Below are 72,089 nucleotides of genomic sequence, written 5' to 3'. Positions count from 1 at the left end.
ATACAGAATCCAGTGAGTGAACGGCGAGTGTCAATGCAGGAAGCCCAGTCAGCATCACTGAATGCTTGTAACTTGAAAGAATTCTGGACAGGAAAATAAAGACCCTTACTGAGTGTCCCCTTTAAGTATTTAACAACATGTAGAGCTACTTCCTAATGGATTTTGTAGGGTATATTAACGAATTGACTTAATTGTTGAACTGCATAAATCAAATCCGGTCAAGTAAGATTCAAATACAATAATCTTCCCACCAATCCACGATATTTGTCAGGATCAAGTAAAGGATCTCCTGCTTGAGAAGAGAATTTATGGCTTTTAGGTAGAGGACTCGCAGTAGGCTTGGCACCCAATAATCCAACATCTGTAACGATATCTAAGACATACTTTCTCTGATTAATATAAGTACCAGTATCACTGCATGCAATCTCAATTCCCAAGAAGTATCTTGCAAGACCAAGATCTTTGATGGTGAATTTAGTATCCAAAAACTTCTTCACAACTAAGATCTGCTCTTCACAAGTTCCTGTAATTAAAACATCACCCACGTACACAAGTAGAGCTAGAAAATAGGTGGAAGATTTCAAAGTAAAAAGGCAATGATCATGTTGTGATTGCAGAAAACCATAAGTTTGCAATTTCTTGCAAAATTCTGAATTCCATTCTCTACAAGCCTATTTAAGGCCATAAAGAGATCTCCTTAACTTGCAAACTTCTCCTTCTTTAGCCTTTGTATACCCTTCTGGAGGCCACATATAAACTTCTTATGTGAGAAATCCATGCAAGAAAGTGTTATTTATATCCAACTGGTGAATTGGCCAAGAAAATGCAGTTGTCATAGCTAAATAAATTCTGACAGTAACCAACTTGGCTACTGGAGAAAAGCTTTCGAAATAGTCTACCCCAACAACTTGATTGTACCCTTTGGCCACCAATCTTGCCATGCATATGCCAATTGTCCCATTTGGTTTCAGTTTCACCTTATATACCCATTTAGAGCCAATAGGTTTCTTCCCTGCAGGTAATGGCATCAAATCCCAGGTTTGGTTTGATTCCAAAGCCTCTAAGTCCTTGTTCATTGCCTGCACCCATTCTGCTTTAACACTAACTTCTTTAAAAGATTTTGGTTCCTGAATAGTTGTAACATTTGCTAGATAGGACAAGTAATCACATGTAAATAGTGGTGAGTGAATGAAAGGAAAAGTCTGAGGGGTGTGTTTGGAACTGGTGGGTGTGGTTTTGAGTAAGTAAGTATTGGCAGCAGTTGGATCAGTAAAAGATAGATTAGTAACAAAGTCTTTCATCCAAGTTGGCTTATTCCTAATCCTTGTACTATGTCTGGTTTGTTGGAGGTCTAGATCAGGTTGAAGTGGTAGCATTTCAACTGTAGGTTCAACATCTGATATTTGGCCTGGTGTTGAATGGTCAGTAAGTTCTAAATCCAAATCAGGAGTAAGATTAGGTGCAGATGATGAAGGTTCAGGCTGTGAAATTGTTTCTAGAATAACAGATTCTTCAAATACATACTCACTGTCAGCAGTTGACATGGGCAAAGGCAAGATGGAACCTGTTTCTTGTTTAAAAGGGAAAACATTTTCAAAGAAGGTGACATCCCTAGAGGTAAAAATTTGTTTGGAAGTTAAATCATACACTTTCTAAGCCTTTTGTCTAGGCTGATAGCCTATGAAAACACATTTAAAGGCTCTAGTTGAAAATCTATCTTTTGCTGGTTTAGTATTTGTTGCATAGCAAAGGCAACCAAAAACCTTTAACATATGATACTCTGGTGCTTTGTTATATAAATCTCAAAATGTGTCTTCCAATTAAGAATCTTAGTTGGCAATCTATTAATTATGAAAGTTGCCATAAGCAAAGAATATCCCCAAAAATTTCTTGGTAAGTTTGATTGAAACATAAGTGCCCTTGCAACTTGCAATAGGTGCTTATGCTTCCTTTCAACTACACCATTTTGTTGAGGGGTATATACACATGACTTTTGATGTAAAATTCCTTTCTCAAGTAAAGGACTTTGAAATTCTTTGCTTAAAAACTCAGTTCCATTGTCTAATCGAAAACATTTTATCTTTGTTTCAATTTGAGTTTCAACCATAATGATAAATTGCACTAAAGTTTGAAAAGTTTGACTCTTGTGTTTTAACAAGAAAGTCCAAGTTGCCCTGTTGTAGTCATCCACTACTGTTAACATATAATGAGAACCAGTCAATGATGCATGTTTGTAAGGTCCCCATAAGTCTAAGTGAACTAATTCAAAAGGCTTATTGGTATGAATATGACTAGTAGGAAATGACAATCTAAGCTGTTTAGAAAAGGAACATACATCACAGGGCGATAAAGATTGTTTAGTGCAAGAATTTAGAATTTTCAAATGCTGCAAAACATTAACTGAAACATGGCCAAACCTCTTATGCCAAAGTGACACAGAGTTGGTTTTGTCCTTTAACTTTATTTCTAAATTTGTAACTGCATTACAATGCAAAGGTAAAGATGGTAATGAAACAGAGGTATATGAAGGAAATGTGTATTTCTATATAGTACTTGGAAGAAAAGACTTTGTATCTAGGAAATAAAGATTTCCTACTGATTTTCCCACCGCCAATACCTCTTCACTCTGTTGGTCCTACACCAAACAGTGTGTAGGTAAAAAAGAAATTTCAGGTTTGCATTCTTTGCAACTCTACTGACTGATAGCAGATTAAATTTAAAGTTAGGTACATGCAAAACATTTGTGAGAGATTCTTGGGGTCAATTGGACAGTTCCAGTGTGTTTCACTAAGTTTATGGTTCCATCTGGAAGATACACAGGTGTCATGTGGCTTACAACTGTTGGTTTATGTATAAGTGAAATGTCTGTGCAAATGTGATTAAATGCCCCAGTGTCTACTATCCAGGTTCCCAATCTAAACAAATCCACAGTATTTAAAGCAAAATTAAGTTCAGGATTTAGAACAGTACCTACAAAGTCTTCAAGATGTGCAAAATTTACCATATTCATAGTTGCAGGCATCTTCCCTTTCATCAGTTTAATAAGCTCTTGCTGAATTAAATTTGCAAGCCCTGCATTCTGGTCAAGTCCTTTTTCTGCAATAGTTTTAGTGTTCACTTCCAATAGTGTATCCACCAAGTTTGCTGCATATTTTCCTCCTATTTCATTTCTTGTCCCTGACTCCTTTCTCTTCTGGTCTCTGAGTTGCTTGTACTAGTCTGGATATCTAATAAGCTTGAAGCATGATTCCTTGAGATGACCATTAGTGTTGCAGTGAGTACAATATTGCTGCTTCTTCTCTTCTTTGGTCACTTCATTTCTCTTTGTATTTCCCTTGTTTCCTCCATCCTTCCTAGGCATCTGTGTTCTAGCTAGCATAGCTACATTTTCATTAGGTTCCACATAAGAAACTTGAAGCTCCTTCTGCTTCTCAACCCTTGTTATCATTGAGTATTCTTTATTGACTGAGGGCAAGGGATCCATTAGTAAAATTTGGCTTCTATTATGATCATAAATATCATTCAACCCCATTAGAAATTACATCAGACGATTAAAAGATGTGAGATCTGCTACTGCCTTTGCAGCCCACATGTGCATTTAGGTATTAGCATTAAAACAGTCAACTCATCCCAAAGTTTCTTAAGTCTAGTATAATACTATGTAACAGTCATCGTTCCTTGAGTAATGGAACTAATTTCCCTCTGTATTTGGTAGAGAAGAGGTCCATTACTCTCTCCATACCTTTCCTCTAATTCACACCAAATCTCTCTTGCAGTAAAAGTGTATAAGAAGGCTTCTACTAGGTCCTTTGATATTGAGTTTAAAATCCAGGAGGTTACCATACAGTTAACCCTATTCCATTGATCATAAATTGGTGAATCCTTTTCTGGTACCTTATAACTCCCATCTACGAGTCCCAACTTCATTTTAGCTCCTAGAGCAATTTTAACAGATCTACTCCAGGCTAAAAAGTTCTTACCAATTAAAGGTGTAGTGACCAAAGCCATACCTGGATGGTCTGAGTTATGCAGGAAAAGTGGATCTCCATTATTCACTGCGTTTTGATCTTTCTTCAAGCTTGTTTCCACCTCTGTTTCATCTCCTTCGACTACAACTTCTTGTTCGTTAGCCATTACTATAGCTGCAATAAGGTTGTTGTATTGCTTAATCAAGCAGAAAACCAAGACGAATCCTTTGCCTTCAAATCTTCAATACCTCTCCCTAGATCGTTGCTCTGATACCATGAGCAAAGATAGAATGAAGTGAAGGAAAAGCTCTGTAAAATATTATTCCAGAAGCTAATAATAATCATGAAGGTCCTTCTCTCTACATATATATACAAGATGACAAAAAAGAATGATCTAGAAAAGAACAAACTTCTAACAAATTTGCCACCTCACCCTATAAAATAAAAGAATAATATAAAGTTAATAACTAGCTAAATGATGAGCTGTAATGAGTTGTGAACAGCACTGGATATGCAGGAAGAATATACAGGTATTGTACATTAGGCAGTGTGAGAATGGAATAAATTCTAGAGAATGTGAATAAGATGTTGGAGAGAATAATGACTTCAGAGACAAAACTAGTTCATAAAGATGTAAAATGCGAATCCCAAGGACTAAATGACAGGGTGATACTAAGGTTAGAAAGCTTAGAAGATTACTTAAGTCTGAGCAGAAGGGCTGGAAGCCAAATTGGGATCATGGCTGAATCAATAACTGAATGAAATGAATCCCTTTTCACATCATGAACCCTATTATTTATAGATGAAGGGAGGGCTCACTTTATGCAAGGGCAATAATTATAGAATATTCCCCAGGTGGAAAATGACTTAAGAATTCCAAAATATTCTTCAGGTTGTTAAGGGCTCAAGTCCTTATGTTGCCACTATGGAGACATGTGTCGTACTGCAATGTAGGGAAATGGCCTAATTCCCACACTCACAAGCTCTTACTCGGGGGAGACCATATCTACCATACGAATAGCTTTTTAATTGTTTTGTCCCCTGAACTACAGTTTGCTTTGTTCTTTTTGTCATATATCTCACGAAAGGCATCAGTTGTTTAGGGCTGTATCTTACTAATAGCTTTTTAATTGTCATGAATCTTAAGGATGAAGAGCATCTGGGACTAACTTCTGTTGAGGTAATCCACGGTCTTTTTTACGGTAAGTGCTTTTAGCTTGATAATTGCGGAGCCTGTAGTTCTAATGTTGTAGTTAGTCCATAGCAATACTTTGAAGGGAAAGCATCATGTAGCTGCCAATCACATTTTGTGGAATGTGAATCTTTGGTCATATGATTACAAAAGGCCAAGGTATAATCCACCCATAATTAACTAATTCTAAATTCAATAATCTTTGATTAGGTGGCCATTACTCCCAAAGTTTTTGTCCAATTTATAGTCTTGGAATATGGAAAAAATCGGGAGAAATTTCAACTCTATTATTTTGTAGATTAATGGCATAATTTGTTCTCATTTAAGGTAATTTCAAACTTTTCAAAAGGGGATTTAGAAAGTTAAATGCAAAAGGCCTTGGGAGAAATTTTTGATTGAAAAAATTGTAGGCCTCCTTGGAGTATAAGACGACTTTTTCTAATTTGAAATACATTCTAGTCTTAACAAAAAATGCAAAAGAAAAGGGGGAACATAAAGCAAAAATATCATAAAAAGATAAATAAGAATCGAGGGTCTCATATAGTATCAATTGAAATGTTGCATGCCCTATAAACATTGAAATTTGACCCTTAATAAATAGGTCCCATTTTGTAAAATGGAAAAAATAGAAGAAAATAGCAAAAAAGAAAAAAGAAAGAAATCCAAGCCCAATTTGGCGAAGGCCACATAGACAAAGCTTAGGCTAGATTTCAGGCCCAAATCCTAGACCTAGTTCCAAGCCCAATTGGGCAAAGGTGACACGGGCCAAGTTTAGGCCAAATCTTGGCCTAGTTCCAAGTTCAATTCCACCAAGGCCACATAGGCCAAGCTTAGGCCAAATTTCAAGCCCAAATCCTAGCTTAGTTCCAAGCCTAATTCGGCTAAGGCTACATAGGCCAAAATCAAGCCATTTCATGCCCAAATCTTGGCCTAGTTCCAAGCCTAATTCGGAAAATGCTACATACACCAAGCTTAGGTCCAGTTTTAAGCCCAATTCCAAGCTTAGTTTGACAAGGTTGTTGATGCTGCACAATCTGGCTGCTCCTAACTAGCGGTGGCTTAGCTTCCTGTAGACGACGGACGTGAAGAATCTACACAAAAAATCAAAGAACCCGAGGGTGTTTACCCAGCGAGGTCGCTCCGATGCTTAAGTCAGTTTACGCGAGCTGAATGTAATCAAAGAGCAAGAGATCTAGTAAGCAGTAAAATGCGCGTACCTTTGGGCCCTGGGAGGGAGTCCTTTATATAATGGAGCCTCGCAGGCTTTACGAAGTAGTTCCGTGATCTTTGCCATGATAGAGTCTGTTTCCATGTTATCTGGAGATAACGTTATCAGTTGATAAGGCTAATCACTTCCGCCCGAATCGAACGGGGAGATAATGCTTAGTTGTTGCGAAACGTGATCCCGTGGAATTCGGGAACCATTAGAGTGATGATCGTGATTATGTTGAGGTCAGATTGGCATACCCGAGCTGGTTTCTACCTCGAACTGATATTCTTGAGCTAAGGGTCATACACCCCAAACTGAATTATGAATTGAGGTTGCAACCTAGTACCGAGGTGCCCTTAGCTCGGGATGAGTACCGAGGTGTTCGGTACCGAGGTGCTCTTAGCTCGGGATGATTTCAGCTTGAAGGATCTCTAGCTCGGGGTAGTGGAGTATTACTTTGTAGCGAGCTGGCTATGCCAAGTTGTCACCCATGTCGAGTCACGTCCACGTGTCCCCTTATTACAAGGTCAGGCCAAATCACCCTCCATCAATTGCCCTCCACTCCCCGAGCCAGGGGTCCTGACCTGGTGTGGGGAGTTCACGACATGATGGGTGGATTTGCCTCGAAGTCTAGGCCATCCAGTCAGATAGTTCATCGGTCAGACCAGTTCGCTGCTCGGCTCAATCAAGGATAACCCGGGTTGCATACGGTTTATGCATGGATGTCACGCGATTATAAATTCCACGGACGTCAAAAAATGCGCTAAATTGATTTCAACCTTGGGGGTCATGCAGTCGGTTTTCTTGAGAGCCGTTGGATCGCCTTGATATTGATCGTAGATTCTCGGATATAGCGGCTATAAATAGGGGGACCCGAGACATTTTCCCTCGCCATAAGTTCACTAGCTTTCACTCAGAGGTCGTGCTTAGACTCTTTAGCTCGGGTTTCCCAGTTTGCCATTTTCTCAGCTCGGTCATTTTTCTGAGTGAGTCTCCCCTAGCTTATCTTTTTCAATTTAGTTTAGTTCATAGTTATGTCGCAGTTTAGTTTAGATAGTCTTTTAGATGAGCCCAAGGAAAGTACCTCGGCTCAGGTCAGTCCTCCCGAGATGGAGTCATCCTGGGAGGCATGAGAGGCCATGAATAATCTGACGTCTACTTCTCATCGAGGTTAGGCGTCGGATAGGTTCGGTCCCTCGATGCTGACTGTTGATAGACTTAGGGCTTTAATAGGTCAATACGACCTTCCAGATGAGTACACCTATAGTCTCCCCATAAATAATTTCCCTTGGGAACATGATCATAATGAGATCGTAATTTTTGAAGAGCAACTTGTGGCTGGTCTTCGCTTACCCTTGCACCCCTTGATCATAGAGGTCCTGAAGTTCTTCAACATCACCATAGACCAATTACACCCGAACTCAATTCGAAATGTAGTAGGGACGATCTCTCTTTTTTAATGAGTATTGTCTACTTCTCGACCTTGAGCTTTTCTCATCTATCTTGTCCATCAAGAAGAACTCTTCTTGTGTCGAACCTATTATTTGTCTCCTCGCCCGGGCTATAAGCTTTTACATGAACTACCCAATAGGATCCCGGCCTGGAAGTGGAGTTATTTCGTAGTTCGTAATCCCGCAGGGTGGCCTTTTCCTATCCATCGGAGGGCTGCCATTTAGGACTCCGGTGTTAGGCTGGACCTGAAGACAAGGGAGACGCTCCATTCTTGGGCGGAGCTTGGCTTCCACTGTAAGGACTACCTTGCCGAAGATAAGATCGTGCAGGCTGTCTTGAGTCTTGGTAGGCCATCTTGGTTTAAAGTTAATCTTATTTTTGATAGTTGGTATTTTATTCTTGTCGATGTTGCTAACGCCAGGTTCTGTTGTAGCTCCCATGAATCTCAGCGCGGACAAGCTTCTTGGACGGATGAAATGGAAGAAGAAGAAGAAGCGAGCTACTAAAAGAGCTCGTACTGAGTCTCTAGAGCCCGCCATCCCTAAGCGCAAACAGCCTTCCAGTGTGCCTCCAGTGATTGACTTGGAGTCGGAGAAGGTCCCTCCTTGTATGCCCGAGACATCTTTGGGGCCTACCCCTGCGATGACTATTGCTTCTTCGGGAAGCGAAGATGCAGTTTGGAGTATCCTAACTCCACAATGCAGCCTCCAAAAGGGCAAAGGGGCTGTGTATTCTATGGAAGATGCGAGCTAGGCTGAACTAACGCCTACTTAGCTCAGGGCTCGGGCAGCTACCCCTGCATGGTGGTAAGTCTTGTTCTACTTTGATTTTTGTATTTGTCATTTTGCTGGTACTAATTTATACTCTTGGTAGGTGAACTCCGCCGTGCACGCCTTGACTTTCGAGTCCAAACAACACTTGAAGTGGGCTCTAGTTGCTGTGAATTCGTCTTGTGAGGCTCATATCAAGCTGAATCTAGCTCGCAACAAGATCAGTAAATTGGAGGACCGTGCGCGAGCTCTGGAAGAGCTAATCGCTTCGCTGATGTTAGAGAAGGTGGATCTGAAGCACCAGGTGGAGAACCTTGAGGCCGACATCAAGGAGCAAACTGAGATCCTTCTCAAGTCCATGGAGGAAACCAAAATTAAGGTCATCGAGGATTATAAGAGCTTAGAGGAGTTTGAGGGAGAGCTGATCGAAGCCGAATCGAAGGGCTACCATAAAGGCTTCAAGCTCAGTAGGTGGCTGACCAACCGTGAGATCCCACAGCTTGATATCAGTGCCATCACTATTTCGTGGAACACAAATGAGATGGCCCTTGAAGTCGCTGGAGACCCAGACTCCAAAGCGGAGAGCGATGATGAGCTACTCGACACTGAAGAGGTCGGTGATACCGACAAGGTTGGTTCCTCCGCTGAGACTTTGGGTAAGGGTGATGAGTGCCCTGAATAATTCTTTGTACTCCGAACCTATGAGCTCAGCATCTGTTCCTTTTTTCTCCCCTTTTGTAATGAACTCTTTGTAATGAAATATATATATATTTTTTGCTAAGTGTTGTGCAATTAATCTTTTCTAACTGTAGTGATTTTCCCCGAACTGTTGAGCTATCGAGCTAGATAACCGAAATGGGGGGTTCCTCACTTTGTCATTGCCCCGAACTGTCGCCCAGTACTTGGGGAAATTTTGTAATGTACGCCGAGATGTGCGACATATTTGGGTTTATGCCCGACCTGTCTACACATGGGCTACTTATATAGACGTTAGTTGTCCCTAGCGGGTTCACCTTGTTGTATGCCAAAATGGGCTATGCATCATGGGGTTCATACCCGAGCTACCCACGCCTTTGGCTTTAAAAGTACTTTGCCTATGTCGATGAGGCGACTAGGTCTTATAAGGTGTTGAGGTCTTTCGTGAGCTCGGTGCTTTTAGCCTATAGGCTGAGGGAGCAACTCATAGTCCACTCTCCTTTGGAGTTCGTCCATGCCGAAGAGAAGACTGGGTCTTTTTGTTAAATCGGTGCTTTGGCCCTTAGGCTGAGGAAGCAACTCGCAGTCCACTCCATAGTTTGGCAATTATAGATAGTATTGCCTTAGGTTGACGATATGTTCCATGATCGGGGTACTTGTTTCCCTTCTAAGGTCTTGAGCTCTTACGTACATTCCTCGAGTTGCCGCTTTGCCCTATAGGGTCCTTCCCAATTCGGTCTATGCTTACCAACACCGGGCTCAGGCACCATAACTTTGCGAAGAACCAGGTCTCCAATGCAGAGATTCCGCTTCTTGACTCTGGCATTACAGTATCGAACTACTCTCTGCTGGTAGGCTGCGATCCTAATATATGCGAGGTCCCGTACCTCTTTAAGTAGGTCGAGGTTGGTGCGTAGCTCGCTCTCATTCGCTTCTTCATCATGTGCCTCCAGGCGTAGGTAGGCACTTCGATTTTGGCTGGGATCACTGCCACCGTGCCGTAAGTGAGGTTGAAGGGAGTCTCACTCAGGCTAATCGTACCTTCAGTCCATGGAGGATGGCCCTGTTTGTGACTTCCACTTGGCAGTTGGCTTAAGGGTGCGCTACCGAGGTGAAATTTTGTTGTATCCCCATGTCTTTGCACCAGTTCTGGAACTTTATGTCTTTGAACTACTTGCCATTGTTAGAGATAAGTACTCGAGGTAGTCCGAAACGACAAACTATATTCCTCCAGAAGAAGTTTTGTATGGCTCGCACTATGATCGTCGCGCAAGAGGTTCGGCCTCCACCCACTTCGTAAAGAAGTCCACTGCTACTACTAGGAACATCCTTTGTCCTGTCGCTGGTAGGAAAGGTCCAAGTATGCCGATTCCCCACTATGCGAAGGGCCATGGGCGGGTGAGGTACTTTAGGTCGGCAATGGGCTAGTGGTGGATGTTGGCGTGCTTTTGACATTTGTCGCATCTTTTGACGAACTCAATCTCATATGCCTTCATCGTTGGCTAGTAGTAGCCCTGTCGTAGTGCTTTTTGGGCGAGAGCTCCACCCTCAGGTGTCCGTTGCACAAACCCTCATGAGTGTCACGAAATACAAGCTCAGCCTCGGAAGGTCATAAGCAGCATAGATAAGGGAGCGTGTAGGATCTTTGGTACAGCCGTCCATCTATCATGACGTATTTGGCTGCCTGACACTCTATCCTTCTGGCGGCATTACGATCTGCAGGGAGGGTCCCATGGAGCAGATAGTTCACGAGTGGATCAATCCAGCTCGGCTCTGCTTGCACAACAGGAGCGACCTCTTTTGCCCCCTGAGAATGCTAGGCCGAGGCAAGTTTTCTATGTACACGGTTCTCATGGTGTTGTCGCTTTTGCTGGCTAATTGGGATAGGGCATCGGCCTCAGCATTCTCAGACCTTGGGATCTGCCTGATGAAGTAGGACTGGAAGTCGCATAGAGCTTCTCTGACTTTGGTTAAGTAAGCTACCATGGTCAGTTCGTGGGTTTCATAGTCACCGATGACCTGGTTGAACACGAGCTAGGAATCGCTGTAGATAATGAAGTGTTTAGCTTGTACTTCGCTTGCTAAGGTGAGCCCGACTATCAACGCTTCGTATTCTACTTCATTGTTGGACGCAGTGAACTCGAACCGAAGTGCATGCTCCAGCTTTACCCTGCTTGGCCCGTACGTAATGATTCTAGCTCCACTATCTTGTTGATTTGATGAGCCATCAACATGAAGGATCCAAGGCTCCTCATCCCAAGTCGGGTTTCTTCCAACCGGGAGTGGTGCCACACCGGTTGAAGCTTCTTCATTCTCGGGCTCGATCAACTCAGGGATTGCAACATTGAAGGTACATTCCGTGACAAAATCGGCCAAGGACTGGGCCTTGATGGCAATTTGAGGCTCATACTGGATGTCGTACTCGCTGAGCTCGATGGTCCACTTCATCAATCTACCAGAAACCTCAGGCTTGAACAAGACTTGATTTAGAGGTTTGTTGGTGAGAACGATGATGGTATGAGTCTAGAAGTATGTCCTAAGCTTCTAAGCTACAATGACTAGCGTGTATGCTAACTTTTTGATTTCTAGATACCTCATTTCCGCGTCTTGCAAAACTTTACTAACATTGTAGATGGGTCATTGAACCTGATCTACCTCTTTTATCAATACCAAAATAACTACCTCGTCACTCACGTAGAGGTACAACTTCAAAATATCTCCCTCCTCAGGTCGGGTCAAAATCGGGATGTTGGCAAGATACCTTTTGAGCTCGTTGAAAGTGAGTTGGCACTCTTCGGCCCATTCGAAGTCTTTGCTTCTCTTAATTTCCTTAAAGAAAGGCAGGCATCGATCTGCCAATTTAGACATGAAATGGCTTAGAGCGGCTATTTGACTATTCAACATCTAAACCTCTTTCAATTTTCGGGGCAGTCTCATGTCTAGGATTGCCTTAATTTTCTCGGGGTTGGCCTTGAGACCACGTTGATTAATGATGTAACCTAGGAACTGACCCAAAGTGACACTGAAGACGCATTTGTTGGGGTTTAATTTCATACTGTACTTACACAAAATTTGAAAAACACAAGATAAGTCTTTTATTAAATCATTTGAAAATTGAGTTTTGACGACCATGTCGTCTACACAACACTCTACTTTTTTTCCCGATCAATGGCTCAAACAATGGGTTTACAAGTCTTTGAAAAGTTGCCCCGGCAATTTTCAGTCTGAAGGGCATGACCTTGTAGCAGTACAGGCTGAGCTCAGTTATAAAGGCCATTTTTTCCTCATCGGCAGGGTCCATTCTAATTTGGTTGTAGCCCAAATAAGCATCCAAGAAGCTTAGCAACTCGTGCCTTGAGGTCGCATCCACCAAACAGTCAATTCTAGGAAGTGGAAAGCAGCCCTTTGGGCAAGCTCGATTCAGGTCGGTATAGTCAACGCACATGCACAACTTACCGTTGGCCTTTTTACCAAAATGGGGTTAGCCACCCAACTCGGGTAATGGACCTCCCTGATGAAATTGGCTGCAAGGAGTTTCCCGACCTCCTCATCAACTATTCTCCAGCACTCTAGGGCTAAGTTGCGTTTCTTCTGTCTAACAATCCTAACTACAGGATCAATGTACAATTTGTGAGTGATTATGCTAGGGTCTATGCCGGGCATTTTTGTCGTGGACCATGCAAAAACATCTAAGTTTAGAAGTAAGAAACTTACCAGCTAAGATCGCAAAGGCTCCTCAATCGAAGCGTCGATTTGGAGAGTCTTGGTGGGATCTTCCTCTAAAACAGGTATAGAGGTTGTCTCTTCTATTGGTGAAGCTCGCTCCTTATGGTACTCCGTAGGTCTCTCCAACTCAAGGTCATATATTGCCTTGGCTTTCTCTTTGAGGGCGGCGACATAGAATTTGTGAGACCCGAGCCACCCCAACTCTGAAGTCCATGGGGAACTTCATGGCCAAGTAATATGTAGACACCACTACGCGTAGAGCGTGGGTGATAGGCCAACCAATTATGGCGTTGTACGGGGAGGGAGTTGCGACCACTAGGAAAGTGTGGTCGAATCTCACTATGCTAGGCCAGGTACTGACCTCCACAGGTACTGTGACTCTTCCCAGGGGCCTGACTTCCTCTCCGCTGAAGCCTACCAAGGGAGTGCTTGCGGGCTTGATGTCGCTCTCCTGAAACTGCAGCTTGTCAAATGCATCTTTGAAGAGAATGTCCATCGAACTGCCAGAGTCGACTAGGATATGCTTCACCTCGAAATCATTAATTCTCATTTTTATGATGAGTGCATCATTATGGGGGTACTGGACTCCGTGCGCGTTGTCCTTGGTGAAGAAAATGGGTTCTTCTAACCTCGGCCACTTTAGGGGATTCTGTTCTTCTCTTTCAATCTCGCGAGCTGATGTCTTTGCCACGGCTGAGGTGCAACCCGTGACAATCAGTCCGCCGGTGATCATATGTATTATTCCATGAATTGTCTTCTCTTAGGGCAGTTGTCTCTGTGGCTCCCCCTGCCTACCTGTTTGACTTTTATTATCATTTAATACAAAATTTTTCAGATATCCATGACAGATGAGTTATTCTATCTTGTCGCAGAGGTTTTTTCAATTCTCGGTGCTATGACCGTGATCTCTATGAAAGTGGCAGTATGCATTTCTGTTCCTTATGTTCGGGTCTCCTCTCATCCGAGGTGGCCACTTCACGTAAGAAGCGTCCTTGATCGCCAGGAGGATTTCTACTCACTTTGCGTTAAAGAGAGTATGGTTTCTTTCAGTTTGAGGAGCTCGGGAATGCTGATATGGTTTTCCTCCTCGGACTGGCTCGTCTTTCTTTCTCTTGTTATCCCCGTTAGTTGAGGTCTCACCTTCTCTTTTCCTCTTTTCTGATGGATTCTCGCTCTTCTGGTTCATCTCTTCCTCCGTTCCGATGAACTGGTCAGCGAGCTTGAGAAACTCTATGACATCTTTTGGCTTGTTAGCAACCACGTGCCACTTGAATTCTTTGTGGGTGATTCCTCTCTTTACAACTGTAAGTCTCACAACGGAGTCTAGATCGGGAATCTGCAAGCATGCGTCGTTGAATCTCTTGATGTAGCTACGGATAGATTCTCCTTCTCTTTGGACTATGTCGAGGAGGCTTTCATGGGACCTCGGACACCTCTTACTAGTAATGAAGTGCGAGGTAAAAATATGCACGAACTGCGCCCAACTCTTGATTGTTCCAGGCGCAAGGTTTCTATACCATGTGCAAACTACCCCCTTGAAAGTTGTGGAGAAAGTAACATACATGCAGGATTAATCTGCTCCGGCCATGTGCATTTGATACTGAAATGAATCTACATGGTCGTTTGGATCAAATGACCCATCATACTTGTCTAAGGGAGGTACCTTGAAATCCTTTGGCATTGGAGTGGCCAAGAGTTCGGGAGATAGAGGAGACGACACAGTAAGAAGTGGAGTGGTCTTCACAGTCCCCTAGCTCGCCTCTTCTTTTTCCTTAGGCAGTTCGGGGGAGTTTTGGACTGTTGCTCAATGAGCTCTGTGGTGTCGCCTTTGTTGCTTCTTTACCGGCTCCGCATTAGTGCTGCTAGCCTCAGTATTGTCAGGTACCGTTCTCACTAGCAGCTGCTCAGACTGCTGACGACGACTGTTGTGGACTGAAGGGTCTTGTCTGGAGTTCATAGCCAGAGTGCCAAACCGGTTTTCTATGAGTGGGACTTCAAATTGCGAAGGCCGAGGTGAAGCGGGCTTGGTGGGCTGGGTGCCTCCCGACCTATTTACTTGTTGCGAGGTGGGAGGAGTAATCTATCTCTCCTTCCTGCCGCAGGATGAGACTTGACTCCCTTGAAGGTTCTGGATTCGGGAGGTCTCTCCCCGGTGAGGAGGGCGTTCGCTACGACGGCAAGGCTTGGTTTGTTGTGTAGCTGGATGCTGAGGTGGAAGTAGACCTACTGTTGGTACTGCTACTGATAGACATGGTGGAGGACTTGCTGCTGGTACAACTGGAATTGTTGAACCTGCTGCATTTGGGCCTGCATGGTCCGCATATAGTGCACCAGGTCATCTAGTTGATTGTGTCCGACCACCGGAGGAATAACAGAGGGCTCTACGAAGGTTGTACCTACTGTAGAAGGGAGTGGTGCGTTTACCGGTGCAATGGCCTGAGGCATGTTCAGTGTGGAAGAAGCCATGGAAACTAGATATGAAATGCTTTGGGGAAAGGGGCTTTCTGAAGCGTTTCCCACAGACGACACCAATTGATGCTGCACAATCTGGTTGCTCCTATCTGGCGGTGGCTTAGCTTCTTGTAGACGACGGACATGGAGAATCTGCACAGAAAATCAGAGAACCCGGGGGTGCTTACTCGGCGAGGTTGCTCTGATGCTTAAGTCGGTTTATACAAGCTAAATGTAATCAAAGAGCAAGAGAGCTAGTAAGCATTAAAATGCGCATACCTTTGGGCCTCGGGAGGGAGGCCTTTATATAATGGAGTCCTCGCGGGCTTTACGGAATAGTTCCATGATCTTTTCCATGATAGTCTATTTTTGTGTTATCTAGGGATAACGTTATCAGTTGATAAGTCTAATCACTTCCGCCCGAATCAGATGGTGAGATAATGCTTAGTTGTCGCGAGACATGATCCCATGGAATTTGGGAACCGTTGGAGTGATTATCGGGATTATGTTGAGGTCATATCGGTATAACCGAGCTGGTTTCTACCTCGAACTGATATTCTCGAGCTAAGGGTCGTACACCCTGAACTGAATTATGAATTGATGTAGCGACCTAGTACCGAGGTGCTCTTAGCTCAAGATGATTTTAGCTCGAAGGATCCCTAGCTCGGGGTAGTGGAGTATTACTTTGTAGAAAACTGGCTATGCTAAGTTGTCAGCCATGTCGAGTCACGTCTACTTGTCCCCTTATTACGAGGTCGAGCCAAATCACCCTCCATCAATTGTCAAATTGTGTATGCCCTTAGATCCAATCAAACTTATGTATACTAATATTTGTGAATTAATATAATCAATTCATTATTGTTTCATGTTTGATTGGTGTGTTTCTATGAATTACTCCTTAAACTAGACACCTTTGAGACTTATGTTAGTTAAAAAGTTTTTATCAATTGGATAAACTTGGAGATTTTATCTTAACAAGGCTAACACTAATGTACTGTTAAAATGATGGAACAACTTGTCCCAGTTATTGGGGTTCTACCCAAAGTATAGTCAATAGGTGTTCATAAGAAACACTAGACATGGACCAATTTGCAGTTAAGCCCTAGACCATGGAGGTAGATAAGAAAAACTAAAAAGTTGCATTTAACATCAAACTTGATAGTGATATTGCTCTAGCTCTTAGATTAAGTTGCTTTTGATATACCAACCAATGAGATCCTCTTTGGATCAAATACTTGGGTATGTTGGAGCAATTTAGAGTATTACCTGAATGGGTAATCATTGTAATAGGATTAATCCCTTTGTCAAACAAAGAGAATATCAGGTCAACACATTCTTTGATGAAATTGTAAAATGGTCGATAATGGATTTTAATCCTAAGATCCATCAGAACAGAGGGTGTGACACTACATTTAGTAATTAGGGAAGAGGTCCTTCCTTGTGAGCAATGCTTGGAGTTCGACAACTACTAGTACACCATAACTAGCACCTTTCTCTCTACTCACTAGTACACCATAACTAGCACCTTTCTCTCTACTCTCTTGCTACCCTTAGCCCTAGTTCGATCCAGCCTTGAGAATCTTTGTTTTTCTCTTTTTATGCTATGTTTTCTTCTACAAAACATAAAAAATAAACTGGTTTTACGACAACAAAAATCCATGCTAGTTGGAAAAGAAAATTGGTTGAAACTAGTTGCAAGATCGACCTCTACACATCAACTGTGCCATCTTCAATTAGGAGGATGATTTGAGATTGAATCTTGGGCATGAACCACCGCTCTAGGAGCTACACTTTGTGGTCTCCATATTAGGTATATTCATAATTTACTTGGAAATCAAATTTGGTTCGATCCAATGCTAGATCGATCCAAGGAGAAACTGATTCTTAGGTTCAGATTGAAAAAAAAAATTAAAATTTGGTCAAAAAACCCCAGCTGGTTTAGCCAACATGTCGATGTTAACAATCCATTCAACAGTGGTATAAGAGCATTAAGTCCATATTTAACACTTGATTTGAGCATATTTGATTACCCTGGGACTTCGGTTCTTAGTTTTGGACTAATGATCTAAGTAGTGTTTCTTTATATTTTTTACCAGTATTTAGAATATTCCTATAGTGGAATCTTTAACTTATTGGCCTGGATGTGGTGGAAATCGAATTCATTATTAAATGCAAGATCAATTTACATGGGGCAATTTCCCCTATTTTATACAATTTGTAATTAATTTTTAATTTTATTAAACAATTTGTGTTAGGTTTTCTAATGATGTAAGCACTACAAAAATTAAGATTTTTATTTTGTTTTATATTAGAGAAAGATTTGGAGATTGCAATCATTAAAGAAGTTTAAGATCAATTCACAAGCAGTTCAATGAATTATTGTAGTTGTCTATATCGGATTTAGACCACCACACTCCCAATCAGTTTTAATTTGTTATGGATGTGTTTATGTTGTTTGTTTCTACTATTTTGACTATGAATCTAAACTGATAATATTCAAATCATAAACCTCAATTTTGGTGCATGTTTTGGAACACCAAACCTTAAGCCGAATCAACCTAGAATCAGTCCAATTAGTTGGGTTGATCCTATGGTCATTTGGGGACTGTTAGAAGCCCACAAAGATCACTGTTAAGTGATTAATTTTTTATCTAAATCAAGGGTTTGATGGGCCATTACATGGACCAATTTGGCCCATGCTTGGAAACCCAATTTTATTTAGATTAAGGCAACATTAGCACATTTGGTTTTGGACTAGTATATGGGTTGAACTTCTTTTTGCGAATAGTGTGTTAGAGTGAAAAAACCGGGCTTTATTAGATGTGGTTCGACCACTCCTTGTCCACTTGGAGATACCTATATCCTTTTAGGGATGCACATTAGAGATTGTGATTTATGTGCTAAATTAGGTTCCAACCAAATAGTTCCCACTTCCCAAGATTCCATATGAGCTTTGGACATGCAAGAAACTAGTGTTAAATTTCACCATTGCATGGTACATCACATTGTGAGTTTATTGATTTCCTCAAGGTTTTCCCTACCGCACTAACACATCATGAATTACAGATTTATTGTAGCATAGCACATTTTGCTCTTCATGTAGTGAAACCTCACAACACATCATGTCCATTTTTTGGCCACTTTCTAGCAAATGCCATTAGGACCCCAACAAATCTAATCCTATAGCATTTGGATTTGTAGATTGGAATTATATTGAATTTTAGAATATGTCCATTTTTTGGTCACTTTCTAGCAAGAAAAATGTTTTTGATTGGAACTAAATGCCATTAGGACCCCAATAAATCCAATCCTATATCATTTGGATTTGCAGATTGGGAATTATATTGAATTTTAGACTATAATAGAATGGATGTTATCCAACTTTGGGTCACCGAAAACTAGCATTTTTGCAATGTTTTTGGCTGAATTTTGATTTCAAACTATAGTTCTTGGTGAGCTCTTCAAAATGGTAGGAAGAACTGCTCATTTGGACTTCTAGGTGGAAAGCTATGGTCATTGGAAGTTGACATCTAAACATACTAAACTTAGGAAATTCGGAAAGAATGGTGGATAGAGGTGTTAATTGGATGGATTTGGTCCAATCCGATCCAGTCCAATGTGAGTCCACTTATAAATGGACTGGACCCAATTCAGTCCAAATCCAATATAATCCATTAAAATGTAAATGGATTGGTTTGGATCCAATCCAAACCGGATGAAATATCAAAAATTATATAAAAGCACTTTTAGCATTGAAAAAGCACTTTTGTAGAAAAGTGCTTTTGTAAAAGTAATCTTGTAAAAGCAATTTTGTAAAAGCACTTTTCGAAAAGTACTTTCATAGACTTTTGTAAAAGTACTTTCCTAAAAGTGCTTTCATAAAAGTACTTTTATAGAAGTATTTTTATAAAAGTACTTTTGTAAAGTGCTTTCATAAAAGTACTTCCATAAAAGTTTTTCTTTTTTATAAAAGTACTTTTGTAGAAGTGTTTTTGTGAAAGTACTTTTATAAAGTGCTTTCATAAAAGTGATTTTCTAAAAGTGCTTTTATAAAAGTACTATAAAAGTGTTCATAAAAGTACTTCCGTAAAAGTTTTTTTTGTAAAAGTGATTTCATAAGTGCATTCGTGTAAAAGTACTTTTATAAAAATACTTTTGTAGAAGTGCTTTTGTAAAAGTACTTTCCTAAAGTGCTTTCGTAAAAGTACTTTTATAAAAGTACTCTCATAGAAGTGTTTATATAAAAGTACTTTTCTAAAGTGCTTTCATAAAAGTGATTTTCTAAAAGTGCTTTCGTAAAAGTGCTTTTATAAAAGTGCTTTCATAAAAGTACTTCCGTAAAAGTTTTTTTTGTAAAAGTGATTTCATAAAAGTGTTTTCGTGTAAAAGTGTTTTCATAAAAGTACTTTTGTAAAAGTGCTTTTATAAAACTTCTGTAAAAGTTTTTTTCACAAAAGTACTTTTGTAAAAATGCTTTTGGAAAAGTATTTTTATAAAAGTGCTTTCGTAAAAGTATTTTTCATAAAAGTAATTTTATAAAAGTGCCTTTATAAAGTATTTTCATAAAAGTGATTTTATGTTGTTTTTAGGTTTGATTGATTTCAAATTGAACAAGGGTTTGGCCTCATGATTGAATTATTGGAAATTTGGTTTAAGTCTAATTCAAACCAAAAAGAGTATGGACCAATTTATTTTGGATTGGCCCAATCCAATAATTATAATGGACCATCCAAATTCAATTTGATAATGTTTGGATCGGATTAGATCCAAACCAAAACCGGTCGATTGACATCCCTAATGGTGGTAAGCCAATTTTAGACCATTTGAGGGGTTATTCAGTGATAGAAACGGTTGAAATTTGTATCTAATTTATAGTATGTCATGAAATCTTCTTAATGAAAGGTTATACTCTTAAAAAGAATAACAAAACTAAAAGTTATGAGTTTGAGAAGTTAGGTACTTGATCATGACAAATTTGGGTGGTCGGAAAACAACCATTTTATAATATTTTTGGGTCAAATTTGATTCTATTTTATAGTTGGTCATGGGGAATCTATATTTGAAAGATAACTTCATAAACTTTGTCATTAGAAAATGAGTTATAAATGTTGGAAGCTAGTCACAAAGTGATGCACCATTTTAGATTTAGTGGGATTTGTGCAATAAGTTAGAGGCATATGCATCATGTACACAATGTCAATAATTCAGAATTTGTTACAATAATTATTTATTTATTTATCTATTTATTGTTATAGGCTTTCACGGTACACCTTAACTTGGTATATATATATATATATTGGATACTTGGGATTTAGCATACCAGGTAAGTGACCTTCCATCTTTCTAATTAGTTTTGAAAATGCTAATTGAATAAAAAGTATGTAATAGGATCAAGCATGAGAAAAATAGTTAACCTTATGAAACTATAGATTATAAGCAAAAATTTAGATAATTGTAATTTGAAATTATGTTAATTACACTATTAACTATTTGAAATGATTTATTTGATACTTTGTCTTTATTGAAATATTTTTTTTTTGAATATTTGGTCTTCAAGTTAGATACATTTTAATTTATTATTACATGTGCTATTGAGACCCATGTACGGGTTGTTGTATCTATTTGCATTCTAAGAATAAGTGACCGCACTCTGGACTTTTGCCATTGGGGATGAATATGATTGCATCAGAGGTTAGGTTATTTTGGGCCTTCACCACAAGGCATATATGCGGTTCTCTTCCTTGTCACTAGGGCTATCAATTTATAGCCATTTTCTTCTAATATATAAGTTTTGTTTTTTATAAATATTTAAGTTGTTATTATCTTAAATTGATGCATATTGAGCTGTGTGTTTTTCAATAAAGGATTTGCTTTCAAATATCAAATTATTATGTAATGATTCCTCACACCGACTTGATCCAACTAGTGAGATGGACTGTCAAGTACTGAGTAATGTATTCACCCATTTCCTTTCCACATTTTCGAACCGTGAGGAGTAATTTTTTTGTAGATTTTCTTGAGTGTGGGAAGAGTAGAAAGCTTGTTCCACTAGCGTGTTGATGTTGGAATCAGGATGAGACCTCATTAGTTAATTGTCTATTATTTAATAATTAATTAATTTATTATTTTGTGTTTTAAGGGATCCATTTTTTCAAGTTAGTCATTAGTTGAATAAAAATGTTGATCCCACTTGTTAACATGGTTTTTTTGCTTAGTTTATTTAATGTAGGGACAATTCAATCAATTTTGATAACTTTATTTTGATATATTAAAGATTATTTACAGATGTCTAATTTCAGTTTTAAACAGGACAACCTTGCATGTTGTTTTAACACGTGATGTTGTCATATCTTGACTTAGGTTTGAGATATGGCATTATAAAAGTTTCAGGTATGGGAATTTTGATTCTCTTCTTTAGATCTAAAAAATCTTGATTAAAATCTTAGAGATCGATCTAACAATCTTTGGTGAATTTTGGATTGAAAACTCTAAATTGATTTGGTGAATTTTGAATGGTAATTTTCCCTTTTGGCACCATTGGATAACACCCTTTCTTTAAACACATGTTTGAGCAACTAAGATTTGAGAAGATTTTCTCATCAACTCCAACCTGATTTGAATCCCAAGTTAATTTGGTATATCTAGACCTTTTGGCATCATTGGAAGATTTTCTTAGCCCTTTGTAAAGTTTCTATTTTATTTAGTTGCTCTTCTTTATACAATTTCCATTATATTTGTACAGATTCTTTCTTGTATGTATCTGTTTTCCTTAATGAAATTCTCTCACGCCTTGTGGGAATTATTCTCCAATATCTCCTCTCTTTTCTTCTTCTTATACCTTCTTTTTTCTCATGTTATTGGTTTTTGGTCTTTCCTTGAAGATTCGCATACCATAAGTTTTTACTTCTTAGGCTTAGTTTGTAGAGTGCAAAATCTTGTATTTTGTATTATTTTAAATGTATTTGCACTATACATTTTTGTATTTGTACTCCTTCCAAACTGAGCCTTAATCTCTATTTGTTTGCAATGCAAACTTGAACTAAATCCAAATTTTGCACCCGGTTTAGTTTTGCGTTCATTTTGCAACTATGATTCTCCAACCTGATAAAATTTGTATTTTTGCCTCATGTGCACTTATTGGCAGTACAAATTTTACATCCTATGAACTAATGCAAAATCTGTTTTACATTCCTCCTACCTCAATTCTCTCTCATATATATTCATCTTGTTTTCTACCTCTCTTCTAAATAAATGACCCTCCTCCTTCCACTTAAATTTACTTCCTATTTTACTTCTCATAAGCAAATAAGAAATAAGTCAAATTTGAAGAAAAAGTAAACCCAACATCATACTCAACTTATTTGCATTCCCATACATTTACACCAATTCAAATGAAATCTGCACAGCAAACAAATATAGTTGAGTCTTATGATCTATTTGAAAGGAGTACAAATACAAATATGTAGAGTGCAAAATCTTGTATTTTATATTATTTTGTATATATTTGTACTGTATATATTTGTATTTGTACTCCTTCCAAACTGAGCTTTACAAACAAATGAAACAAGTCAAATTTGAAACAAAAATAAACCAAGATTATTTGCACTCCTATGCATTTACACTAGTGCAAAGAACCACTACAACCAAATGGAACCTTACCCACAAACACCAGCCATGAGATAAAAAATAGGTAGTGTTTGGATATACTTTTACTTTTGGGATTACAAAAGTAGAAAGCATAGTTTAGTGTTTTTATTGTTTGTTTTTTTAAAGTGTGGAAAGCTTTGGCAAATCTTGCTTTTAAAGCATGTTTTTTAATGTGGCCTTTGAATACAACATGCTCTACACAGCATGTGACACTTTACGTATATACATGCACCACCTATCATGTTATGTATTCCATGTGGAGCACGTGTTCATAAACATCTATATCCAAACACATGTCACGTGGACAATCAACCTCCCTATCTATATATCAAACATTTGATATGCCAAATGGTATGCCCGTATCTGCTACGTGGCAAACAATGCCATGTGGACAATATTTGTCACCTGTTATGTTATGTGCCCAACGTGGCACAGACACGGCAATGCACATCTGCATTCATACACATGCCGTGTTGTCTGATGCAAAGTAAATAATTAAGCTCTATCTTCCAAACAATTCAAGAACATGCCAAATGGCATTTCTGTATTTACCACATGTTATATTTTATTAAATATTTAATTATTTTTTTCTTATTTAACACATTTTTCCTTAAGTATTTAAGTGTTCCATTATTTTATTTAATTAATTCATAATTGTATTATTTAATAATTTCATATTTATTTTATTATTTTATTCATTATTTTAATAATTTTATTAGTTACTTGATCATTTATTATTTATTTTAGTACTTATTTAAATAATTTCCCTTATTTATTCAATTCTATTACTAGTCGCATGCTTTTTCGTACTATTAATCAAATATTTTGTTTTTTCATTATTATTTATTTATTGTAAGACTTGCTAATGCTTTTCTTAATTATTTTTAGTATTTAATTGTTTTATTCTTATTAATTATTTAATAAGTTTTCATATATATATATATATATATTGATTATTTTATTTATTATTTTTACTAATTATTTAATCATTTTATTAGTCGGTTAATTATTTTTACTTAGTTAAATAATTTATTATTTTTGTAATTATTTATTTATATATGTTTTATTTATTGAATGAATTAATTAATTTCTATTTTTACTTATGGTAAAAGGGTGTCATGTGATCCTCACGTGATCACCAAAACTACGAAGTCTATTTTTACTTCATAATTTCGTCTTACTTTTTCATACATTTATTTTGCGTTTCTAATAAAGTATACAAAACACTATTTACCTAATGCAAGAAGGGTGCTTTACTGCTTTACTGCTTTACCTGCTAAGTCTATTTGGGAGTGCTTTTCATGTAGCAAGGTAGGCCCACATGGGAAACCGTGAAATTATGTTCTACGAAAACCCTAGAAGCCCAAAACACTTACATTGAGCTGAAAATAGTTTTTTCACAATTAACATTACAATTTTTAAAATAAAATACTTATTTATTATTTTATTGTTGATAATATCCATTTATTTATTATTAACTAATAATAAATAAAAACATTTTTAATTATTACTAATAAACATATTACCAAATATTCTTACTATATTAATATTAATACTAAATATTATTATTTATTTAAATTAAAATGATATCATTTATAATTTTATAATAGTAATATATTTATTATTATTATTAAATAATAATAATAGTAATACTATTATTTAATATTCTTGTTAAATAAATATTATTATTTATTTAAACACAGAAATACTATATTAAGTAATAATAAATGTTTATAACACTACTAATTTTTTTATTATTAGTAAACAATATTAAATGAATTACTATTATTATAATTATTGATAAACACAATATTAGTTTATACTAGTTATAATAATATTATTATTAAATAAATATTACTACTAATTGTTATTATTTTTTCAAATAAAATATTACTTATTATTTAATTAACAATGATTATTTAGTAATAAAATTTATTATTATATAATATTTTCAATATGATGAAATAATATTATTTAAATAAATAATAACAATGATTATTATTATTATTATTATTATTATTATTATTATTATTATTATTATTATTATTATTATTATTATTATTATTATTGTTGTTGTCTTTGTAAATAGATGACAATAATGAGGGCATTAATGTCATTTTTATCACGTCTGAAATGCATTTGATTTCTAGTAAGATATAAAACCAGGTCTTACCAATTAGGCCTAAATTTATGTTTCAAATCCCCTAATCAGACCTAAATCCAAATGCCAATACCATCTTAAAATCAAAATTTCAAGACATTAGAGAAGTATTATCAAAGATCCAAACACCACCTTGGTTATTTGAAAAGAAATAATCTTCATTCTTCCCCATTGAAATTGTCTCTCTCTATGCTTATGTGGCTGTGTGACCTACTTGGGCCGGCCTGCCATGCCCCTGCATGATCTAATCGACGACCACTCGCCCTAATTGCACTTGAGTTCACATCTCCGCCCCACAATGCATCCCCACCGTGTATTGAGAATATCATCGATTCTAATATCGGAAGATATTCTCAATACACGGCGGGGATGTGCTGTGGGGCGTTGTGGGGTGGCCCTTTGTGGGGTGGAGATATCAATTCATTGCACTTACAGTGGCATTCCGTTCCTTCTCAGCCCCCCGAACCTAAGACCAAATCTGCTTCCTACACCTGACGCCTCACAGGCGCCTCACACACAAATCCTATCATGCATCCCGTTCTTATTTGTTATAAGAGATGTTTCCAATACATGGTGGATGTGCATATGAGACGCTCATTTGTGAGGAGCAAATCCCATCACCCCAGGCCTTTCTCCTTGAAAGCTGACTGCTCTACATTCCAAATCTCCTGCAGTTCTACTCCGAGAAACACTGAGTTAATCACGACCCACCACGTCAGTTTCGTACGCGTGGCACACCCTTTATGATGACGTGGCATACCGTTCACTTTTATCATTGTAAATAGTTCAAGTCTAGCCACGTGGCAAGACTTCCGTCCTCTCGCTCCCATTCCCAATTCGAGCAACGGTCATGCCATGCGGAGTCTGTCGCGCCGAGTTAACCCTGATATTCTGACGTGTTCGTCCACTGACTAGATGAACAATCTAGGGCTCTAAGTGTGTCAACTTGCAACCAATGATCGATACACACGTAATTGGTCGCACGGTTTCTCCAGCGTGACCACCCCGATGATCTCATCGCTTTCAGTCTTTCTTCACCCAATCACCCCCCCGGCCCCCTCCCCTATGCGATAATTATCCTTGTAGTGGGACCCACCACATTAATATGCTTTCATGTACCATAAACGTTAACTAAAAAACAAAACAAAAAGCCACCCGGTGAGATCGACCTCTCTTCAGGCCTCCGCAATCACCCATTGGATAAGAATATTCACATCACCGGGTCCCACAGATTTTGCCCACATCAACGACATCCTCACGTGAGGCCGGTCTCATGGAATCTCGTACCGACAAGTAACCAAAGGACAATGTCCCATCTAAAAAACAGACACTCTCGTTAATAGACGAAGATCACAGGGACAAAAACGTAAATTTGATAGCCGAAACCGAGCCTCACGGAGAGAGGAAGGGGTTTCTACTTTCTAGCTAGCGTCAAGCACTGCATCTGACCGTACAGCTTTTAAAAACTTTCCATCTTTTTCTTTTCGGTATTTTTTTTTTAAATGGGATTTAAATTAAAACCCTCCGTTGGGATATTCCTCGGTCTACGAAATTATGCAAGTACATAGCGATACGTGGACGAGAGAAGGCCGTTGAATGTGACACGCGTCGTACGATAAAGGTAGACACACTTGGAGTAAAAAAGAGGTTGATTTGAAAATAGTACCTGCAATCAAGAGAGAGAGACCGTCTTCTCCGTAATCATCAGTTCCGTCCTTTATTTTCTTATTTTCTCTTTTTACTTGATTTTACCTCTCCTCTCCTGTTTGCTCTAATCCCACTTAACTGTTGTTTCGTCTCTTGTACATTGAAACTGTAGAAAAAGAAAGGAGAAGAAGAAACATGAGAGATATTTACGTTCGATTTTCTGAAGGTATCGGAATAGATTCTTTTTTTTTTTTCTTAAAGAAAAAGCCAGAAAATTAGCCTCAGAATGGTTCTATAAAGAAGGAATAGAAGAAGGTCACGAACGCTTCAGACTCGATTGGATCATCCATTAGTTGTTCTCTCTTCTCTTGTTTTTTTTTTTTTTTTTTGTTTTTGATTTCTGCTTCGAAGGTTCGTCTTCTACTCTTCTCTTCTTCTTGCTTGGTTGCTTTCTCATGTTCTTCTTCTAAATCTTTCATGAGCTTCTCTCTTGGTTAAGTTTTTTGTTGATTTTTTTTTTTATGTGGAGATTATTTCTGATGGTCAGTTAGTTTGCAGAATCGTGTGTGAGTTTCTTTTTTTTATTATGTTTTGAGGTTTACTGATTGATTCTTCTTCTGCTTCTTCCTCTTCTTCTCTCTCATACGCGACTTTAAACTGGTGAGATTATTCGGCCGTTTTTGGGTGGGCATGAGCTGCTTTGTTTTCTTTTCTTGGCTCTTTTAGTTGTCAGATTTCGGTTTTATCGGGTTTGAGTTCTGATTTTTGGTTTTTCTTTTTTCAGGGTTTCGAGGTTTTGAAGATCTGGACTTATCTAGCATGTTCTGAAAAGTGGAATGATGGGACTTGGTATTAGAGGAGGTATAGTTTGAGTGAAAAATTCCGAGTTGACGATCGTTCTTATCTGTAACGGTTCTTATTTTGTTGCAGATTTGGTTCGAGCTTTGTCTCGGAATTGCTTGACAACGAGAGAGAGCACGCTTGTCGGCATTCATGCAAGGGCATGGCTGTTTACAAGCGTGCTTTCTCTTGTTGTCACTCGATTTGCTTCTCAAAGCTCGTTTCTTTCTTCTTCCACATGAAATATTGGTGCGTCCATGGAGGATTTCATTTCTGAACAACTTCCCTGGTAGATTCTTAACCCATCTCGTTTTCTCTTTATTTTTATTTATTTATTTTTCTGAGTTCTTTTTCTGTTTCAAGTGCATATATGTTTATTATACTCCATTTAGAGCTTTTTGAGTGTTGCTTGTGGAAACACGCAAACTGGAAGTGGTGATATATAGGGTTTCTTGAATGTTGTCTGGTTGACATTTAAGAGTTGTGCTTTATTGTTGTCTTTCTCATTCCTTTTCTTGGTAAAATACGGATAAAGGAAAGAACTTCTTGAAATGATTTTCCTAACAGGGGTTGCGTCTTCTGAATTTGGTTTGTTTCTTCAGCTAGATCCACACAGTCAAAACTTTAGTCTTAGAGGTTGACAGCTGTTCTCTTTGACAAGTCCAAACAATAGTTCCCTTTTTGGTGGAAAACGGCTCTCTATGACAACCATGTTCCCTAATCTTTATCACCCTAGAACGACCTTGTCTCTCTAACCCAACTTGACTCCTGGAGATTTCTAATTTAAATCAAGTGTTAATTAATTTTGTTATACTGATATTTTAAATTGCATAAATTTGATGATCAACCTGCCTATAAACAAAGTTCAATCAGTACGGCAATGGTCTTGTCCTACACTTTCCTGTTGAGGACATTATATCAACTTTAAACCTATCTTATGCTGTCAGTGGATGTATTTCATTGGCTGAAAAGTTGATGGTTGGAGTTTCTCCATGTGCCACGAAATTCAAGATTCTAATTGCACTTTAGTGAAGATTAGAGAACTGGACTACAGGTCCACCTGCTTAAACATCCATTCATCATATTCTGTTTTCACCTGAGGAACCAGTTCTACATCCTTCTTAAAATAAAAAGATGTAATTTTCTCACTCTTTTAAGAGGAACGGGTTCTAGATCCATCTTGAAACAAAAGCTTGTAGCTTTCCTACTCTTTTAAGTGGAAACGGTTCTAGAATCTAGATCCTTTGAAACAAAAGGTTTCCCACTCTTTTAAGTATAGTCAATTCTAGATCCTTCTTGAAACAAAAGGTTGTTAATTTCCCATTCTTTTAAGTGATTTAGCTTAGCTTTCCAGGCTTGCAAAGGTTTGAATGTTGTCTATGGCTAGGAATGAGTACTCTCCATCCCACATTATTTATGCCTGTTAACCCTATATGATTACAGCCTTGGATCTAGTTTTTTTTTTTTTTTTTTTTTTCCATTTAGGTCTATCAATCACTATTGGGACAATATGAAGGATACAAAACCAATCCAAATAGGACAATTGGGTCTGACCCAATTAGACCTGACCATACTTGGTGCACCTATAATTACCAATGAAAAAAGCAATTTATAATTTCATTTTAATTAGTGTTTTCAAAGCATAAGGTGCAAAAAAAAGTGCAAGGACCTTTTTGCACCCAAGGTGCAAGACGCAAGGCAAGGTATGCCCCTTTTTGAACCAAGGAAAATTTTTCAAAAATTTCAAAAAATATGTAAAAATGCAAAACAAAATCAGAAAATTTGTAAAATAATATTAATTAAAAACGCATACTTAAATTTAAAACTAAATGTTTTAAGAAGGATATCATCTCAAAATAAAAAACATAAATATAACATATAAAGTAAAAATGTAAAAAATAGAGTCGCATATTCAAGCACTCAATAAAGCAAGCACATGAAAGTTCTAATCTTTTTTTTTTCTTTTTTTTTTTTTTTGCTTTCCTAATCACATTACTCAAGGTGTATGGACCGCTTTGTATTGAGCCCCTTGTGGCAAGCACAAACAAGTCCATGTTAGGTTCTTACATTCTTAACGTATACATAAAATGTGAGTTATAATTTAATTGTAGCTGCCTCTTAAAATTTGGCATTAGTACTACTTACTAGTATTGGAAAACTAGAACTAGAAAATTTGGTAACCTGCCAACTTGGTTTGGATAACAACTCAACCAGTTAGGCCCATTCGACTAAGTTTATATATATATATATATATATATATATTATGAAATACTTTTTTATTCTTTATTTTTTGGCATTATATTTATAAAATATAATGTATATATATACATTATATTTATAAAATAGGCACTATTAAACTAAAATATCTATTTTGTGTGGTTATATACTAATTTCTTATTTGTTAGGGTTTAATCAATACAAACATTTCTAAATGTTGTATTGAACCCTCAAAGGCTTTAGAACCTGAATCAATAAGTAAGGAGGAACTTAAAATTTTATCTAATCAACACATTTTCTACTACTATTTCTTTTATTCTTTTCCTATAACAAAAACAAGGGTTCAACCCCTATATTTTTTTAATTTTCTTTTCCTTCATCTTTTTCTTCTCATGAATATGTTGATATGAACTCTATAATTTTCTTATGAAAATTACGAATAATTATTATGGAAATATGGTTATGATACCTAGGGAACTACCTTAGGATCTATGTTTTCTACATAAAAAAATCCATCGCCTAGGCAACTAGGCGACAAGACACCCACTTGTTGCCTAGCCTCACCTTGCCACCTTGAAAACCATGCAACAAGAGCTTTGCGGCCCAAGAACTCTTTACAAAATTCTCCTCACCTTACCAAAGAGCCTAATATGACAAACACAAATTTAATCTAGCTCACCTAAGCTCATTGAAACATCCATCCAATTATTCTCATTTCAATATCAGATCTCCATTTATAAAAAAAATCCTTCATCTCAAAAAGAACCAAAACATGGTCTTAATCCTTCGAAGTGTCAAAAGCGCTTTATCCTTGGACATCAATTGAATCTTTGCAAGAAACAAAGCTTCTCCCTTAATCCTATAAAATCAATATTGTTCTCTCCAGTACCATCAATTGGATCTTTGCAAGAATCAGTAGAACACTTCTCTTTATTGTTGACTGGATTGAGATTTTGCACCTAGTAAACGTTTGGTCCTATGTCGATTTTGGTTGGCTCAACCCAAGGTAGGATGTTCCCTATTCAGAATACCTAGTTCCTATTCATGAGTTTTGACAAAAAGACTATAAAAGTTCTTCTTGGTTGATTATCTCCATGGTATGTATACCATACTTATCAAAGAATTTTTAGTCAAGTTTGCTTTGGTCTGAAACATGTATTTATGTTTGATTTGGATTGGAATATTAGTCATATTGAACTTGGAATTTTGTATGTCCAAGCCAAAGTTGACCCATTAACGGCACTTAGAGCTGCAACTAGGGTGGACCTGATCAAACCCTAACTTTTCATAGATCAAGCTTGAATAAATGGTCCTTGGGTTAGACTTGAACCTGAAAACTGACTAACTTAACTTGAGCCTGAGCCTTCCTGAGCCTACGGAAGCTTCTATAATATGCTTACTCCATGTATATATGTGCATTGTGTATTTATGTTTATGTATATATACATATGCATTGTTTATTTATAGTATTGTGTACTCTCCTTTATATTTATAATATGTTTATGATCAATCTGTGCCCACACTCATGTGCAAACATGTAGAAACACAATGTTGAGGGATCTATTGAAAGGGAAATAGGAAGCTTCAAACAATCTGGGATTATAGGTGGCCATTTCTGATCCAACCCATCCAGTTGTAGTCCACCTAAACCCTCCCACTTATCAAAGAATTATTTTTTGGATAATTTTTGTCCAACCTGCCTTAATGCCTCTACTAGCGGAGTTACCCGTGTTGAGCACGGGCTTGTATATATTATGATGGTTTGAGAACCAGTTTTGGATCTAAATTTGACAAAACTAGTTTAGGATAATAAACATTGATTTCTTTGTCCCCAATCGAATTCAACTTCTGTAGGGCAGGTTGGTGCTCGCATCGTTCGAGCAGCCCATTGCAACCTTGCATTAGGAATAACTTCCATGAATCAATTATTTATGTTATTTTCATATTTTATATTTTTATCTTTTATATTTATATTTTTTTTGTTTTTATTTATTTTTAATTTATTTTAACAATTATTTGTGTTATTTTCTTATGGAACCCCATTTCATTTCATCTTTAATTTTTACATATTATTATTATTTTACTCTTTTACTTTCTTTTTTTTTTTTTTTTTACATTTTCTACTTCTTGTTTATTTGTATGTTTTTTTATTTGTATGTTTTTTTATTACTTTTCTCTTCCATTTATCTCCCCCAAGTCTCCCATGACATGTCCGAGTCTATTAAATCAGTTTATCCATTTCACATTTCCCAATTCTTTATTATATTATTTATTCATTTTCTTTTTTTTTATTCTTTAGATTTAGTTAATCAAATCCTCTCGCCAATCACTCTTCCCTCTCAGAATCTACAAACAAAGTTTGTTCTAGTATCATATGCCTATCACCATTCTTCATTCTCTATTTCCCTTTTTCTTTTCATTATTATTTTTCTCTTTTTTTTTGTAATTATTATCCATTACGGTTCTGGCCTTCTGGGAGACTTAACTGAAAGAATCTATTTAAATCGATACACCCAGTTAATTTGAAGTATTAAAAAGTATTATATTCGAATAAAACAGTTGATAAGCCAAACACAATAGGAAAAACACAATGTTTAATCAACAATTCCCTAATGAAAACACTCCAAGACTTCAATTGACCCAAAACGAGGAGTAAATAATTAACGACAAATAATAGGAACCTGAAGAATTTGAAGCATGAAGGGAGATCTAAATAAAGAAAAAAATAACGATAATAACAAATAAACAAGGGCGTATTTCAATCCTTCTCCCTTTTACATTCGTCATTGGCCAGGGAATTTACAAAAAACAACTCTTCAGAGTTTCATCACCGTCTCTGGTAACTTCTACAGATCCCCGTCATCCCATAGCAAAGCACAAAGAAAGAAAATAAAAAGGATAAAAAAATGAGAAAACATAGTGAGAAATAGGGCTTACCTGGGTTGAGTGTTTGCCTGAACACGGTTACTGGAGCAAAGGAGCTTCAGTCTGCTATAGTTGGATACTGCTAATTGGAACAAAAATGATCTCCATGAACTGTAACCGGGAGCATGGGAGAAGAAGCAATTCCTTGGATGCAAGTTTTTCCCAAGCTTAGAAGAGGGACAGCTCGGGTGATGGATATTTTGTGACTTTGCTCAACTAGTGAAGAATATGGAGAACGAATAATCGATGAGCAATCGGGGAAATCCAAAAATGGTGAGAAATCACCAAAAGTAGGAAGGAAAAACAGGTCGACGTTGCTTCTAGATCCTCTGTTCTTGTTGGGGAAATCAATGAACAATATTCAGAAGGGATGGGTCATTTTTTTTCTTGTTGTTTCCGTCACTATTTCGAGTGTTAGATGTTAGGGATGATGAACGGTGTACGGTCAACTCTTCAGTTCGATGGAGGAGATGGGTAAATCGGTCCAATCAACCACTGGCGGCGATGATAGGGAGGGGACATGAGAAGACGAAGGAGTAGAGAATGAAAAAGGGGAAGGAACGAGAGAGAGAGAGAGAGAGAGAGAGAGAGAGAGAGAGAGAGGGGGAGAGAGAGAGAGAGCGGGCAGGCGGCGAAACCGCCACTGCCTGGAGTTGCAACAGTGGTGACTGATAAAACAGAGGGAGGAGAATGAGAGAGAAGAGAAATAGTTACTTCCAGAAGATCGCCGAGTTGGTAGGCATGGACGAAAGCTGGAGAAGAGATTTCACATGACAAAAAACTACACATGCAGATACCTCATCCCGCTAGAAGCGATTTTCACACGCGAAATAAAATCACTTGTGGATACCCAATCCTGCGAGAAGGGAAGGCCACGCCACCTAGATGAAGGCCCTTCCTAGCTTAATATATATGATAGATCTATCATTAGGGATCGTTTGAAATGGAAATATAAATCTTCAAGCAATCTGGGATTAGAGGTGGCAATTTTTTATCCAATGCACCTAATCCATCCACCACCTAAACCCACCCATTTATTATGGATTGAATAGGTCAAATAAAATGGATTAGGTCATGGATATCCATATGGTAAACTATATGAAATAAGTTTTTGTTTATACCATCATGGATGGAGTAGAGAGATTTTGAACCAATCTAGCTAGGTTCTAAGGGCAAGATTTTGAAGCATCATGGATGGAGCAGAGAGATGGAGAGAGGAGATGGGGATCGAAGCCAAAAAATTTTGTTTTGAAGAATGCAAAAATAGTGGGAAGTGGTTTGTGAAAATCGAAGAAGAGAATAGAGGAACCATTTTTCGTAGTTGTGAATGCAATTGGTTGGTTGAAGGGCTTCTTGGGTGGAATGGTCAATTCTATCAAAAAACAAGGCTAGAAAGAAGTATGAAGCTGAAATGAGGAAGAACGCTAAAGGATGGTTTGTTGCTATTATGGAATGGACTGGTGACAACAGAAGGAAGATGATATGTGCACCAAAAGGTAGAGAGAAAATAGAGTAGAAGTGTTTTGCTAACACGCTTCAAGAGTTAATGATGAGGGTGGAGGATATTCATTTATATGAGTGGTGCATTGGTTTAGGGCCAAGAAAAGGTCAAAGGGGCAGGGAGAGATCGGTGGAAAGAATACCAGAAAAAGGTGCTCCACAGATTACTATGATCATTTTGTCCAAAAATCAGAATACGTTTGTTTTAACAACAAACAAAGAGTTTTGGAAGCAATTGTAGAGAAATTTAAGCTATCGAAGTCTATCAGTCTCATGCCTTTCGATGGTAGGAAGGCAGTCTTGTTTCTTAATGGAGAAAACATTGAGCTTTCTATAGTGGGAATGGTAGAAGGTTCGGTGGTGGTGGAAGCTTGGCATATGTTCTGCAACCAAAGGATTTCTTTTGTGGAAGCTTTGTTTTACAGTTGGTGGGGCTTCTATTCAACCTTTGGAACAAAATCGTTCTCGAGAGATTGGTCCAAGCCTTGGGGAGAGTACTTATTGCCTTTAACTTTCAAGATCTCTATTTTAAAAGACTTAGGATTAAGGGATTGAAACCTGAAGATGTTCCTCGAACGTTGAACTTGCTCATAGATGGTCTCTGGTTCAAGGTCTTGATTTTTTTGGAAGTCGAAGGGTTATTTTGGAAGAGTTGCTCCAAGGTAGAAGACAATGAAATCTTGGAAGACTGGAGGACACATGGAGTAGTGAGAGAGGAGAAGGGTAGGAAGCTTGAGGGTCAAGTTTCTGAGGAAGCTAATTCGTTACAAATGAGTGTCGATACGGGGGCTTCTTTGGAAAAGGAAAACAATTTAATCTCTCTTGAAAATAGAGAAAGGGGTGGATGTTATGACTTTCATGGAGATTGTTAAAAAGGGTGCATTTTCATGTATAAGATGGGGCCCTTAGGAAGAAAAGGTGCAACATGAGAATAATAAGGTTAAACTGGGTGGAGAGAGGAACAAATAGGGGATGAAATAGGGTTAGGAGACTAATAAAGTGGGGGAGGGTGGCCCACGTGATTTTTTAAGTTGATCACATGGGTCGAACCAAATTGATGGAAAAGTTTGGGGATCTGATGGATGATGGTATCAATCCATCATCTTCCTCCTTGATTGCTGTTTGGGTGGTAAATAAATGGGTAAAGATGACAAGAAAAGCTATGAAGAAGAAAAAAGATATCTTGATTCCCACTGATGAAGGATTGGAGGGAAGGGTATGAGGATTGCATATGGTAAGGGGTTTGATGGGTTGTCTGCTTGATTAGTTTTGTAAAGATGGGAGATAAGTCTTAGATCGGGACTTTGGTTATGTTTTGGGTTGTGCATGTGAGAGGTTTTGAGTTTATTTGGTTTTGTTTTGTTTAAGGGCTCTTTTTTTCGGATTTGGGTTGGGTTAGTTTGATTATGGAGTCTTCGGGTGATACCTTGTCACCTTTTTTAATCTCAGCTGTTTTCTTTAAAAAACTTATTCTTTATTTATTTTCAAAAAAGTTATTTTTTTCCTTTTTGCTGCAAGTGCTACATGAAGGAAGTTTGTCACCCAATTTTTATTTCTATCTCCTTTCTCTTGCCTAATGTCCCTCTTTTGTTTCCCTTTCTCTTTTCTCCCTTCCATTCCCCCTCCTCTCTATTCTCCCTCTTTTTCTCTCTCCTCCCCCTCTCTTTCCACATTTCTCCCTCTTTTCTACATTTCTTTATCCTCTCTCTTCTCTATCTCCTATTCTCCTTTTTTTCTCTTCCCCAAATTTCCTCTCTTTTCTTTCCCCTCCTCCTTTCTCTTTTCCCTCATTTTGCCCATTCTCTTCCATCCCTATTCTCTTTTCTCTCTTTCTCCTCTCTCCTACATACTCACTTTCCTCTCTTTTCTCTTCTATCCATTCTCTCTCCTCTCTATGCTCCCTCCTTTTCTCTATCCTTTCTCTTCTCTCTCATATCATCTCTCTCTCTCTCTCTCTCTCTTTCTCTCTTCTACACTTCTCTCTCCTCTCTCTCCTCCTTTCTCCTGCATTTCTTTCTCCTCTCTCTTTTCTATCTCCTATTCTTTCTCCTCTCTCTTTTCTATCTCCTACACTTCTCTCTCCTCTTTCTCTCTCTTTCTTTGATTAATGAATTTAAATTCATTAATCAAAGAATATAAGCTGTTACAAGCATCCTTTGGAGATGCGCAAGGTGTAGCCTCTCCTAGACATTACAATGAAACAAGAAAAAACCAAAAAAAAAGTCATAGACCTGCGCATTGGACTCTAATTGTCATGTGTCTTGTTAACCATTTAAATTTTTTCATGAGATCCCTATAGCTCCAAGTAATTGAACCAAGGTTCTGCAACCAACCCACAATCACCTTGGAGTCCCCTTCAATTTGTAATTTTTCTATCCCAAGTTGGTTGGCAATCTGAATTCCTTTTACAACAACCAACAGTTCAGCCCTTGTAGAATCACCTACTTCCACCAGGCCTGAAAACAAAGATAAGATATTCCTTTCCTCAGTTCTCAAGACCTCTCCAATCCTTGTCAAACACGGATTGCCTCAGTTGCTCCCGTCAAAATTCAGTTTAATAAAACCTTCCGGAGGAGGTACCCATACTGTTACAGATTTATTCTTCTGAGAAGTCGTGTTAGCTATTAATTACAACCCAGTTTCTCCAAAAATCATGAAAGGAAAAATGAGTGAAGGAGTATAGGGTTCTCAACCGGTGTATAGCTTTAGTTAATATACACTCCTTCACTGCTGGAATAGTTCTCTCCTTGTCAAGAAAGATTCTAGAAGGAATCTTTCCAAATAGTCCACAGTGTAGTTGCTCTAATGCATCTCCACATGCATTTCCCTTTTTTTGTTGGCCAAACAAAGGTTGACGATTTCTCTCCTTTCTCTCCTTTTATTTCTATCTCTTCTCCCTACTCTCCCTCTCCTTTTGCTTATGTGAGTTATCTCTCCTCTATCTCCTTTCTCTCTCTACCCATAAAGATTGATTAGCATAGTTTAAAATATAAATAGGTAAGATGAGTAAGTTAGGAAATATGTGGATTGGGTTGGTTTGCAAGCCATCTACCTATTAGAAATATGAGTCATCAATTGCTGTGGATGGTTAATGAATTGGGTTGGTATTCAACCCGCACCAAACCCATCCTTTTGCCACCCGTCTTTTGGATCCCACCTTTAATTGTGACAAAGGCATAGTTTTCACTAGGAATTCTAGGATGGCCAATTAGGTGAAATGATTGTTTTTTAGGTACAAAAGGTTCCATTTAAAACTTGAGGCCTACCAAAGGCAGGGCACAAAGGTCATCAAAAGAGACAAGACAAGGTCTTTCATTGTCCAAGTGGTTTCTCAAGCATTCATTAACATATTTTTGAGTGAGGGACACCATTTAATGTAGGGCTGATTTCGTCCTAGCTGGACTGTTAACAGATTTGAGAAATTAAAGAAAAAAGTGATGATGGTAAAGGATTAAGTCCAATGTTTGGGGTTGAGAGGCTAGGAGTATGTCTATTTTAATGCTGAAATCTAGAGAGAGAAACAAAAAATTTCAATATCCTTAAGGTTGGAATGGAATTTCTTTAGGCTGTTTAGATGAAGGTTTATGCAGTGAACAAAAATTTGATTGAACTTGGAAGGGGTTTGAGAAGGTTTAGCACAAAAAGACAAGAGCTCTCAAAACCTTAAGAACTAAGGTTTTTAGTAGAAATTTTACAAATCGTTTTAATGGGATGAAAAAGGACCTTAGATAAGGTGGATGGAAATCAGATCTAGTTTTCACCACAGGTTTGGTAGGGAAGCTTTAGATAGAAATGTTTCTCTCTCTACAAAGGATGTTCAATCAGCTCATAAGACTTAACATCACCCCCTCCCCCCCATACCAATAAACAAAAAGGCTAACCCTATATATAGCTACCAGGATATGATTATGATACAGATTTTCTTATATCTTGCTTATTTAACCCCCACTGCTGCCGAATTTCCATAAATATTGAATTCATGGATTACTGTTCTTTAATTTCTTCTTATGGGGTGCAAGTAGGTTAAGCAGTTTAGACAGTGACAACAGTTATAGAAATAAGGTAGTGACAGTTTTCCAAGTAAATTGAGTGAATGTACATTTGATTTAGTGAATAATATTCTTGCCACCATTTCCTAGGCAAGTAATGACAGATGCAAGATATGGTTAGGGATACATTTGCTTTAGTTAGAAAGAGATGCCTAATCATGACAACAATAGCACATTAGCATGAGATGCGGATTAGTATTAATATTTTGACCCTGGCTAGAGTTGCAGTTGGCTTTGGGTTTAATATCATGCAAATCGACTAGATAATGTCAGTCACAAAATCAAAGAAAGTTATGATGGTGAATTGTTTTCTTCTCCGCATGCTCCATCCAGTATTCATTGTAAAGCCAAGCATGGACAATTTACTTGATTGTTAGTTGTTACTAATGAATAGTTGAGAAACAGTATAGCACACTGGAGTTATTTGTGTTATCTACTTCAATCTGCAAAGCTTTTTTTGATAATCCTGAGCTATATCAGGATGTGTTTTTCATTGAATTTTGGTTTTCTACCAAAATTTTTACAAGAAAATTTGGTGGTTTTTCTAGCAAGTGGGCTTCCTCTCTCTCTCTCTCTCTCTCTCTCTCTCTCTCTCTCTTTCTCTTCTCTTCTCTTCTCTTCTCTTTTGATTTATCCTTATAGTTGAGAATTTGAACAAAATCATGTGTAAAGAATATTGGTTGTGGCTCCAATTATTTCTTCACATAGAATATATTGACATGCTTAGGTTGTTTGAAGTTTCCATCTCCCAGGTTGAAAAACTCAAGGCTCTGTTATGTTGAATTGGTTTTAGAGTTGCATGCCAATCTACTAGAAAGTGATAAGGAGTATTGTGTTGAATAAGACATTCTAATTTAGTTTTGACAGCATCCTTGGGAAGGAAATTAGCAAGTTGACCTTTGATTATCACAAGCATGAGAATTTTTATTGGAAGTAACCTTTTCTCCAATGAAAATTTAACCAAAATCACAATATGTTAATAATTCTATCATGTTGAACTAGGGTGGCATTTGATAACTCTGAAGTTTGATTTCTGAAAAAGTCAAAAAGCAATTTTTCAGGTCTGAAGTTTGAAAACTAGTAGAAATGCTTTTCTGCTTTTCAAAGCCTCTGAAAAAATAAGTGTCTGAGTTGGGATGATATTCTAATGTCTGAAACTATAAGTTTTGCCCAAAATAGATTGTTCAAGTTGGAACGGACTAGTTGTAAATTGTAGCTGCAGCAGAGATAAATTGAAGGTCAGGTTCAATGGTGTGCTGGTGGTAACAATCAGTCAATGATCAATTGATCCATTCTATCTCCTCTACTATATTTGGTTGATGAGAAGAAGAGTAGAGATTTGGAACTAATTTGACTATGGGTAAACAGGTAATCCAATGATGCTCAATTCGGTTTCAGTAGTAGGATGAGGATGAGGATGAAGTAGGGGAGAAAGAGGGAGAAATGTTGTTAAGAAAGTTAAATTCCATCTAAGTTATGAACTACATATATAGTATTTTTATTATCATATTACAGCTTTGTATGGATATCCACAAGTATATCCAACTTCTCCCAACAAACTTAACCCACAAAGGCTGGATACACTATGGACCATGGCTTTATACTCAGCATCATAACTCATTTTATCAATTATCTATAATTTCTTACATGCCACAATATTTCCACATACCAAAGCACCTTAGTAGATTTTTTATCATCTAAACAGCATCTCAATTCGATTCAAGTATTTTAGAACTCTTTCAGTCAATGTTCAAACCTGAATTGTTCACAAACCCAAAAAAAAGCTTCTAGGAAAAGTATTATGAATAGAATAGAATATATAAGGTATTATGATCTAGAATCAAAGTATCGGTATCGAGTATTGTATCGGACAACTTAGATATGAATACATTTTGGAAACACATGAATACTGACAAAAGATATTAGAACCCTTGAATATGCTAAGAAATGCATACAAATTAAATAATTACATTAATAACACTAAATCTATATTTGAATCATAAAAGGTATAAACACATGAGAAATGTACACTTTGATAGGTATATGAAGAGAAACATTACAATCAACACTAATGGGACCCTAAAGCATGTACACATAATACAATAATTATCACTTATAATTTTGAATTTTTATTAAAATTTTGAGAAAATATATTTATTTAGTATTTTTATATAGATAAAAATTCTTTTTTTTTTCAAATAATAAATATGTTTTCATTTTTAACATATATTTGCTTTATTTTACATATAATTGTAAAATAAAACATATAAATCATTTAAGTAGATAAATTACTTAATTTTATAATTTTCATCTTTTATTAATTTTGTGGGAAACAGTAAATCTTAAATTATTTATTTCAGTTTTTTATAATTATAATTTTCATTTTTTATTATGTTGCAAATATTTATTAGTATTTTTATATAAATAATATCTCTACTTTTCCATATAAATAATATCTCTACTTATTTTTTTATAATGAATTTTTTGTTATTGATAAAAAAAACCTCTACTTTTGCATATAATAAATGTTTTTTTTTTCATTTTTAACATATAATTTATATGTAAAATAAAAATTAAGATAGATAGATAAAATAAAGTAATTTTATAACTTTCAATTCTGTAGAGAAGATGGGCCAAATGGCCCATTGGCTGTTTATCCTTTTTTTATCTTTTATGTTCTTTGCTGTAATCGGCCTTAATCTGGGCTTTATTCTTTCTTATGTTATGTCTTTTTAAATTTCTGCCCAACTAAGGGCTTCTTTGTAAATTACTAAAGTTTAATTTAATGAAATAGAGTTAAGGGAGTAAGAGAAGAGATTATGTTCGAAAATGTCTCTCTCTGAACCCGAGTTGTCGCCACCTTCTGCTTCTTCTTCTCTCCTCTTAAACTCTGATTTTTGCTACTTTCTTTTGAATTTTTGCAACTTTCTAAACAGTCCTTTCTTCTCAAAAGGCTGTTTTTCTTCTTGGTATCAGAGCAGGCTCATTTTTTCCCTTTTTTCACCGTTTTTTCCCATATAGTGTGTATGAAGAATTGAATCGTATGAATAGTTAAAGAAACCTATTTTAACCCAGCTGTTAGTGGTTTCTGGAGAGAAGGGGACTGGTTTTGTCGTCCTCTTGGCAAATTCAAGTGTGTTGCCCGAAACCCTAATTTTCTAGAGAAATCTGATTGCGGGCCCCACAGGGAGTTTGACCTGGGCACTCAGTGACTGAAGGCCTTGGCCTTCTCATTCTTCTTCTTAACGATCGAATCAAGTGGATTGGTGTTCTATTAAGTCTACAAGGAGCATCTGAGTTTTCTCTGTTTCTCCCAACTTTCGGGTGTGACGTAGGTTACTGGTACGGCTGCATAAAGGTTGGCTCACAACCACAGTTTTTGTTTTGTCTTCATTTATTGTTATTTGAAGTTGTTTGAAGTCATTTTTGAAGTATTTAAGAAGATGAATTCCTCAAACTTTGAAAACAAGCATGTTGCTGATGATGGAACTAATTATCTGGCTTGGTCACAATCAGTAAAAATTCATATTTCCAGAAGATGATCCGTCATATGAAAAGTGGATGCAAGAAAATTATATTGTTATTGGATGGCTTGTGAAATGCAAGAAAATTATACTGTTATTGGATGGCTTGTGAAATTAATGCAACCACAGATTAGTCGGCACTATTTGTGTATGAATTCAGCAAAGGAAATTTGGGATAGTGTTGCTGAAACCTATTCCCAAAAATTAAATGTGGCCAGGGTTTACAAGTTGAGAGGTGATATGAAGAATTTGAGACAAGGGGAGAAACCATTTGCTGTATACTTCTCAACACTGAAGTCTTTATGGCAAGAAATAAATTTGATAGAAGTTGTAGCCTGGGACACCACTAATTTCTTGTTTGGTCCAATCGTAAATAAATAGCCTTTAAATCTAGCAAAGACAATTGAAACCAAGATGTCTTGGTGCTTCCTCTTCCTACTAAATCTGCAAACTACTAGAGAGGTCTCCTTAAACTACATCCTCACAATCCTCATTATTTGTTTCCAATTCCAACACCCAATTTTCTCAAACAATTGGATTGCATCATTAACCTCATTCTTTTTCTTGATTGCTTCAGTAATGTTAGTCGAAGTAAACATCCTTGTGGCTGTTTACAGAATCCAAAATTCCAATACTTCATCCAAAATCCGGTCTGTTCAAATATATATATATATATATATATATATATATATATATATATATATGAATGAAAGGGGATGGCATTTCGATGATCCTTCCTACCAATGTCATTTTAATCTCTAAAACTGCCCCTGAGCAATATTTCTTCTATGCCCCAATTAAACCCCCAATCTACTTGGTGTTTCACCAACCCTTGGACTTGGTATAATAGGGTCATATCTTTGAAAACACCTATCTTTTCAATAACCACCTCTTGCTCAACATCCAAACTTGGCCCCATACAGGTCCGAAACAGCCCGAGGTGACTCACACAGTTAAAGCCGGAGAAAAGCTCAATTTACTATACATTTGATGGCATTTTCAGATATGACCCTATTATACCATCTAGGTTGAACTTTGTTTGGAAGGTCTATGGTTGGACATATCCTTGCTTAGACCTATGTTGGAATTTATATGCCTTGTCCAATAACAAGAATTAGACCATTTCCAAATTGTTCTCCTTAGCAAATGAGGATCATGGAACTTGGGTTTGAAAGAAGAGTTCAGAGATTCTAAAACTATAGTCCTTTTGGAAGATTTCCCTCTCTATATCTGTTTTAGACAAGAGAATTTGGTGTCTGAAGTGATGTAGGATACGGTAGGAGTCTTACAAATTTCGGATATAGTGATAGGCCCTCTGGGGTGATGAAAAGAGATTTGGGTGATTAATGATGAATAATGGAGATGGAGAAGCAAGTATGACAATTTTCTGTACACCTAGAATGATCAACGATGTTAGAAATATCAGAGTGAACAGCAAAGAGACAGCTAACTTTGAATAAGAAAGCAACGAGAGAAGGAATAGAAAGAACAAGTACCTGGAAGCAACCACAATTTACTTGAGCAAAATTTATTTCATGAAATCAACTCTTTTAAATTTCACTTACAATGCTTCTATTTATAGATTTGCGACAAAGAACTCAGGTTTCATTTTAGAATCTATTTTGGGCTAGGGCACTGAGTCAAAACAACTCTGATATGTCGTATTCGGGTCCAGTTGGCTTTGGAGATTCAGTTCAGGCTGAAATATGGGCTCTGCTACAAGGAATGAAGCTTGCTGTACAACTTGATACCAGGGAACTGGAAATTGAAGGAGACTCACAATTAGTCATTGCTTGGACAAAAGGTTAGCAGACTAGAATACCATAGCGTTACTTAGTTTGTTAGGGTTCATTGGTGTTGGTAACTCATTAAAAGCTCAATTTATTCCTAATACAGGGATTGTTGTTTGCTTCAACAGCTAAATGAAAAGAATTACATGTGGTTGTCAAATGGTGATTAAATAAATGATACCATACAAGGGTGTACCATGGATGCTAAGAATCTTGGTTAGAGAAGCAAAGTCTTTAGCCACTAACTTGAATTGCTCATTTTTGGACACAAGGATCTATTTTTTACTGTTTCTTATAAAAAATAAAAAAGAAAAAATAGGATACTAATGGAAATTTCTCTATTAAATCTGTCTCTTACTAGAAGGGTGGTTAATTCAGTGGGTATTGAATGCATTCATACCTTACCCACCCACCCCCCGTGTATCGTTTGAGCTATATGCTTGAATTGTTTACCTTAACAAAGGTGATATGCCATGTGCAACTCAATGGACACAAGGATCTATGTTTTACTGTTTCTTATAAAAAATAAAAAAGAAAAAATAGGATACTAATGGGAATTTCTCTATTAAATCTGTCTCTTACTAGAAGGGTGGTTAATTCAGTGGGTATTGAATGCATTCCTACCTTACCCCCGCCCCCTGTGTATCGTTTGAGCTATATGCTTGAATTGTTTACCTTAACAAAGATGACATGCCATGTGCAACTCATGTGCAACTTCTTTCCCACCCCCTTCCCTGAGAATAAAAAAGAATCAACTTAACTCAGCATTAATTCCAACTGTTTCTGGTCAGCTACACAAATCAATTGTGCTCTTGAGCTATGTGTTCTGTCAAATTCTAAGTCCTCAGGTAATTTCTTACCACTTCAGAACTCTTTTACCATCTCCATTGACTACATCTCATCCTTTTACTAATTGAAGCTAATCCTAATTCATCTCGAATACATTCATTTTTTTATTCTATTTTTTGTAGTTTTTCATTCATCCATCCCCAAGAAAAAAATGTTGGTAAAGCAATTCTCTCTTAGTCCACAGTTTCATAAGACTCATGTTCTTTTAGATGATGGATTATCTTGCCATATATCGGACAAATTAGAAAGAAAGGTAGGATAACTTTTAAATTTTATAAGGTTTTGGTAATTCCTTTTTTCTAATGTAGTAAATATTGTAAGGATTTTGGTTTTAATTGGTTTTCTGTTCTGTGTGGCAATAGTGGAATAATATAAAGATCATATAAAGTTATTAAGATCTATTTTATGCATATGTGACAGTTAGTGATTGCTTATGAGAAAGTAAAAGGCAAAAAACGGAAAAGATACACATGTTGGACATATGTTACCTTGGCAGATATCAAGTCTAGTGTATTTATAATACTATGATGAACTAGCTTCCTTCCGTAGAGAGTAATTCACATGTAAAAATGCCCTGACACATGGTAAAGACAGTTATAATACACCTAAAGCATACACCTCCCATGTAGATGCATCTGTGAAAGCATAAACCTTGTATAAGGTATAGGTTCTGTTTATGCATTATTCAGGATGCAGACACCTCCGAGGATGCCCAAATTATAAATATAAACTAACATGAAACATGCATAAAAATCTTACCTTGCTAATGTTTGCATGGTATCACAATTCAAATGCAATAAAGAGATGATGCTCAAGTGCTTAATTTCAGAAGAGAAACAAGTTGTAAACAACATCTGTGTTTACTGAGAAAGAATAAGTGGAGATGGAGAGGAGATGAGGGGATGGGAGAAAAGTGTAGACTGTAGACTGGAGATCAGATTCCTTGCTTCCATCTATAAATGGGTACATCTTCCTTTTTTTATATATATTTGGAGCTGTTAGTGGGCATTGCTTGGTAAATCATTGGCAAGTTTTAAAATGTCGATGTCGATGGAAATGTCGCTTACCAAAATATAGGACATATGTCGGAAATGTCGAGGGGAAATATTGTAAAAATTAGAGACATTGTGGAAATATTATGAAATATGTGGAAATATGCAAAGATATTTTGTAAAATGATAAAAGAAGCATTAATACATATTTCTAAACTATTATCTTATTCCCAACCATTATATAAAGCTAAGAAACTAAGATCAATAACAAATTAGTAAATGACGACTTACTGATTTATTATGCATTTTGATTTTTTTACAAGGTTATCTGATATTTTCTTTTCTTATTTTTAATTCTGATTTATTATAATTTCTAATATATTTATTTCACACTAGTATATAGAAATACATTTATTCTGATTTTTTAAATATTAAGTTATAATACATTATGTTTGGTTATAAATTTAATAAACTAATTCTCCTTTTTGTAGTATTATGATTATGATAAATTCTGATTTCTTATATAACTTAATGAATTTATTATGATTTTTAATACTAAATTTATAATAAATTATGATTTAGTATAAAATTCATTAAATTTATTCAGATTTTTTATATTAAATGTAGAATATGGTTTATTTCAAAATTTAATAAACATTTTCTGATTTTAATAAATATTTTAAAAAATACTAACTAGTTAATATTTTATTACTTGAAAAATATTTTATGTTTTATATTATAAAGTAATTAGTTTATTTTTTTGTTTTTATATTTTGTTAATTCTTTTTATAAATATTTTATTTGAAATATTAAATAGAAATTATTAATGGAATAATCTATATTAATATATTATATTATATTAATATAATATACTAATATATTATATTTTCAAAGTACATTAGTCGACATCTTGTCGTCATAATAGGAAAAACTGTATTTTTTGGTTATTTGGACCTATTTGGTCGACATTTCCGAAATATAGGAAATGTTGACCGACATAATGTAATTTTTATATTACCATCCATTTTCAGTCGGTGAGCCTCCACATCAACATATGTCAATGGGTGACATTAGCGACATTTGAAACCATGATCATTGGATAACAAGTGGTGCTCTCATATTCAAATCTATATTTTTTTATTTATTTTCTCAAGAAAAAAAATGGATTTGAATATGAGAGCACCACTTGTGCAAGAAAATGCCAAATGTGAGGTCTATATGCAATTTACCCTTCCAAGGTCCTATATTTTTTTAAGGCCAACTTTGTTGTAATTGGGGGGGGGGGGTGCTTCCATGTGGGCTTCACCCTTTACTCATCTTGTCTGTACTTCTGTAAGTTATGCACACACACTATAAAATGTTGCGCCCTATGACCATTGTACACTGGGAGAGAAAAACTAATTATATATATGCTTTTTGTTAATTTCTTTAGATTTTTTTTTAAATTGATTTGATTGCTTTAACTCGAAATATTTTGTTAAAAATGAAATAAGACACTTGTTAATAGAGATATATGTTGATGTTATGAAATTAATATAAACAAGTGTTATGTAATTCATAGTTATCAAGGTGACGCCTAGGCGGGTGCCTTTGGAAACTCGCCTTACCTAATCACCAAGCAGTTTTGTACATTGTGTTATAAAATACTTTTATATTCCTAATTTTTTGAGATTATAATTATAAAATAGACATTATTAAACTAAAATATTCATTTTGTGTGTTTATATACTAATTTCTTTTTGTTATTTTCTTATTTGTGGGGTATAATCAACACAAGCATTGCTAAATGTTGTATTTTCTTCTTCTTTTCCTATAACAAAATAGGGGATCAGCACCCATCTTTTTTGGATTTTCTTTTCTTTCTACTTTTTCTTATGAATATGTTGAGTTTTTTATTTTCTTATGAAAATTTTATATAATTATTTACCCTAGGATATATGTTTTGAACTTGAAAAAAAAACCCATCGCCTTGTGACTAGGTGGCAAGGTGCTCCCCCTTCACCTAGCTTCACCTTGGCACCTTGAAAACTGTTGCAAGGCTTATTTAATTGTTACTTTATAGTTGTTGTTAGTAGGCTGTCCTCTTAAGATACTGTCAATTAGTTATTTTTCCTTTTTTCTTATTAGTTTGTTTCTAGGGTGTGCCGCTAGGGGCATACTTGTAATTTCTATTCTTTTTTATTAAATTAATATAAATAGAGAACTGGCGGCAGCCAGAGATAGTTTTCTTCTCCTCTCAATCGTATCTCCCTTTCCTTCTCTTTCTCTCTCTCTCTCTCGTCTCCCACTCTCCATGAATAATTACATGGTATCAGAGCTAGGTTTTTGGGCTGTAAAAGAATTTCGGTCCCTCCTATTTTGAACCTGCTTCGCCGTTTTTTTTCGTTCTTTAAATTCCTGGACGTAGAAGAGAGAGAAACCCTAGCAGATTACTGGCGGCACCTCCTGTGGGTTCTTCCTTGGTCGTAATATCAAGGAAACCCTAGTCGAAGAAGGGCGATGCTGATAGAGACTTCCTTCTCTGTTCGATGCTGTGAAGTCGATTTCTGGTTGGCACCTTTGTATAGATTGTTAGACTGTATGGGCTGTAGTCGGACTGATAGTACTATCTGCCTTGGCTGTGTTGGACTGATTACCGGGCTGGTTTAATGACTGAACCATCTCAGAGTTGATTTCAACAGTTTCTAGTTCTCTTCCTTGCATCCCAAAAGTAAATTCCTTGAGGGTTGGTATTCTGCTTGTGACTGTTGTATAGTTGTGTGGGATTTGGACCGTTTTCAGTAGTATTCTATGGCAAATTATGAATCAACTTCATCGGGGGTTACACCGACCCAGAGCACAACTCGTATGGGAGGTGAAAACATGATGTTTCCCATGCCAATTACCCCTTTTAAATGGTCTGAACTACTTGGAGTGGGTTAAAAGTGTAAAACTCTATGTAACGGCAAGGGGAAAAGCTGGTTATATAAATGGAAGGGTGAAAGAACCCAAGGGTGAGACAACTGAACATGATAGGTGGGACCAAGAAAACAGTATGGTGATGTCTTGGCTCCTTGCAGCCATGGAACCTGATCTGAAGAAGAACTTTATGTGGGCAAACACCGCTAGTGAGATTTGGGAACAGGCCAAAACTACATATTCTGAGCAAAGGCATTATGCCAAGGTTTACCAGCTACAAGTTGAATCTTCAACCTATAAACAGGGAAACCGTAGTTTGTCTTCATACTATTCAGCCCTTATCTCCATATGGAAAGAATTGGATCATTATCAGGCTATAGAGTGGAAACATGATGATGATGCTAAGGCCTACAGGAAGCTGGTCTCTCAGCAACGTGTGTTTGCTTTCTTGTTGGGACCGAACCCTGCCTATGAATCTTTGAGGGTTCAAATCCTAGGAAGCAAAGAGTTGTCGTCAGTTCACAAGGTATACTCCCTTGTTCAGTCGGAAGAAAAGGAGGTGGAGTGTCATGGTTACAACTGAGGGGGAGCAACAAGTTGCTTTGGCTGCGATGAATAATAACTCCACGAGGAAGAAAAGTGACACTAAGAGGACTGATGATAAAGATAAGTTGTTTTGTACTCACTGTCGGCGTTCATGGCATACACATGACACATGTTGGAACATCCACGGGAAACCCAAGTAGGCAGTGAAGAACCAAGAACAGGGTAAAGGTCAAGGTCAGAAGAAGATGAACACAGGACAGAATGCAGCACATGTGGCAACCCAAGATACTCAAGTTGCCGGTACTACTCGGGACCACCTTAATAATTCTGACCCCAAGGAAGATATAATGAATTCCTTTAGAGAACACCTGGAGTCTTATAGTAGGGCTTTGCGACAAATGGATAGCTCAGTCACTGGTACTCCCTCTACTTCATTTGCATCTACATCAGGTAATACGGCTTCTGCATTCCATGTCACTCCCACGGGTTCCCCTTGGATCATTGACTCAGGGGCCTCCAACCACATAACCAGTAAGCCAAACTTGTTTCAGACTTATAGCCTTTTGTTAGGAAGGGATAGAGTGAGACTTGCAAATGGCTCATTTTCCTCCATTGTAGGCCAATGATCAATATCTCTTCCCCATGGCCTTAACCTGAATTGTGTATTGCATGTCCCTCAACTTCCTATAAATTTGCTTTCAATTAGTAGTATCACAAGCTCTTTAAACTGTAGTTTAACCTTTTTTCCTAGCTCGTGTTTTTCAGGACCTAACTTCTAGGAGAACGATTCGTAGAGGGAGCCTAGTGGATGGTCTCTACATTCTCGACAACAAAACTGGTCTCTCAGTGTCATCCTCAGAGTCACATAGTCAATCAAATAAGTGTTAAATTTTTTTGTGGCATAGTCGTTTAGGTCATGTTTATTTTGAAATAGTAAAGTCTTTGTTTCCGGTTTTATTTAAGTCATGTTCAGTGTCAGAGTTCCAGTGTCAAACATGACAGTTGAGCAAACAATGTAGAACAACTTTTCACTCAAGTAATAAAAGATCAAATGTTCCTTTTCATGTTGTGTAGTCTGATGTATGGGGGCCAACTAATGTAATCTCTGAGGCCGAATATATGTACTTTATCACATTGATCAATGATTACTCTCTCTATACATAGGTATTTCCTATGCGTAGTAGAGACAAAGTTCTAAAGATTGTGAAAGACTTCCAGAGGATGGTATTTACGCAGTTCCATGTTGAAATACAGATCTTCCAATCCAAGAATGCAAAAGAATACTTTCATGGTGAGCTCAATGAGTTCTTTTTCTCCCACGGATCTATTCATAGGAGCTTCTGTGCCAAAACACCACAACAAAATGGTATTGCAAAAAGAAAAAACAGACACCTCCTTGAGGTAGCTCGTAGGATGATGTTACACACGAATGTTCCAAAAAGGTTTTGGGTGGTTGCTATACTTGCAGCTGCTTATGTCATCAATCACATGCCCTCCAAAGTGCTGAACTACATGGCCCCTCATCAGTTATTGTACCCTTAGTCCCCTTTATTTTCCATTCCCATGAGAGTCTTTGGTTGTCGTGCCTTTGTCCATGATTTGTCTCCATCTCGAGGTAAGTTAGACCCTCGGTCCATTCCTTGTATCTTTCTAGAGTATCCCTCCTCTCAAAAAGGGAATCGCTACTTTGATCCTGTTAGTCATAAGTTTTTTGTGTCTATGGATGTGTTCTTCTTTGAATTTGAGTCATTCTTCCCTACTTCTCCTCAGGGGGAGAGTAGTAGTGTGGAAGAGGAGAAGCATGTTCAAGTATCTCTTCCTTCTATTCCGAACATTGCTCCCTTTCGTGTCTTCCAACATACACGCCATAGAGATCAACGATGTGATAGAGATGTGGAGCAGCCAAACATTGAGCAACTGACACCATTAGACTCTTAAGAGGTAAGTCCAACCCCTGTTGCACCTACTGATAACCCTACTCCTACTGTGGATGACCTTGACATTCCTATTGCTCAACAAAAGGGAGTCAAGTCATGCACTACCAAACACCCCATTACCCATTTTGTCTCCTATGATCACATTTCTCCCTCATACCGAGCCTTCCTATCTGCAGTTGATTGCATCCTTGTTCCCAGAAACGTTGTAGAAGCCTTAAAATGCCCTGAATGAACAGATGCCATGAAGGAGGAGATTATGCTCTTCACAAAAATCAAACTTGGGAATTGGTGGATCTTCCAAAGGGGAAAGACCCCGTGGGGTGTAAATGGGTGTTCACGGTTAAACACAAGGCAGACAGAACAATTGAAAAGTACAAAGCAATATTAGTAGCCAAAGGGTACACACAAGTGTACGGGGTTGACTATGATGAGACTTTTGCTCCAGTAGCTAAGATGAACTCAATTAGGGTTCTCCTGTCATTAGCTGCTAATCTTAACTGGGAATGGCATCGACCGGACATAAAGAATGCGTTTCTGAATGGTAACTTAGAGGAGGAAGTATACATGGTTCAACCCCCTAGATTCTGTGCCAAGGGAAGTGAAAATAATGTGTGCAAGCTATGAAAGTCTTTTTATGGCTTAAAACAATCTCCCAGAGCTTGGTTCAGAAAGTTTCACATGGCAGTTCAGCAGATGGGCTTCAAACAATGTCAGTCTCTCAGCTGGAAGTACGGAGGCTCAATCGCGAGTTGGATCAGGCCCGGGGTGATGTCCTCCAGGCCAAGAAGGGGAGCGAGGCCCAGGGGCTACTTGTTCAAGACTAGAAAGCGCGGATCTCCCAGCTGATCGAGGAGAACACTCGTTACAGGGAGGAGTCCTCAAGGATGGCCAAGGATAGGGAGCACCTTCGGTAGGAGGTTCGAAGTCTGGAGGCCACCCTCCACGAACGAGCTCGAACCTTCAACGTTGTCATGGAGGAAGAAAGGGTCAAGGCGGTGGACCGCTTTAAAGAGTCCCCAGAGTTCCACGACCTTCAAATCGAGTACAGCACGAACTCCTATTGCTCGGGGTTCAAGCTCTGCCGGTATCTGGTCCGGAAGAAGTTTTTTGGCCTCAGCCTCGATGGCATCACAATGAAGGGTTTGGCCCCGTAGACGGCAGATGCGGCGGAGGAGGAGCCCAATTCCTTGGAGGAGACCGACGAGGACGTGGAAGTGGTGGACCCTTGATGCTGGGGCTGTTCTTCTCCCTCTTTTTTTTTTTTGAACTTTGTGTGCATGTTCCTAGGAGGCTGAGCCCGGTTTCCTTTTCTTTTTCCTTCCCTTTTTGGTGTATTTTCTCGGGCCATTAGGTCTGGTCTTTTATAAAAAAACTTGGTACTTAATGAAATATTGTTTTTTGCTTAGAATGGTTCCTTTCTGGTCCAAGCCATACGTATATAGGTTACTTGAGCTGTCGAACAAGCGAGGGTAACTGAAGTTGGAGTCGTTCCGAATTACGCGAGTTACCTTGAACTATCAGGCTATCGGGCTTGGTAGCGAGTGAATGTAACCTTAGTAAGATTTTTCCTAAGTTTCTTGCCTCAAGCTGTCCGTATAGAATCCGTCTGTGTGAACGTAGGTCCTCTGATGAACCCGAACCGTGATCATTGCCGAGGTGATGCAGGTATCGTAGGGTTTATGCCCGAGTTGTTTGCACTTTAGACTCTAGCAGGCAAGGGGGTGAGGTCCTACGCACTGTTTGGAGCCTCCGTTAGTTTGGTTTTGTAGCCCTTAGACTCGGGGAGCGACTCGGAGTCCACTCCTAAGCTTTGCCCATGCCGTAGAGGCGACTGGGACTTAGTTGGTGCGGAGGTCCTTATCCGTTCAGCATCTTAGACCTTAGGCTCTAGGAGCGGCTTAGAGTCTACTCTTAAGCTTTGCCCATGCCGTAGAGGCGAATGGGACTCAGTTCGCCCATGCCGTAGAGGCGACTGGGACTTAGTTTACCCAAGCGGAGCGACTCGGTGTCCACTCTGAGCCAACAGTCACAGGTAGTATACCTTAGATTGCTAATGTTCCAAGCTCGGGGTACATGCTTTCCTTCCAACGTTTCGAGATCGTACGTGCCTTCCCCGAGTATTCGTTTTACCCGGTAGGGACCTTCCCAGTTTGGCCCCAGTTTACCCGATCCGGGCTCAGGTACCATTACTTTCCGAAGGACCAGGTCGCCTATACGGAAGTGCCGCTTCTTTACCCAATTGTTATAGTATCGAGCCACCTTTTGTTGGTATGTTGCGGTCCGGATATACACGAGGTCCCGTACCTCTTCTATTAGGTCGAGGTTGGTGCGAAGCTCGTCATCGTTGGACTCTTTGTCATACGCTTCTAAGCATAACGTGGGTACTTCGATTTCAATCGGGATCACCGCCTCCATGCCGTAGGTGAGGTTAAAGGGGGTTTCAACCATGGCAATCTTGGTAGTAGTTTGATAGGCCCATAGTACACTGGATTGTTCATCTACCCATAACCCTTTAGCTTGGGCTAAGCGGGCCTTCAGTCCACGGAGTATAGCTTTGTTCGTGACTTCTGCTTGCTCGTTCGTTTGAGGGTGCGCTATCGATGTGAAGTTCTGTTGTATCCCCATCTCGGTGCACCAGTCTTGAAACTTGATATCTTTGAATTGGTTGCCATTATCTAAGATGAGCACTCGAGGTAGTCCAAAGCGACATACTACATTCTTCCAGAAAAAGTTTTGTACCGTTCGAGCTGTGATTGTTGCTAGGGGTTCCGCCTCTACCCATTTTGTGAAGTAATCCACTACTACCACCAGGAATTTTCTGTTCTGTCACTGGTGGGAATGGTCCAAGAATGTCGATTCCCCACTTCAGGTCGGCAGCAGGTTGGTGATGGATATTGGCGTGCCTCTAGCATTTATCACATTTCTTGACGAGCTTGAGTGCATCTGCTTTCATCGTTGGCCAGTAGATTCCTTGCCGCAATGCTTTCTGGGCGAGGGTCCTGCCCCCCAAGTGTCCACTGCACAGCCCTTCATGAGTGTCGCGGAGAACGAGCTTGGCCTTTGAGGGTCGTAAACAGCACAAGTAGGGGAGCGTGTAGGATCTTCTGTATAGCCATCCGTCTATAATGACGTACTTGGCTACCTGTGTAGTAGGTAGCTCGCGAGTGGGTCAATCCAGCTCGGCTCTGCTTGCGTAACAGGAGCTACCTCCTCTGCCCCCCCCTTAGAATGCTAGGTCGAGGTAGGTTCCCTATAAACACGGTCATCATGGAATTGCTGCTTTTGCTAGCTAACAGGGATAATGCATCGGCCTCAGCGTTCTCAGATCTTGGAATTTGCCTGATGAAGTATGATTGGAAGCCACGTAGGACCTCCCTAGCCTTGGCAAGGTAGGCGGCCATTGTGGGGTCGCGAGCTTCGTAATCGCCGGTTACCAGGTTAACCACGAGCTGCGAGTCGTTGCAGATGACGATTTGCTTTGCTTGTACTTCGTTTGCTAGCATGAGTCCGACTATCAATGCTTCGTATTCCGCTTCATTGTTGGATGTTGCGAACTCGAAGCGGAGGGCATACTCCAGCTTCGCTCCACCTGGTCCGTATAGGATGACTTCGGCACCGCTTCCTTGCTGATTCAACGAACCGTCTACGTGGAGGATCCAAGGCTCTTCGTCCCAAGTTGACTTTGTTCTAATTGGGGCTGGTTCCGCATTGGTGGAGGCTTCCTTCACGTACTTGATTTCCATCAGTTCGGGTGTTGTAGTGCTAAAAGTGCATTCTACTACGAAGTCTACCAGGGCTTGGGCCTTAATTGCCGTTCGGGGTTCGTACTGAATGTCATATTCGTTGAGCTCTATAGCCCACTTCGTCAGCCTCCCAGAGGTTGATTGGTAAGGACAACGATCGTGTGGGCTTGGAAGTACGGCCAAAGTTTTTGAGCTGCTGTGATTAGAGCATATGCCAGTTTCTCGATCACTGGGTAACCTAATCCCGACATCCTTCAAAACTTTGCTCATGTAATAGATAGGTTGTTGGACCCGATCTACTTCTTTTATCAGTATCAAGCTGATTACCTCATCGCTTGCAGAGAGGTACAACTTTAAAACATCACCCTCCTCGGGCTGGGTTAAAATTGGTATGCTGGTCAGGTGATTTTTTAGTTCGTCAAAGGCGGACTAGCATTCCTCAGTCCACTCGAAGTATTTACTTTTCTTAATGGCCTTGAAGATAGGCAGGCAACGATTTGCCAACTTTGACCTGAAGCGACTCAAAGCAACTATACGATCATTCAGCCTCTGAACCTCCTTCAATTTGCGAGGTGGGGTCATATCCAGGATGGCCTTTATTCTTTCAGGGTTGGCTTCGATGCCACGTCGGCTAACTATGTAGCCCAGGAATTTTACTGAGGTGACACCGAAGACACACTTGTCCAGGTTTAGTTTCATATTATACTTGCGCAAGATTTCAAATACGCATTGCAGGTCACTTATCAAATAGTTCAAAAGTCGGGTCTCGACGACCATGTCGTCAACATAACATTCTGAAGGGATGAGAGATCCATCTTATGGATGGCCGAACCCTGCAAGAAGGTAGGGCGAAATTTCAAAAATTTATCTCTCTCCCATGTGGGAATCGCATTCCCTGTTTTAGAAAAACTGCATTTTTCAAGGATCAATCTTGAACAAAAAAGCGAACCAGATCTGAACCAAAACAGTAGAAGAGGGATATACCTGATACGAAGATGCAATATCTCCCAACGAAGGTGTTCACACCCAAAGAAAAACTCCAAAGACTGCTCCCACTAAAAATGACACGGTGAATGGTGGAGCAGAATCAGCAGGGTCCGTCCAACGAACTGAATTCTTCAGCAAGAATTCGATGGAGGTAGTGAGCACGACTTCTTATCAGCCTTTCTCCAAAGATTGATATCAAGACACTTCTTGATCGCTCCTACAAAGGAAGGAGATCGAACTGGTTGTGGCGACAACTGGAGGAAAACGCAGGGAGAAGATGGCGCAATTACACTGTTGTTGTATTCTCTCTGGATGCTCTGAGATCTGATCTCTGAGATTTCTTGGCATGCTAAGGATGATCTGAATGGTTCGCCCCCTTCCTCCTTTTATAGGCTTAAAGAGAGCTCCTAATCTCATTACGAGTTTCCTAATCCAAATCTGTATTTGGATAAGGAGTTCTCTTTAAAAGATAAGGATAAGCCCTTATCTTATCTACAGATTATATCAGCTCTCTCCTAATCTCATTAGGAGATTTCCAGATCTAAATTCAGATCTAGACTCTCCGAGTGGATAGGGTAGGACCTTATCCTATCTGCTGATTTAATTTTATCTGCTGATTTAATCCCAGATCCGCCCCCTTATTTAACTAGTCAAACTAGGCCAGTTCGAAATGGGCTTTAGGCCCAATAAGTCTAAGTGCTCAAACTGCTTCCAACCTGCTGCCCAGTTGGGCTTCTTTGTATGGCGTGGGTCGCAAACATTGATCTACACATCAGTCACATGGGTTCAGCCCAGCCTTTGTTACAAGGCCTGGCCAAATTCACTAAAAAGACAGTGAACCCTCTGAAGCCCATCTCATGGACTCCTAATGGGCCCAACACTTACACTAAGTGGTCCTTGGGTCAAGCCACCTTATTAAAACCCAGGGACTGTGGGCAGATGCAAGATTAGCCCATCAGGTATTACCCTTAATGGTCTTACACTTAACCTCTCGGCCCATAATGATCATACACTGCCCGACAAGAGGATCTCTCCCTCAGCTGCAAGGTACAGTGCTGCGCTCTCTGCTCACATGGATCTCGAGAAACAAATTTCAGTGATTGAAATCGGCTGCCGGCAGATGAATTCTTAGACAAAGGAGCTGATCCTGTCACTATGATCACCCGCTCAGATGAATTCTCAGACTGTCCCAACATACCCAGGTTTTGTCCCCCGCTAAGGATCTCACTGATTGGCATATCAAAGACAGCCCAATCTGACACCTAGTGCAATATCATAATCGAGTCTAGGGGTCAGGTGTAACTTTTCAGTTTTGCCCACTAATCTCCAAGGTCCAGGGCAATACTGGAAATCTGGTCCGTTCTGGGTTTCAAGTAAAGCTACACTACATGTACCTCGGGTCTCACCCTGGTAGCTGAAACAGGCCACCCCAACATTTGGCAGCACATTAGTGTTAGTCTTAGCAGGATAAATCTCCCCAAACTTTTCAATGGCTATGAACATTCTAAAGTAACACTAGTCTCATTATGTGTCCAGTTAAAGGGTATTACATAGAAACACACCACAATAAAATGAATCAAATATGTACTTTATTCATTTACAATAAATGTCATAATGTACATCAATCTGATTGAAGCTAAAGGCATACACTATCTAACACATTCAACTTTGTCGCCAATCAGTGGCTTAAAAATTCGATTTACAAGTCTCAGGTAGGTCGCCCCGGCATTTTTTAGCCCGAAGGGCATGACCTTATAGCAGTACAGGGCCAGTTGGGTAATGAAAGCCGTTTTCTCTTCGTTAGTAGGGTCCATCTTGATCTGATTGTAGCCCGAGTACGTGTCTAGGAAACTCAGCAACTCATACCCTAAGGGCGCGTCCACCAGACGGTCGATTTTGGGGAGCGAAAAACAGTCCTTTGGGCAATGGGCCTCCCTGATGAAATCGGCTGCGAGAAGTTTTTTGACCTCCTCGTCGACTATTTTCTAGCGCTCTGGAGTGAGGTTGCGTTTCTTTTGCCTAACAGGCTGACTAGGGGATCAGTATTTAGCTTGTGAGTAATTAATTTTGAGTCTATGCCGGGCATTTCTGCCACGAACCATGCAAATTGTCTAAACTTTGGAGTAGGAAACTTACCAGTCGAGTTCGAAGGGGTTCCACTACTGTTGCTCCGATCTGGAGGGTCCTGGTCGGGTCTTCCTTTGAGGTTGGGAAGGAGATCGTTTCCTTGATCAGCGTGGCTTGTTCTTCAGGATATTCCACGGACCGCTCGAGCTCAACACCTTCCATTAGCTTGTTTTCCCTTTGAGGGCCACCACGTAACACCTTCGGGACTTGAGTTGATCACCTCGGGCTACTCCTATGCCAAAGTCCGTGGGGAACTTCATTGTTAGGTAGTAGGTGGACACCACGGTGCGAAGCGCGTGGGTGATGGGCCTTCCTATAAGGGCGATGTACGGGGAAGGTGTGGCTACTACCAGGAAGGTGTGCTTAAATCTTGCGACGCTGGGCCACGTTTTGATCTCTACAGGCAATGAGATTCGGCCGAGGGGCCTAACTTCCTCTCCGCTGAAGCCCACTAGAGGGGTGCTCGCGAGCTAGAGGTCATTCTCCCAGAGCTGTAACTTGTCAAATGTGCTTCTAAATAGGATATCGGTTGAGCTTCCTAAATCCACCAAGACATATTTGACCTCGAAGTCATTGATCTTCATCCTTATGACCAGCGCGTTGTCATGGGGGTACTGGACTCCTCGCGCATCGTCTTGGTGAAAGATATGGGGTCTGCAGGCCGTGGGCGCTTCGGCGGGTTTCGTTCTTCATGCTCCAATTCACGGACCAAGGTCCTCCCTGCCGCCGAGGTGCAGCCCGTGACGATGGATCCGTCGGTAATTGTGTTTATCACCCCGCGGACTGGTCTTTTTTCGGGCGGTTCTTGCTTCTCAGCTCGCCTGTTACTAGACTCGAGAGCATCTATCCTCTTTTCCCCCTACCAATCTGCTTGGCTTTTATTACTTTTCTGTACAAAATTCTTTAAGTACCCGCGATAGATGAGTTCCTCAATCTCGTCGCGGACACTTTTACAGTTTTCGGTACTATGACCGTGGTCTTTATGGAAATGGCAATATACATTCTTATTCCTGGTGGCGGGGTCCCCCTTCATTCGGGGTGGCCACCTTACAAATGGTGCATCTTTAATTGTCATTAAGATTTCCCCTCACCTCGCGTTGAGAGGGGTGTAGTTCGTCCTCTCAACTGGAGGAGCTCGGGAGTGCCAACTTGACTTGTCTCCCTTGGGTGGGGACTTGTTCTTCTTCCTCTTACTGTTTACGTAGTGTACCTTGTCGTCCTCTCTCCTCCTCTTCTCCGTTGGGTCTCCGACCTTCTGGTTCATTTCCTCTTCAGTCTCGATGAACTGGTCGGTGAGCTTGAGGAAGGCAGTGATGTCCTTAGGCTTGTTCACTACAACGTGCCACTTGAACTCCTGGTGAGTGACTCCTCTTTCGGCTGTGGCGACTCTAACCGCGGGTTCCAAGTTTGGGATCGAGAGGCAGGTGTCATTGAAGCACTTGATGTAGCTCTGGATGGACTCTCCCTCTTTCTGGATGATGCTGAGAAGGCTTTCCTGCGACCTCTGACACTTCTTGCTAGTGATGAAGTGCGAGGTGAACGCTTGCACGAACTGTGCCCAGCTCCAGATTGTCTCAGATGGGAGATTTCTATACCATGTGCGCGCTACTCCTCTGAAGGTCGTGGAGAAGGCGATGCACATGCAGGCTTCTCTAGCTCCGGCAAGGTGCATCTGGGACTGAAAGGAGTCCACATGGTCATTCGGATCGAACGACCCATCGTACTTGTCCAGAGGGGGAATTTTAAAGCCTTTTGGCATGGGATCCGTTAGGAGGTCAGGAGAGAGGGGAGATGGTACCGAAAGGAGGGGCACGGCCTTCGTGACCCCAGTGTCTGCTCCCGCCTTACCTTTGGGCTGCTGCAGGGAGGTCGGCTACTTCGGTGGCGATCGAATAGCTGCTGGTTCAGCAGTGTTATGGGGCACCACGTTTGGGCTGGTTGCTGGCTCTGTTGTAGCGCTGGGAACTGTTGCTGGTAGAAGTGGCACATGACTTGCTGTTGGTAATGCTGAAGTTGCTGGACTTGCTGCATTTGGGCTTGCATGACTCATACGCACTGCACTAAGTCCAATTGGCAGGCGCTGCGCCATTAGACGAGGGACGCGGGAGTAGTCTGGCAGGTACGGTTTTGTCAGATGAGAAACTTCCCGTAGAACGCTGAGCTGCCCCGTAGCGGGCTACCCTATGACGAGCTACTGGTGGCATGCTGAGGTGATTCTGCCTGAGACGAGTTTTCTTCGAGGTGGCCCACTTGCTTGGGCTCGGAGCGAACTTCTTGTTCTAGTTCGCAAACTGGGATGAGCTTAACTCAGAGTGCAGCTTAGGATATCGGCGTACTCGAGCTCGCTCTGCCGCAAGCTGATACCTGCTGAGCTGTCACCTGCGGTGAGTCATGTCCACGTACCGGTCCGCCTATGCCGAGCTGTCGTGTATGCTGAGTCACGTACACGTGTCACCTAGTTAGGAGGTCTGGCCAAATCACCCTTCATCAGGTCTTATCCTTGAATTTTGTAAATGACTGTTTTGCTTCTAGAATAACAACAGGGATGAAGGCACACCATTACATGCATGTCAAGTTGCGTGCTTGCATGATAAGGCATAGTAAAACATTGGTTGATTCATTCATCACTCACTTAGAGATTGTGTGAAATGTTAGCAAATGTCCGACGGAAGAATTCAATGGTGTCAGTCATTTGACTAGTGTAAAAAGGGATAATTTAAGCCCAAAAAAGTTGAACCTTGCTTGGTTTTATGGATGTGAAATTAAATCTTTTATCAGTCTAAGAATGGAGAATTCGAAATTCTCATGGAGAAATTTAGATGATCAAATTTGATGCCCAGATTAATGTTGGAATCATACCTGATGCAGATACCATAATTGCAGTTTCCAAAGTGGTAGTTCACGTTCAAAACTCGGGTCCAAATCGAGTCCAAGAACTGAAGATGGTGCAGTTTTCTATCTATCTATCTATCTAAAAGGTCCAAGCCCATTCCAAATCCGACCCATGTAGTCCAATTATCCAGCCATCTAGTCAAACTAGTCATGTGACTATTCACAGTAGTCTTTAACATGAATTGGACCATTACACTCAAGTTAATTAATTCACATATTTAACTAGCCCATCAAACCTGAATATTGTACGGCATGGAACCCACTAAGTTCTCACATAAATCCATATGGGTTCGGCCCATGTTCTCTACATGGGCCAAATTCACTAGATATACCTAGTGAGCCTCTTACCCAATCTATTTAGGCTTAGAATCAGCCCAACACTTGAAACATAAGTGCACTTTGGTTTCAGCCTCCCTATGAAATCCAAAGCCAATGAATGAGAAACAAGGTGATTAGGTTTTAGCCCTTATACATTGCTCACAAAGAAGGACTTCTTCCTTGATTATGAAATGCAGTCACACTCTTTGTTTAGATGGAAATTTGTATTAAAACCTTTTACAAACTTTTTTCATAAAATAAACTATTTATAAATATAAATACATTTTGCAAGTTGATTTCAAAACACATTGAAATCTACTACTGATAGTTTTAGGTTTCAATTAGAGAGTGTAAATCAGGATATTCTCTTTTTTTTTTTAACAAAGTGGTTGATCCTATCACATTGATCATCCACTCAAGTGATATTCCAAACTACTCCAACATACCCTAGTATTTGACCCTTAGAGGATCTAACTGGTTAGTACCACAAAAGCAGGCCAATTTAACACTTAGTGCAGTACCATTATCAAGTTTGCTCCAGGTCATAATTGGAAATGGTCATTTTTCAGTGTTTTAGCAAAACACCCACTAATTGTACCTTAGGTCTAACCTTAGCAGTTAAGGCAAATTGTTCCACCAATTCAGCAGTACAACAATATTATCCTTGGTAAATAAACTCTCCAAGTTTATCCCACAACTTATAACATTGTAAATTAACATAAGTCTTGTAAATGTCCAGTTTAAACGGTTATACACAAAAACAATACCAAAACACACATGAAATAATAACGATATGCTTTTATTGACTAATAAATGTCAAAATACATAAATCTGATTAGTATTGAGTGCATACACTAACAACTGGAATAGTAGTACTTCTTGAGCATGCTGATGGTGTGAGTTTTTAACTAAAAGTGTTTTTTTTCTCTTAGCCTTGTGTTTTTTAGGTGCATTAACATGCTTTTCCACAAGGTCCTTTTTCAATTCCATCATAATGTTCCAACAGTTGCATTTATATAGAAAATCTTCACCTCATATTTTATGATATCTTAGGATTCTTTTATCGACTTTGGATGAATTCTAAGCTAAGGCCTCAATATTTGAACTTGCCTCAGAACACATCCTTGCGGATGCATTCTACCCATTGTGTCCTATTGCCTAGAGATACGTTCATCCCTCCCCTTAACGAAAAAAAAAGCCTTTTGTCCTTTTCTCTATTTCTTGGCTTCATCTTTACCATTTGTAGATACACTTGATATATTTACCATTTAAATGATGTTTGAAGTCCCAAAACTTTTTTCCATCTCGTCAATTGTGCTCAGTTGGTCGAACCTGGAATTAGATAGTTTGAAAATATTAAGACTATAGTTGCAAAACAAATCCTTCTGTTTGAGATGGAAAACTCAGAATTTCAGTAGAGCCTTTTAAAAGTGTCTTGCTTATGCTACAAAGATTTTTTAAGTTCATTTCAACTGGCAGGAAACAAAACAAAAATTGCATTGCAGCTTCATTTAGAAACCAACTAAAGGCCTATTGCCTAGAGACAACATAAATTCTAAAACATGGCATCGAAGGATGTATCCATCATTGCAATGTAGAAAGATGACTAATAGAATGGAATGCCACTTTAGAAAGAGAGGATAATTTTTGAAGTTGACAAGTTTTGGTGTAATGCCTTTTTGCAGTATCTTGCAACTGATTTGAAAGGCTCTAATATGTTAAAAATTATGATGATTTTGTTTTTAGTTAGTTTTTTGTATTGAGTGGCAATAGTGGAATAATGTAAAGATCTTAGGAAGACATTTAAGGCCTGTTTTATGCAAATGGGGGGGGGGGGGGGGGAGATATCCATGTAGGACATATTTATCACCTTGGCAGATATTAAGTCTGTATTTTAATAGATAGTGCTATGATGAACTAGTTTCCTTCAATAAGTTCTAAGAAATAAATTCACATGTAATTCAGTGTTTTTAAAGTATGAGATGCGGCATTCTATATGAGGATTCATCATGATTTCTGAACCCACTGGCCTGTTAGGAAGTGAGCTAGAAGTATTGGATCACCCTGTTCTGTGGTCAGGTTATGGCCTAAAAAAGATGCATGACCCACCTGAAAGAATATCCTAGAAAAAGTATTAGCATTGGTAATAGCAAGTAAATAATAAATTCAGTAAGCTCCTATACTTTGATTTAGATCTCAATATTCATATTTTTTAATTAGTTTGGTCTGTCTGAGTTTGTCTGGTTCTTTTAAACATGCCTAGTTTTAATCAGTCCAAGTGGTAAACAGTAAACAATAAATAACACATAAGCCCAATTTTATAAGAAACTTGTGAAAGAAATTATTTCCTTCTAAAATGGTAGAACAAGGTAATCTGGAATTCCAAGACCCCTAATCCTCTCACTATGATGCACTTTTAAAGAACACTTCCAACAGAACTTGAACAAGAATATCCAAGAATAGGTCACTGATACATTATCTAGTTTTACGCAGAAAAAGATGCATCGTGAACTATTAAAACTCATACATTTATCCAGGAAGTTTTGACACATTAGTAATCTAGACAACATTCTTTTGGTCAAAGTTATTTTGTCAAATTCTACTTGACATGGTAGTTATTTTGTCAGTTAAATCATTTAGAGCCCGTTTTGGAGGGCGTCTGCGTTGACTGAGCCACTTTGGATAAGCTACCTGACATAGCTTCATCAGAAAGTCAATTTCGCAGCTTTTATAAGCCTATTTTCGACTTTCCAGGTTTTTACCAAACATGGCTTTATGGCATTCCAGGTTCCTAAGCTTATGTAATGCCAGAAGCCACTGCATGTAAGCCTCCCAAACAGGCACTTAATGGCAAGGCTAAAAGCTTCATACTTATTTTATCCTTTTATCCTTACAGCCTACTCTTGTATCTATAAACAATAGATCTTCCTAGAGGTATTTTTTCTTAAGGAATAAAGTATCATATCGGACAATTTGAATACACTTTAGAAAGGTATGGATATATGAAAATACATGGATACATTAGAAAAATATATACAAATTTTAAAAATATATTAATTATACTAATCGTAAGGTCAAAATAACCACAAATGATATATAAATACATAATAAATGTATATTTTAATGGTATATATAAAAAAAGTATTTTACAATTAATTTAATGGAATATATAGATACCACGTAATTTTGTTGATAACCCATCAATCAAGAGTCCAAGACTCGAATTATATAGATTTTTACAAATTAATACATGCATAGAATCATTATTATGTTATATTCTATTTAAGTCTAATAAACAAAACATATATAATTATTATAATAATTATTTTTTATTTTACTATTTTTACTTTTCAATATTAAAATATTAAATTTTGAAATATATGATAAACAATATATTTTTTTTTGTAAATAATAAATTTTATTATAAAATGTAAATTAAAATATCAATTGATAATTTATAAAATATATAATCTTAACTTAAAATATTTCATATCTATATTAAAAATACATATTATACACAAATTCATAAATTTTGATTACTAAAATAAGTATTCTATTATTAGCATTTTTATTTTAATAAATTTTTTGAAATAAAAATCATTTTTATATAAATTTAAATTAGTGTATTTGATAGATTCAATATAATATTGTATGCTTGAATATTTTGTAAATAAAATTTTTAATTTTTATAATACATATATATATATATATATATATATATATATATATATATATATATATATATATATATATATATATGTATGTATATATATATTCATGTACAAATGTATGAATTTTAAATACTAAAATAATTATTCTATTATTAACATTTTTATTTGTATAAATTTATTGAGAATGGAAAATCAATTTTTAATATAAATATAAAATAGGTAGAATTTTTATTTCATTTATAATTATAAATATTAATTTTTAATATTATTCTATTTAATTTCAAGTTGAAATTATTGAACATATTAATATTTAATGTCATTTCTTTAGACTATATGTTTATAACTAAGATATAAAATTAATTATATTTTATATCACAAATTAAAGGGTGATTTAGTGGTTTAAGACGCTAAGTGCTTAACATTTAAACATGGGTTCGAATCAAATATATCGCATTTTTAATATTAGAGTTTGCAAATATCTGTTTGTATGTAATGGCTTGTATCAGTCGGTCCACACTAACTCGTCAGAAGGATCAGAAAAAGAGATGGAGGCGGCTTAAGAGATCTTCAAGCTATAAAGGTGGTATGTATGTATCTGATGCTCTCAAAGTTAAGCAGTATCATAACAAGCGGTTAAAAAAGACCATATTTTGGGGGGTTATTTTTGTTTACGCAACCAACAGAACCTCTGACTTCTATTTTCCAGGATTGTTTCCCAAACATATACTTCCTCAGGACAATGTAATCATCAAATGAGGTTATATTCGGTCAGTTCAAGCTTTCAATATTCCATGTTAATCCATTTTTCTTAGTTTTAGATAGAGCTATCTCTAATGTTATTTATTAGTCCTAACCCCTCTGCTCTGAAGGCACTATTAGCAAGTTACTTGAACTCATATTCTTGACATCAGAAAAGGAACCATCAGATGGAAAGTTGGATGAAGATCCGTTAAAAACAAAGCCCAAATGGCCAAAATTACTGTCAATAGGCGCCGGTGAAGGGGGAAACGAACGAAGTACAGAAAGAGCAGAGCAATTGCTTCAGTCTTACTTCTCCCTCCGTGCTTTTTTGGCAGTTGTTGGAAAACTTGGAACCAAAATCACGACGACCAATTCACCCAAGGGCCTCTACCGGATCTGCTCCTCGCACTTGGCGCCTCACATAAACATCGAGAATATCTTCCGTACTTACTATTATGCAGGGTGGATGCGCATGTGAGGCGCCCATTTGTGACTAGCAAATCGAGTCTATGTCCCAGAGGTACAGCCACAGCCACAGATGCCCTACTGCTGCCTGCCCCCACAAACGCATTCTTCTAAGTTCCACGACGAAGGACAAACAATCAATGCATTGTCAGGTAGGAAGAGGCAAGGCAGTAGCCCAGCACAATGAAAGCGTAGGCCACTCTATATGGCTAGTGGCTAGTGGTGAGAAGGTAATGTCATACTCATACATACCTCCACCCTTAACATGCCCCATCGCCATAGGTATGACCTCGGAACTCGCACCATTCTTTCTCCGCCCAAGCCATCCAAATGCAGGGCTTGCCTTGTCGCAACCGCAGGGTTTCTTTCCCCTTTTGGGGCGTTGTAAAATACATCATTTGCCCTTTTGCAACAGGGCTTGCCTTGTCGCAAGTCATCCATATGCCTTCCTCAAGGCTTGAATGATGTAAAATGCATCAAGGTGCTGGACGATGTAAAATACATCATAATTTGGTGCACCATTTCATAAATTATAAAAAACCGGTTTGATGTAAAATACATCAAGGCCCTTTCATAAATAACAGAGGTGTCCATGTCATCATAATTTGGTGCACCATTAATGTTTCTTAAGAGAAGTGTTCATGTTAGCATAAATAATAATTTTTATGACCAAATTACCCTTGAATGGTGAATTCAAGGAAAAATGGTCTTTTTCAGTTTTCAATTTTTTGTTTTTTTTTGCATTTATAGTGTTTTGTTATAACTTCTAATGTTTTTTATAATTTATGTTTTTTATTTCATTTTTCTATTTTCTACAATCTATACATTTTCCTGTATTATTTGTTATTTATTTACAATTTTTGTGTTTTTTCTATAATTTTTATTTTCTGATTGTGTTTTTCAATTTCTATAGTTTCTATAATTTGAAAATACTTTTATTTTGTTTGCAATTTCTATAATTTTTTCTATTTTTTTGTAATTTTTATGTTTTTATGTATTTTATATTTGAAAATATTTTTTTGACATTTTTCCTTTTTTCATGTCTAAATATTAAAATGATAATATATTAACACCCGTTAATTTATTTTGTATATATTTTATATTTTTCTATGAAGGTTAAAGTGGTAATGTATTTACACTTGTTTGTATGTTTATCGTCAAGTTAGTGAGATGGTGAGTTTTAAACATTTTGAAAAGTCGTGGTGAGCTTAAGAGGAATGTTGAAAACTCATGGTGAGTTTTAGACAATTTCCCTTAATCAAAAGTTATTCACAAACAATTAAAGCCCAATGGGAAATTGTCAAATTGGTCATTATTAGGAAATATAATAATTAATTAGCATAAATAAACACTAATTCAGTTTTCAGTTTGGTTCAATTGAAAATCTCAACCAAATTGAATCGAAATCGAAAATTGATATTTTTAAAAAACAAAAACGAACCAAACCGATATCCGAACTAGCTTATTCAATTTGGTTCGGTTCGGTTTTCAGCTTATCAACCGAATTTGAACACCCCTAGCGGCCATAGGGTTCATTGGTCCTTTGGCTTCAACTTCTAGCCCTTGGCTTCAGCTTCCTACCCTTCACAGGGGCTTCAACTTCCAACCCTCGAATGGTGAAGAATTGGATAACCTTCAGCGCAGCCATAGGGTTCATTAGTTCCTTGGCTTTAGCTTCTAGGCCTCAAATGATAAGGGATTGGGAAAATCCCCATCCCCATCCCTGCTAACAAGGGCAAGGTTATCCCCATCCCAATCCCCACGGGGATCCCCATTCCCTATGACTTTTTATAATGTTAACCATTTTGTTTTTGTTTTTTTATTATATTTAAAAAAATAAAAATAAAATAATTAAAATTTACAATCCATTAGAAAATATTTAAGCATATTTGAAAAATATATATTAATATATAGATGTATGTGTATACATATACATATATATTAGTGGGGATCCCACGGGGTGAGGATTGGGGTCCCCGTGGGCGGGGAATGCTCCCCCTGTCCCCATCTCGTCCCTGCTAACAGGGATGAAAATTTCCCCATCCCCATCCCCCATGGGGGGAAAATCATCTCCTTCCCAGCCCCATTTGGGGCAAATCCCCACGGGGATCAGTGAAATGGGGAAAATTGCCATCCCTACTTCCAGCCCTCAAATGGGAAGGGATTTTGTGAGTTTCCTCTTAATTTTTTGATGTTTTTGCACCTTTTGATTCCAATTTTTATTTTAAATTATCTTCCTCTGTTCGATTTTCTTTGGATTTCCTCTATTTTTGGATTCCATGTTACTAACTTCTCACTTTTTTCTCTTTTTTATTGTTTCCACGTGATTGGTTTTTTTATGACACTTCCTAATTAGTTCTATAACAACTCTAATCTTCAGGTAGCTCCCCCTCAAAAATCGAAATATGGATTGGGGACGTATGAAATCGAAACCCATGTCGCCCCCACCCAACAAATATGAAATTTGTTTATGCTCCCCTTCCCCACATCATCATAATTTTATTGTTTTACCCATTATACCCCTCCACCCCAACAGCATTTTTCATCGTATTCTTCCTCATTTCAAACCTACGATTCTCAGATCTGTTAATCACATATCACCAAAGCTCTACAGTAGTGTCTTCTCATCGTCTTCTTCCTCATTTCGAACCTATAACATCCTCGTCGTTTCTCAAATCCGTTAATCACAAATCAACGGAGCTCTACAGAAAGATATTGTGTCTTCTCATCATCTTCTTTCTCATTTCAAACCTACGACATCCCCATCGTTTATCAAATCCATTAATCATAGATCACCAGAACTCTACAGAAAGATGTCTTCTCATCATCTTCTTCCTCATTTCAAACTTGCGGCACACACCCTCTTCTCCGTTTCTCAGAGCCAAAAACTACAACATCCTTCCATCGTCTTCTTCTTCATTTCGCCCTTCTCTGTTTCTCAGGGTCGTTAATCACCAGATCACCGAAGCTACAACGTTTTCCCTATTTCAAAATTTCTCAGAGCCATTTATCACCAGAGCTTCATCTCTTACTCATCATCGGAGCTTCACCCTGTGTTCACCAGTCACCGGCCGTGGACAACACTCAACGTTCACCGTTCAAAGGAAGTAGGAGAATCAGTTTACTGCTCATCGTCTGTCGGAGGCACCTTGCGTTGACCATTGGAAGGACGCTCGAAGTTGGTTTCAGCAGCCGTTGGAAGGTTTCTCAAGCCCCTGCGTTCAACCGTTGTGGAGATGGTTCCCCCGTGTTTCCAGTACGACCCTTGTGTCTCCGGTTCATTCTAGTTTGGCCACCCATTCATTTGTTGACACTGCTCGACCATAGGTAATTTACTTTGTTACATTTTTTCCTTAATTGATTGTTGTAAGGACCTCTATAAATGAATATTTGAATGTTGCTTAGTTCAGTTCTAATGAAAATGAAGTGTTTAATGTGGATTAAGATATGAATGTCATTATCGTGGGTTATTGAACATTTGTAGGTATGAATAGCCAATGGAGTGTCGGGAATGAATCTCCGAGTAGTTTGCAATATGATACTAAGTATTGCTATTGCAAAAGAAAATTTGCATCCTTCAAATTTCAACAACTCAGAATAATCCACAAAAGTTGTTTTATAGCTATCTATTAAAATCCGAGGTAATAATTTTAGTAGGATGATATTATTTGTTAGCATCAATATAAGGCATGTATATTGCTAATGGCAGGTGTTGCACTTGCAGGAGCAGGTGTTTGATAGCCCAACAACTTAAAGTGATTCTATTGGTGGTTGCAAATTTTTTGAGTGGGTGATTCCTCAAGGTTGGTCGAATGAGGTTACATCAGGAAATCATCATGGTGATGTTCTGGAACTCCTTGAAAATGTGGAGAGAGCAGTCGATGTTTGCATAAGGTAGATTGAGTCTATGAAATTAGTCCATGAGTTAGCTACTGAAGGAATGACTACAGTTAGGCAACTTGTTTATATTCTTTTTGTTATTATTCTCCTTACATTGGTCTTTTGGAAATAGTTTATCATTATTGGTGAATACGTAGGTTTAGTGTTTTTAATATTATGTTAAAAGACTCCCCCCCCCCCCTTTCGTTTCCATGTTGGTGAACTATTTTTGTGTCTTATTATAGCTATTTCAACTTTTTAAATATCAGTATATAAACATAAATTGTTGAGAAGATCTTTTTTTTTCTTGACTAAGAAATATTTGTAAATTCATCGAAGATACCTCACGGGGAAGGCTGCCGAAGCGGCCTCCAGGTGATTCTGCCATTTCAGAGAAGCGGTCCCGGAGGGGGGGTGCGGGGGTAGACGGGCGGTGGAACCACCTCCACGAGGTGGGGAGAGGTCTCCTAGACATCCATAAAGGAGGCGGAGATGCCCCAGTGTCACGGTCTGACACAGACTTAGCCTTGCCTACACTTGGCGGAATTACATTAAGGGACACCATCGTCATTTTCGCCTATAAGATTTTTGGGAGAATTGATGTCATCTTCAGGCAGACCTCTAAAAGCTTCATGTACTCTTTGAGGAGGGGTGGTCGACCTCCTTCGGTGCCTAACTTTGGCACTCCTAGACCATCATCCCTTGTGGGGCAGCCCTAGTTAATGGCTAGCATGGCTACTGGGGTTCCTCATGGGCACACACATGCTCATGGGGGCAGTGCATGGATCGACACTGGGTTACTGACACTCAAGGGAGGCTTGGCATGCGGGCCTGGCTCAAGTACGATCATTTACCACACCAGCCCTTTACCCAAGTTGAATGAGCTATCCCATTGCCCATAGCGCATATGTGTGTTCCGGCCCAGCCAAGTGCCCCGGCCATGCGACTTGAGGTCATGATCCAATTCTACTGACCTTAGTGAAGCCATCTCATCGGGCAACTCCTAGCCTCCAATCACATATAAGGCTTGTCCTGGTCGCCACACGGGTTTCTTCCATTGTAGAACTACCCCCGTGACAGTTGGTATCATAGCGAGCTAGCCAACTACTGTCACAGTTGGTATCAAAGCAGATTAGCACAAAGCCAGTTAAAGCGGTCATCCCAACAAGCATCACATTGTGGGGTGCAGTCCCTAGGCACTTCCACCTAGGTTCAAGCAAGCAGTGCACATCAGGCCTGGTAAGAGGCCATTCATCGTGTCCCCATTCCAATGACCCCAAAACCGCACCCTTGCGGGGGAAAATGCATTGGTTGTTGTGCTCATGCGGGGGGTAGACGCATGAGCCTTTTCATGGAAGGCATATTGTGGTGGTTTGAGTGGGGGAGTGTCATGCTTCCTCACGGACATCAGTTGTTGTTCATTTTAGTGAGTTGTGGGCAATGCGCCTACATCTTGGTTTCATTACAAATGAGCCATTGTTCTGTATCTTGTCAAAGGCACTATTGAGGCAGGGACAATAGTTCGAATTGGTTTTTGTTGACGGTTGGTCAAGGAATATCACTGAGGTGGCAGTTTTGCATCATGGGTCCTTGGTTGAAGTCGCAATATTGGAATGATAGGAATGTGGGTACACGATGAGAATGAAAATTTTCATATTTTTATCCCTTAATATGTAGTCTTTTATACTTATTTAGTGCCTTAATGGACACGAAAGGAGGCGTTAAGTGGAAAACAATGCTAATTGGGTAATTCAAGACAGTTTTGGCGCTGCGTGGTAATTTGGGAATAACTCTCCCATCCGGACTCTGATTAAGATGATTCAAGATGCGTTGGAAAGATAAGGAAAAAGTTCTACAACTTTCATGTTTTGAGTTATGATAGATACAGACTGAATCGAGGACAAAATCGGGTCTGAATTATCTGTAACCGGACTACTGACGTGGTAGAGCAATTCCTTAGCCTACAAGTTTTCATCCGGGAATTCACCACTCTCCCACTTACACGAGAACAGGATTTTATCTAAATAAAATGATATAAAAACAAAAGAAAAAGAAGAGATTAGGGTTTGAACCCTTGGAGACAAAATGGAAAAAGAAGAACTATTGGAGAGAGGGGTTGTTGAATGCGAACTGGAGGAGAATCACAGCAAGGAGATCGAAGATTGATGCAAGATCTTAAGTTATCTTCCTCTTTGGTTCTGCAATTTGGTATCCAAGATTCGATTAGGGTTCTTGAGGTTTCTCTATTGAATCTTTTTCTTCTTTTTTTTCTTTTATAC

The 72,089-nt window shown here is 38.3% G+C and overlaps 1 protein-coding gene across 17 annotated transcripts; it reads left to right on the top strand.

The window, feature by feature from the left end:
* The first annotated feature begins 27,110 nt into the window (after positions 1 to 27,110).
* LOC148873219 (uncharacterized) lies at positions 27,111 to 70,103 on the top strand. Of its 17 annotated transcripts, XR_016104791.1 has the most exons (9): positions 27,245 to 27,604; positions 27,705 to 27,781; positions 27,851 to 28,049; positions 43,651 to 43,779; positions 44,557 to 44,613; positions 65,232 to 65,308; positions 65,432 to 65,492; positions 68,312 to 69,258; positions 69,656 to 70,005. XR_016104791.1 is itself a non-coding variant. In XM_088963642.1 (7 exons), exons 4-7 carry the CDS (start codon positions 27,914 to 27,916, stop codon positions 63,720 to 63,722), a joined length of 363 nt encoding a protein of 120 aa, XP_088819768.1. In that variant the 5' UTR covers positions 27,310 to 27,331; positions 27,586 to 27,604; positions 27,705 to 27,781; positions 27,851 to 27,913; the 3' UTR covers positions 63,723 to 64,026. The 17 variants fall into 17 exon arrangements, 5 of the variants coding, with proteins under 5 accessions (XP_088819769.1, XP_088819771.1, XP_088819770.1 ...); XR_016104792.1 differs by lacking the exon at positions 68,312 to 69,258; XR_016104793.1 differs by lacking the exons at positions 68,312 to 69,258; positions 69,656 to 70,005 and adding an exon at positions 65,595 to 65,734.
* The last annotated feature ends 1,986 nt before the right edge of the window (positions 70,104 to 72,089 follow it).

The sequence above is a fragment of the Nelumbo lutea genome, chromosome 1 (genome assembly GCF_056320005.1).
Source record: "Nelumbo lutea isolate HS-2025 chromosome 1, American lotus-T2T, whole genome shotgun sequence".
Taxonomy (NCBI): domain Eukaryota; kingdom Viridiplantae; phylum Streptophyta; class Magnoliopsida; order Proteales; family Nelumbonaceae; genus Nelumbo; species Nelumbo lutea.
Note: the sequence above shows the minus strand (reverse complement) of the source record. Positions and strands in the feature narration are given on the sequence as shown.

Bases quoted from the DNA above. Each gene is read 5' to 3' on its own strand.
- LOC148873219 (XM_088963643.1), top strand. From the start codon at position 27,914: ATGCAAGGGCATGGCTGTTTACAAGCGTGCTTTCTCTTGTTGTCACTC. The intron at 43,780-44,556 runs GTTAGCAGACTA...GTTTCTGGTCAG, and splicing joins AGTCATTGCTTGGACAAAAG to CTACACAAATCAATTGTGCT. The intron at 44,614-63,681 runs GTAATTTCTTAC...TTATTTTGTCAG, and splicing joins GTCAAATTCTAAGTCCTCAG to TTAAATCATTTAGAGCCCGT.